The sequence below is a fragment of the Strigops habroptila genome, chromosome Z, assembly GCF_004027225.2.
Source record: "Strigops habroptila isolate Jane chromosome Z, bStrHab1.2.pri, whole genome shotgun sequence".
NCBI lineage: Eukaryota > Metazoa > Chordata > Aves > Psittaciformes > Psittacidae > Strigops > Strigops habroptila.
The window spans coordinates 40,771,112-40,843,200 of record NC_044302.2 but is presented as its reverse complement, the minus strand read 5'-3'; positions in this window follow the sequence as shown (position 1 = coordinate 40,843,200).

Genomic DNA, 72,089 nt, shown 5'->3' with positions numbered 1-72,089 from the left:
TCCAAGGTTGTTTAATATTCAGTGAGGATCTTCTTAAAGTTAGCTCACATTTTAAGAATTTCACAGCACATCTGTGCATCACTGCATGTTTTAAAGGTTTTCTTGGACACCATAATGGTTCTTTCCTAAAGACTCTTACTTGAGGAATTAAATTCAAGGCATTAATTCCTTCACAAACAATCTCCAAAGGTGCATTTTTAAATAAAAGAAATTGCAACTTAACAACTGTTTTACATTATACATTGACAAGATATATGTTTGCCAAGAACTGATACTGAGAATGGTGTTCACAAATAAGACACTTCAAAGTTTGAACCCTCTTGTTTTCCTTCAACCTTTCATTGAGACAGTATTATTTAGTGTTATGAAATAAAATACAACACTTTTATATTGCAAATGCCTTTTTGAAAGTACTTAAAATTATCAGGATATTGTTGTGACAATTAAACCAATGATAAAACTCTCCGTGCCTTCCAAAACAAGATGTTTAAGTCAACAATGGAAATGCCAACCCTCATTTTTTGTTGAAATAAGGTATTTCTAGATCATACAAAATCACACATGAGCCTATCCTATTTCTATAATAATCCTGTAGCAAAGTAATGGAAACAGCACACAAGAAAAATTGTCCCCACACCAAGTATCATGGCACATTTCAGCCCAGGAGTTTGAATTATAAACCTTTGAAAAAGTGATATAAATATATAATTGAAATGTGACAGACTCCTAATTATGGAGGCAACCATATCAGTCAAATATTTTCAACATAATTGTATATATAACTGATTTTGACAAAGCAATGGTGTTGTGAATAAATGTTGCTGTTAATTCATATCCAGCTTACAGGGAATTCAAGCTATTCTATGATTTTTCCTGTCTGTGCCCTTGTTAGAGTTCAACAATATGAGGTAATGAAGAATGGCGGTTGTAACTAAGACCTTTGCTCATTAAGGCAATCCTCTCCATCATCAGAATCATGGAGGGTCTATTCATGTAGACTGATATTTAATAAGATAACCTTATAACAAAAAAAACACTTGGTTCATGTCTTCCAAAAGCAAAGGCTTTCTTTCTTTGTGAAAGTCAAGACAATCTTATAACAACGACCTCAATATACACCTAAGAAACAATGTAGTTACAGCAACTCAGGTAACGTTGCTGTAATAATGTAGGCAGCGTGGAACATTTCTCAGAAAATAGCTATATTTCAAATAAGCACACAAATCCATCCTACCTGACTGTCCATACTTTCACTTAAAAAGCTCTTAGTAAATCTTTGTATAACCTAGCAGCACATTCCAGCCCGATGGTAACTGTTTTCTTAGATGAAGGATTCTGGGACTTGTATGAACATAGGGAAGCCAAAAGGGCTAGAATAAAGAAGGGAAAGTGCAGGTTCTGGCAATGGTCACACACTAAGCATGGGAACTAGTGGGTCTCTCTCCTACATGGGCAGCCAGTGCTCTCATAGCAATATGAACACTCAGAGCTACCAGATGAGGCTTAATATCCCAGCTCTGTACATCTTGTGGTGACTGAGAATGCTCCATCATCTATTATAACATGTATAACTACACTAAAAGGTTACTTATAGTACACCGATTTCCTTATGCCACTTGAGCACAGGCCTAGCTGACCACCAATCCATAAACAGACAGCTGAAGGATCTTATTCTGGGGCTTTCTAGCTGTGGGATATATTTTGTTCTCCAATACAGAGACTAACCACTTCACTCCATTTAGATAGACTACAGGGAGGAAAGCTGAAGCCAGTGTCAGGTTAGAACAAATGCAGATAGCCAGCCTCCAGGATCCCACTAGGAAAATAATGTAGATGTGGATGAGGTTCTGACGTCTCTCTCGGTGCATCTGGTCCCAGCAAAACAATGCAGCTGATCTTGGAACTGACATCCTTCCTCCCAAGTGCACCCCACAAATAGCAGGGTCAGGACACAAAGCCAAGGTACCTATTCAACATATGTGTTAGGAAGTGAAGGGAGAGGATGTCCTAGGACAGGTGTGAGTCTGTTGTGGATGGCTTGGAAATTTTACAGGGCAAATAATACACAGTAAAGTCACAGATTACTTGAGCCACAGTTTGAGTGGGCAAGCAGGATGGATGCTATCAGTTTAAACACTGAGGTGAGGCACATTCGGAGTGAAATTATGTTAGGGCTGCTCAGCTGGCTGAAATGCAGATAGAAATGCTAGTGCTCTGCAGGTGTATTTGTAGATCTATTCAATGTGTTTGGTATCTCCCTCTCCAAATTTAGCTAACATTTTATCACTGGCTTGAATAGCTGTAGCATTTCATCATTGATGTGTAGTTAGATTTATGCCAAAGTAATTAATCAATTAATTAAAATCCAGGATCCCTAGGGACAAAAAAGAACTCTCAGCAGCAATGGCAATATTTAAAACCTTCACCCTACTAATAAGAGGAGATTGCTCTCTGGTAGCATCACCATTGTAACTCATCCCATACTGTTATTATTGCCTTTAGGTCTTTACACCAACAGGAACCTCCACCTGAAGAGAAATAAGGAGGATGAGATAAAGTGTGCACAATTTGATGACCGGAAAGAAGGAAAAATAACCCTATTTTCAAGAAGGCTTCAGTGTGCACTCGCAGCCCAGAAAGCCAACTGTATCCTGGGCTGCATCAAAAGAAGCATGACCAACAGGTCAAAGGAGGTGATCCTGCCCCTCTATTCTGCTCTTGTGAGACCTTGCTTGGAGTACTGTGTGTAGTTCTGGTGTTCTTAACATAAGAAGGACGTGGAGCTGTTGGAGCAAGTCCAGAGGAGGGCCACGAGGACAATAAGAGGGCTGGAGCACCTTCCGTATGAAGACAGGCTGAGAAAGTTGGAGCTGTTCAGACTGTAGAAGAGAAGGCTGCATGGAGACGTCATAGCAGCCTTCCAGTATCTGAAGGGGGCCTACAAGGATGCTGGAGAGGGACTCTTCATCAGGGACTGTAGTGATAGGACAAGGGGTAACGGGTTCAAACGTAAACAGAAGAAGTTTAGATTAGATATAAGGAAGAAGTTCTTTACTGAGAGATTGGTGAGGCACTGGAACAGATTGCCTAAAGAAATGGTAAATGCTCCATCCCTGGCGGTGTTCAAGGCCAGGCTGGACAGAGCCTTGGGCAGCATGGTCTCGTGTGAGGTGTCCCTACCCGTGGCAGAGGGGTTGGATCTAGATGGTCTTAAGACCCTTTCCAACCCTAACCATTCTATGATTTTATGAATTGCATCACAGCACAATGTGTAATTCAGAGGATGGATAACAGTATGCCAGCAAAAGCTGAAAAAATTACCCAGAATTCTGTTTTGGCGATATCATCCTATACAAACCCACCAGCTTCACCTAAAGTTTATTTCTGACACCCTTCCCAGGCTTCAGCATTCAATTACCTGTATAATCCTGCTGAGAACCAAGCTCTCCCCACTTCTTTCCATTTATAACGACAGCACCCTACTTTCTGTCCTGTTGCAGCAAAATGGGATAATCCACCTCCAGAGCTAGTCTGACATCACTCATTCACCAGCTATACCAGAGATAGAGTTTTTTCATAGATCTTAGTTGAAATTAAAAATTATATAGCCTAAGCATGAGCAGCTGATATCCCTGCCTTGTTTCCAAATCCTCACAGCAAAGCAGCACTGAGAGCTCTTTGCAGCAAACTGTACATACGCAGGACTAAAGGATGCAACAGAATAATATAAAATAGTTGAAAAGTAGTAACCTTAGTGCTGCCCCACTCACAAGAAGAAAATAAGGAATTGGGAAAGATGGAAGGAAATTCTGAACATCTTGTGTGTGGCCATCCTGAAAGTGGTTTGAAGTTGATATGATTTTCACTCAAAAACTAGTGTTCTTTTTATTTATCTTTTTAAAAGGAAAAAAAATAAAATCTATTTTTCCATAAGAAGCCTTGCGAACATCAGCAATTCTGTTTCAATTCAAAAATCTCTTGGTATACAGCCAAATTATTGCAGTATTTTATCATCCCTAATCATTAATCAATATAATATTTAATAAAATGTATAAGGCAGACTTACAGGCAGGCTTTTTTTTGTTTTTGTGGGGTTTTTTTAATAGACTATTTTCAGTAAATAAATAAAATTATAATTGTACTGGGTAATTACACTGTGCATGACCATTTTAAGTCTTCCTTAAGCAGCAATGATTGGCTGTTTTGTTGAGAGTACTTTTATTCCTCATTACATGAACAAAACGGGACTAAAACACGGTGGGTATAACTAGTTGAGGTATTTTCAGCAGCCATCACTAGAAATTCAGTTTTATGAAGTGACTGCTTTCTCAAACTTTAAACATTCTTGTAAGAAAATTAAGATATTTAGCAAAGAAATACTTCTACTCTTGCGAATAAGGGTCTGAGTGTCAGTGTTTGTAAGGCTGACAGCATCTTGTTTTAGCGTTCATTGAAACATATGCTGTGCCCTGTTAAAGTAATGAGATTCCACAGTGATGAAGTCTCTGACAACTCATTCCAGCAAAGAACTAAGTACAGGATTTTTCCATACAGACTGTTTGTAATTGGCTTTCTCTATTTCTTTTTATATTGTAAAAATACCTGCATTTTCTGCAAGTATTTTAAATGGAGGCTGAAATGTATATTAACTTAAATTCAGCAAGATGGCTGTGACAGGATAAATAGGATTAACTGTTGCCTAGTTCAATAAAAGAACAAATTTTCAACCCCAAATCTTTATTTGTAAGAGAAAAGATTGCACAAGGTGATACTGATAAGAACTCTACCAGATGTGGTGGGGTGGGCATATATTTGGCTAATACATTGCTGGATAAATTTTTAGGTTGGTATTTGAGTATACAGAAATGAGTGATATGTGATCAGCTATCTAGCTACCTAATACTTATTTGCTGAAATTCAAATATGTTCACCAGAGTAGGGCTGGTTACGCCTTATTCAGTGAGACTCATCTCCCTTTTACATAGAAAAAGTCCAAGCCCACAGAAAATAGCATCTCTTCTGCATGTTGTTATGCACATGATTCATTTTACATACCTGAGTAGTATCAGCAAACACACTGCACTGTGTGGATGATGAAATATTAGCACCATGTGAAACACTGGTAGTACTCAACACTAGTGATTTTTAATAAAACTTGCATTTCATAACTCTTATTTACTGGATTGGTCCTACTTCAGATGCATGAGTACCCATAGCACACCACACCTTTCTGTTTTAGTTTAGATCAAGTATATTAATTCCAGAGAGTAGGAACCAGAACAGGCAGTGATAATTATAACGTTCATAAAATCTGCCAACCTGAAGGCCTGATTTTGCAAAAGATCCTCCTGTACGAGAGCAGTAACATTGATACCACAGCCAGATTTACATATGCAACTCCATCTTTCCCCACCTGCAGGCTGAAATGAACATTCCTCAGTGACTCTCAACACTTATTGTTCTCTGTATCCAATTTTTATGATAAGCATTTCTTATTATGAACTTCAATTTTACATTTATTTTCTTACGGAGTAATTACATATGCAGTTTAACTGTAATATTTGTTTTTATGTTATACAATATCATAAAAATGTTATACATAGCACCATCTGTTGGCTAAAATAACTATAACACATGACAATCAGTTTATGCAGATTAGATAGAAATTAGTATACCAACAAGAAAACAGGAAGAAGACCATAAAAAATAAGGTGACTAAACTGCATACTAAAATCATCTCATATGCACCTTTTTCTATAATTCAAGGAATATATTTCAAAACCACACTATGAAGGCTGCTGAGGTCAAGAATTGTTGACATTTTGGGAGGATCAAAAGATGGGTATGAAAAAACTATTAAACTTAGCTTAGTGTAAACTGATAAACAGTAGAAAAGAGAAAGTGATAAAAGAATTCACCTGCAGCATCATAGCTCATTGTGTGCTTTACCATCATGCTTCTCTGGATCCTTCGTGCTCTCAAATGGCAGTAGAAATGTAATTAACAAAAAAATGATGGTGTTTTCTGCTGTCACACACTTATCCAGAGAATTTCTTGGGCAGAATTGTACTTCTTCCACATACTCACTCTGAAAGTCTGTCAGGCAGACTGCTCCAAGAGATGCTGCCCTTTTCTGAGGTTCAAGTTATGTCATGGTGGGAGTGGGCATGCAAACAATCTTCTCTGCTAGTGGGTCAGTATTTATGTAAAGGCCAGCCACATTTGCAGTCTTGATGACATTTCCTCGATGTGAGAAACACTGTGAGGAGGAAAGCTTGGCATTCCAGCGCTTATATGCCTGCCGCCTTTCTCTGGCCTTGGACATCCTGATGCCTAGCTTGTGTGCTGGCCTGGATGATAGCTCAGGCTGGGGCTGGGCCACCATTTCTGCACACAGCCCATCAAATCTCCATGGAATTGTTCTAGCAGTTCAGAGAAATAGACTAGTAGTAGTACCTGAAAAAGCATTAAAACCTGATACATGTAACTTTTTGCTGGTCCAAAGCAGGCAGTGACAAGAGTGGACAAACTTTTCATTGTCCAAACAAGAAATCACAATCCTCTATTTCCCTGTATTTAAAACAATAGATCTTCAGATAAAGAAATCAAGAATGTTCTCACACAGAGATTAATGAGACAACTGAATTAGAGCTTACATCTAACAGCCATCTCTTTATCCTAAAACAAGCAGTAGAAGAAATACTTGTGAGGTAAGAAACAGGAGCTGTACCACTGTCAGGAATATCCACTCTTAGGTCTCCTGATATCAGATCAAAAAGGCTGCAGCTGCCTAGCACAAAGCACTGGTATGGTACAAATCCACACCATGAGTTCAAATTTGGTCAAAACATTTTGACATGTTAATTTCAGGCAGGTAGGCTTCTTTATGCCTGATGAGCTCTGTACCTTACTTTGCCTAATTCAACAGAAATGCAGTCATGCATTTGATCAGGATCAGTTCAGAAGTGCTGGTTGACCCAATATTGTGGAGATGAGGCACTAACTACTTGGGATACCTTAGCTTTAAGTAACTTCTGCAATTAACTAAGGCAGAAACACAGGACTGCTCCAGAGTGTGTATATTTCACTCCAGGCTTGCTATCATTGTGACGAGAAGGAATCTGACAATTTTTCAAGACTGGATGTAACATATTTTACCTCCTCTGTCTGCCCTTTTGCAGAAGCAGAGGAAGTAATAATTCCTTTCACCTGCCACTGTGAAGGAGACACATTTACGAAGCTCATCATTCATGGAGCACAAGCCTAAGCACACCTCATCCTCTGTAAAAAGTCCAAGAGCAATTATAACAATAAATACAACTTTTAATGATGCACAAGGCACCAGTGTTTCCAACAGTATATTTTGTTTTCTCCAAAAGCTATCAGCAAGAGTAAAGATCAAATGGAGCTGAGGACTACCGCGTTCACTGCACAGGACCACAAGACAGATATCTTAATATGGTCATTGATATAAAGAAAAAGCACTTACTAAAGTAGGTTCATTACCTTCGTTTGTCTACTCTTGAAACCTGGAAAATTAATGAGGATATTTCTAATAGGAGTTGTGAGACTAACATTTGTCTTTTTGAGAGGCTCATACAGGATCTGATAAAGTTCTGGGATTTACACTTTTTTTTTGGTAGTAAATGTTACAATACATAGTTGAAAAACAGGGTTATTCTGCTGGGAAAGTGTTCTTTACTGATAATAGATACAGCTGGAAGGAAAGCTACAATGCACTGAAATTAACCTTTGATTTTATAATAACTTTGCTCACATTTGTCAGTAAATTGAAAAGTTACAGTGTATATCTATAGGATATCATTGAAAAAGATCAGTATGTGCTAGGGAATAGTTACAGCCTAAAATAACCTTTTATTCCCCCATACTAGTTAACATACTGCAGACAAAACAATCATCCTTCACTCTCCTGCTTTCTATATTCCACTCTGCTCACTGGCTAAAACAAATGGGCTTCTGTATTTATCTGCCCCAGAAAAATGTATGGAAACATGAATCATTTAGGTTACCATCTCCTGGCACAAATGAAACCAAGGATTATATTTCCCTTTTACAGGCCTAAATGCTGAACACTGGAGAATAGGCACAGGGGAACCAGGGAGAAGTTCTCTAGTGGTCTTGCTCAGTGTGTATTTGGTTGATAATTCGCACTGACATTTCATTCATGTGTATTTGAGGACAGAAAACCTTCCCTGTGGATCTGTGTGAGACTTAGCTTGCAGCCTTTCCTCCTGTTGGTCAGAGGACAACATAGCAACTAGTGTATTTTGCTGTTTAAGGCAAAGGCAAGGTGTGTTTTGAGTCAATGGTAGGTAAGCTGACTTTACTTATTATTTCTTTTGGGTATGTTATGTTAATTCATTTTTAATCCATCTCCATACGCATGAAGGTAAAGACAGGTATCAAGAACAATCAACAAGTAGCTATCAGTATGAAATTATACTGGACCAACCTGGGACAGTGGTGAATACAAGATACCTTGACTTTGGTAAGGCTCCTGACACTCTCTCCTGTGGCATTTTCATCTGGAAGCACTAGCATACTCTAATGCTAGTAATGAACAGTTCAATATCTGGCAGCTAGTAACAAGAAAAGGGCTTCTGCAGCCTGGTGGAGAGGAGCTAAGGATGATCTAAGAGCCTACAACTAATTTGGGGGATTTACAAAAATTACAAATTTCTCAGTAGGAATGGACACCATAACAAGGGGCAAATTGCAGCTTGTGAGGTTCAGATTGGACATTAGGAAAAATCTTTTCCCTGGGAAGTATACTACAGCATTGGTCACCCAGTGACCCATTGGTCACACTGTGAAGCCTCCATCTTATTTAAAATTTAACAAGATGGAAACACAGTATTGGCAATAGTCCAGCTTTGATCAGGAGGTTAGACTTCCAACTAATGTTTCTGTAGTTCTCTGATCTTACATGAGCTACAGAATTGGCATGATCATATGACAGCAGTGTTGAGGCATTAAGAATGACCCAAGTTCACTGATGAAATTCTGTAATGCTATAATTAATCTGCTGACACACTGGAGTCATTATTATGTTATGTTAAATACGAGTAAATGAAAAACAAAAGAAAAAGCACTCTTTTTTTTTCTCGCCCTTCCAAACACTTAGATCAGGCATTAAAGATACATTAGAGGAAGGCAAGGACATGCTAAAGTTAGAAGCTAATCAACACTGGGCAGATGCTCTGGAAAGTGGGCAGCTTTAGTAGTTTATGGTCTGTCCAAGCGAATCAAGGACAGTCTGTCCAGATTCAGTGCACGATAAAATGAACAGTAATAGATGTAATATGTTAAATAAACCATCTTTTATGTCTTCTTGCTTCCTTATCTTCCTTACAAATCAAAAGAATTGCTGTCATCCAAATCAAAGAGCAGGATTTGATAGCAATAATGGTGATTACTTTCAATTCCCCACTATATTTGCATTCATGCACCACCCACCACACCACCAATTGCAGACCCTGACCTGGAGAGTGGATGTAAATTGAGCAAACAGCTATTGTTCGGCAAGGTGGAAAATCCATTATTAGTTACTTTTTCTGCTGTGCAGGGCAGTTCTGCTCTGTTTTCACTGTTCAATGCAGTGTGACTGAAAACCTGTACCCTGCAGAAAGCTTTCATGCAATAACTGAGCTTGATGTGTTTGTGCTGCTCTGGCAGCAGTGAAGAGCAGTGAGCAGAAAAAGTGGCAGCAATGGGAGAATTGCTAAACCACATGGTATACTATACGTTTCACCCTGCTGCTGTCTGCCCCAAAGCTGAAGTTCTTGGCCATTCATTCATGCCTGAGAGAAGCAACAGTTCTGCTGCTCTCTTTAAAAGCAGCATAATTGTAAGTGAGGATAGAATGATCAGGCACACATTTATGAGGTTTATGTTTCTGCTCCTTTGCTCATGTAAACACAATACAGAAACTTCTGTGAACGTCTGAAGGACAGGAGCATGGCCCTAGAGGCAGATAAGGACACAACATATTCATTCAGGTTTGCTACACTGTCTCAGATTTTCATTAAATTTCTAGTTTTAGAGCTGATTTCAGATCAGGGGAGGGGAGGATCAACCTAAGGAATGACTCAGATAGCAGCCTTTGAGGGCAATGTGAGTGAGGAGAGGCCACTTCCCTGCTTGGCTAAAGGTGCAGGTAGGAAAAGCCCAATACTGTTTTACCTAGATTCATGACTGAGGTGTTCCCAGCTGGCCTTTGACTTATTTGGCTTATTGACTCCATAAAACCAGTGAACTTTGAAAAAGAATGTTTAAGTACAGGTACTCATCAGGTACACCTAGACTCTTTTCTTCAGTAATTCTGATTTTACAGAAATCCTTTGTATAGTGTATACTGTCAGAAGCTGTTTTGATATGTTTTAAAATATTTAAACTGAGGCTTTTGGGGAAGCTCTTGGTCACTCCCTGTGCTTCCTGTCGTTCTTTACTCCTTGAAAGACAGCAAGCAGCATCTTGGTATCAAAAGCTCTGCAGAAGCTGCATAAATAGGAAAAGAGAAAGAGAAAGTGCTAGCCCCTAAATACTTATTTAGGTAAAGTTACATAGCCAACCACATAGTTAATCCAACAGTAGAAGACTGGAAAATAAGTTCCCATCCTCCCAGGACCTGTGTAGCTTTTAGAGCACCAAGGCAAAGCTCAAATGCCATACTGCACAGCCTGGGTGCATGATCTCTGCAAGATCTGTAACAACAAGATTTGAGTTCAGGCCAGTGCTGTGCCAGGTTTTGCTTTTCCCATCTGATGGACCAAGCAACTTTCTCCAAATCTGAAGCCATCACAGCACTCCTGTCTCCTGAGTAGACACATCAGTTTAGAAGCCTGTTAATGGAGGCAGAACAATTAAGGTTATGAAGTTAGTTAACACTACTGAAAAATAAGTAGGTCTCTTCCCTTTGTAGCAGCACATATCTATAAATGAGCAGAAGCACAGTCTAGAGGAGAGGATATGGTGGTAAACATGAGCCACTTGCCTCACCCTGCTCCTTGTTGGGAGCTCTACTGAGCAGCTTCTCCTTTTCTTTCGCCTTCCCACTGACTGGGAGCTGTGTGCTGAGGCTCATGTTCTGTGAGACAGCCAGATGGAAGAAGTAGAGGAGTATCTTATAACAAAAGTGATTCCCAGTAGCAGGCCAACTTTTGCTTTTAATTATTTGCATGGTTGTCTCATCTATTGTTTTTATATAGAAGGCTGAAATACATGGGGTGTTGTGTCATGTATCTTGTCTAGCTAAAAATAAATTGGATCTAGATAGCAAATTCACTTAGGAATACCTTCCATTTGTTCCACTAGGTGTATCACTGTGTATATGATTTATACTTTACTTCCTAAGCCAAAAAACATTAGTTTTCTCTGAACATCTGGCTGGCATCTGTGAAATCTGCAGTATGCATCATTAATCAGAATATCATTGTGAGATTTGGTAGTGACAGATAGATAGGGTAAGTTCACTATATTAATGTAATAATGCTCACTGGGTACTACAAAGCTACAGCTTTCACTGTGCACTTGAAAAAAATAATTGCTTTAATAACAGCCTAGAGTAAAAAGTGGTATTTGTACTTAACAAAATTATCTAATGAACATCTGTCTTCATTCCTACTAGCTTGCTTTGAACAAAGTCAATATTATATTCCCAATTTCATGTCCTAAGCTATTGTTTGTTATTAATGCCCTAGTAACTTATGTTTGTGTGGATATATGCTACACATGCATGTGTGTATATATGTGTGTGTGTTTATGTATTTCTGTGTGTGTATATAGAGTGAGAAGGATATATGGATATTTAGATATATGGATATATGTATCTATACATATCTCACTCTCTCTATATACATATGTACATAAACACAAACACGCATATATATACACACCCTTCTGTTAAGTATTAGACTCTAGAATAGATTTCTATTTTTAAACTGCACACACACACACACACACACAAATATATATTTATACCCCCACCATCTTATCTATAATTTATGTATGGTTAATTCTGAGTCCATTCATGTACCTGTGTATACAAACACAAAATTACCAAAATTTTCTCTTCTTCCCACTCCTCCCATTTCTCTGTTAACAAACCAGTCAAATGTAAGGGATCTTTTGACTCCAGCAGGATCAGGACAGTGAATCTACCGTTTAATTGTCCTAGTAGATCTGATTTGGTTAATTGAAAGAACCTCTTTTCAAAACATGATATTAACTAGTGACCAAACATAATATGTGCTTAAATTTCCATGTGAAATTATGATAAGTTGAATGCAGAGCTCCCCTCCTATTAACATTACCTACAGATTCTTATGAGCATTTACTGTTATATGTTTGTATAAGAAAAGATAGTCACTTCTTTACATATATATATAAAATTACAACATACATATTTCTAGTTCTACAGCAGGTGAACAAACACACCTTGAGTGAAATCAGAGGACATAGCTGGAAGGTATTGGCAATATGTTTCACACATGGAAAATCAGTTCATTTTTCTACCATTTAATAGAGCTGTGGAAAATATATTTCAGGCAGACTTTAAATAATTGACAGTATAAACTGTGATTGAAACATAATTAGCCAATTTCCCACTTTTCTCATGGCAGAACACGTGGTTTAAATATTTCTTCTTTTTACCTTACCAAGGTTTTAAAAATCAATTTCTTCTACAATTAATTCCTCTATTTTAAATATAAAAGCTTTCCTTCTCACACATGAACATGACTATTATCAATTAAGACTCCATCTCGAAGCACTAAGGAATTAGAGGTAAATTGGTGGTGGAGTTGTATTTTGCATTGATTTTGTTGTTGTTTTTTAATGCCAAGAAAAATCGATTGGGTTATAATTGGCTCTAACCAGCATTCAAACAGGATGGGACTTTCTCTCTTTACCTAAAGCCAAGTAGGTCTCAGAGAAAGGTATTTTTTCTCAACATTTGAAACCATCGAGGAAAATCTAATCTGCACCATACCTTGAAATCCTTGATGAGGAACAAGTAGTTGGTAGTTGGAATATAAATAACAAAAAGACTTCATCTTATAATCTTATATTCCCAGAATTAGTCCCCACATTTCATGACATTTGACCCAGTTATTTTTTCTAAATGACTGTTTTCTCATAAAGGTTGTTTAGCATCTAACATGATTAGATCAGGGATCACAGTGGTAAAGGACACTACTCCTTGTCACTCTAAACCTCAGAATTCTGTATTTCCTTTATGTCCACAAGACACTGTAAAATGCAGAGAAAACCTTCCTGCATAAAACCGTCACAGGCCATGCACAACAGGTGGACATAAATATCTCTGGTGCTATTGAGGAATTTGAAAATGCCATCCCTTCAATGGAGCTAATGAAGAGACAAGAGAAAAACTCATAGGGCCTCCATTTTTCTATACTGAAAGCTAGAATCACAGTGCCTGAGTGATAATTATAGCATTTTAACAGAAAATTCAGAAAACAGTGTTAGGTATGAGACATGAAGAGCAGAGAAAGGATACAAGAACTCCATGACCAATTAAAAAATGGCTGTCGTTAGTCTGTTGTATGCCACACAACATATCCGGAGTGAAAAGTTGCTCCAATAAAGAGGTTTTAATCTGGGTGATCCCAAAGAAAAGGATTTTTCTGTTTGCTCTCTCTCTTGTCTTACTATTGTTCATGCATTAACCCATAAGTACTGCTGAAAAAATACATAATGATTCTGTAAGGGTGGCTCGTAGCTACTTAAAAATAAAGGGAAGTTAATTTTCATTTCTGCGCATTTGCTTATTTAAATTCCAGCTTAAACAAGCTAATCAGAAGTGTATGGCTAAGCTATTGTTACATGTAAAGCCCTGTGCTGTTGTTTGGCTAAGTGTAAGTAAGCTGAATATCTCTGGTGACGAAGAATCATTTATTAGGAGTTTATGGCTTTCTATTCCTGTATCTCTAGGTGTCAGTTACGTGCCTTGGCTGCCAAATCAATTTCAGATGTTCTTCCAAATGCCTGCTCTGGTTTCTTGGTGATTTATACTGACAATTGTATTAAACTATTGGACTCAGAAAAGCTTCTTTTCTTGGACAAGAAACCAAGAAGGCAATGAAATGAGAGCATTGGCTGATTTCAATAAACCAGAGATTTTTAGAAAGAGATGTATGACTCTGTGCCAAGCAATCCTTTCTCAAATAAGCTAAACGTTAGTCCTTATAGCCTTTCATATCCTCACATTAAATTCCTCTTGTTCCACATTTTTGTGGGCTAGTGGTAAAACACACATGCTCTCTACTACAAATTACTATTTTGACTAGTGAATTTTGGGAGGCAATAGTCCGCTCAAAATTACTGTCTTTACAATTCAAGCATGCGACACAAGTAATGTCAGACCCAGAATCTACTGGCTCTGCAGAACTGTAACAATTTACAAAGACAGAAATCTAGCGTGGAAGGTCCTTAGCGTACAAGACATGCCAATATTTGAGGGTAATTTCTGAAATAAGCAATTGTAGTTATTAATACTAATCGATACTAACACCTTGGAAGTGGTCCATCCCCAAATCCAAAACCAGATATGAAGTGCTATAATAAATCAAATAATAGGTGCTATAATCATCCTAAAGACTGCCAACACAAGATTGTCCTAATTGTCTTAGAAGTATGGAGCAGTGGAAATAAAAGATTAGTCTGATGTTTTGAAGTCATGTCTGTCATTTCCTAATCTCCAGACTGTCATACACTAAAGCCTAACCTGCCTTAATTAGCTGAATAATTAATTACTGTCTATCATCAGCAAGAGCAATAAACAGCAGCATTCTGATTTTGGAGAAGACTAAATGGGACATGGCAGTAGTAACTGAGATCAAATCACTTCCACTGCTATATTATGACGTTATAATGCTGAAATGAACACTGGGGAAATGTGTGTTCATGCTTATTTCTCTAATTTTGTAACTGCTGTTCTAAATCTGTGGTTATGAATCACCAACTACAATCCATTTATCAAATCAGCTAATCTGATTTATTGGTGTCATATTTACTTAACAATTACCTTCCCTCTGCTACAAGTTGTTGTAGCTTTTGAATGTATGCAAGTCAGTTTTGGAGTTTCCAGAAATATTTAGTGTTTGGGGCAATACCAAGTGTTCTCAGTGTTCTGTGGGATTTATAGAGACTGTCTTTGCCTTTGAAGCACCAACTGACAGCTTCTCCAGCAATTAGTCTGACTTTTTCACTACAAGAGCAAGCAAGGCTCCTGTTTTTTGCTCTCTTGAAAACATTTTGAGATAGACATTCAGGCCTCTGTAAGAGGTCTGAATCCTTAAGCCATAGAATCCAGATTAACATGGTTTTCTTTCTGCAATACCACAAAACACTTTATTTATTATGTGCAAACATCTGCTGCAACCAATTTAATATGTTTGTGTTTTGATGTGCAAAAAACAAAAACAAAGATTGAAATTTGAAAGTCCTAAGTATGTTTAATTGTTCATGAGGACTAAGTCTGAGCAGAAGGGAAATAGAAGTATTCAGTAACAAAGGAAGTGGGAAGTGAATAGTACTAACTCATGTACACAAAAGGGTTTTGGAGTGTGATAATAAATGTATTGGTTAATATATCAGATAATAAATACATTAGTGATAATGAATATACGAGTTGAGGGGAGGGCTGAAGAGTAAAGCTCAAAGGAAAGTGTCCCTGGCTACGGAAAGTCACAAACAAGGCAGAGAAGTAGCCTTTCTGTTTGGAAAAGTGTTAATGAATGTGCATGTGAATGGCCTAGACCATACCCTAATATTCTCAAGTTAAAAAAACAGCATTCATGGACTATAACAGTTTAGGGTTGGTTTTTTTTCATTTTAAGACTTTCTTTTTTGGACTGAAACAATAATGTATGTTTAAATTAAGGCTTCCAGGAAATTACCAGAGATCCAAATCAATTTTTATAAAGAATGCCCCATTGGGATGCCTGAAGTTAACATTCCTTTCATGAAATTCTGCAGTTACTGCCTGCTGCCTTTACCTCTTTCTTACCCAAATATTCCGATCAAATTTAGCTAAGGTCTAACTTAGTACAAACTATTGTTTGGCTTCTCAACGCAAAGTGCTGGTAGCATGGAAATAAGCTTGGACAGTCTGACCTAAGATTCTTGACATATGAACAACAAGAAGTTGCAAGGGGAGTGCTTTAATGTTGAGATACCCATTGTGGCAGAGATGGGAAGAGGACAGCTGGGGTTGACTGCTTACACCAGATTGCTAAGACCCTACTTGCTCTCCAGGCAGTGGTGTACATCTAGCAGCAGCTGGGGAACAGGTGCCAGCAGCCCCTGCATCGCCCAGTATTGTACACAGTTCCAACAGACTCAGATTATCTTGAGAGTGCCAGTCTACATCTCTGAGAGGAGGTCTAGAATTCATCCATGGGTCCCTCTCCTCTGGAAGCGAAAGGGCCTGAGACGAACAACTCACCTATGGCACTGTTAGCCCTAAAACTCAAATCTTTTCTTGAAAAAAATGTGAAAGCTTGTGATAGGGAATTTGCAGACTGAGGTGAAAAATATGGTATTTGCTAGTTCTGAAAGGCTGAATCTGCAGCATAAAGTTCTTTAATATATTTTGGCCTGCTACTGTAGTATTTATACTGCATTTTGCACTGCTGTCACTCAAAAACTGCTGTGAATGCTCCGTCTAAGTTTGGTTCCAAAACAAAAGTGTTGTATGACCTTGTTAACCTAGTTTCTGCTCAGAATTAATATTAGTGTAATGACTTGAATTATCTCCCCAGATAATCCTTATGGCACGATATGGCATGCAATTTTTAATGTCATGTTTGTTTGACTCATAGGAAATTGAAATAAAAAAATGCCTGGAGCATTGTGAATGCAATATGTTACCTCTTTGGCAATGGTCACTTTATATTACATTATGACAATTTTATTAAAGGCATACCAACACTGATTAAACATTTTCATAGAATTCCACTTTCTTTGACAAATTCTGGTATTTAAAATGGGCAAATTACATAGGATTTCTAACAGACCTTTCTCTGGGGTGAGGATAACAGAGAAAACTAGTTGTATAAACAAACTTCAAACTCATTAGGTAAGACAGTAGTCATGACATTAATTATGAATTCACAACAGCGTGCATCTTTTTGATTAAAAGCAAATATAACTGCTAATAAGATTTCTACTATACCTTAAAACCTCATTCAATCGTGAAGTTATATTGATTTAAACAGACTTGTAAAGAATAAAATAATATTTTGAAAATGGATAGATATAATCGAATAAGTTCTGTTAAAGAAGTGAAATTCAATTGGAAGATCTTGTGATAGATTTAAATGTTTTTAAATGAAAATATTTGTGTGTCATTCTGATAGCTTTGCTACCTCTTGTTTAAATTTTAGTTTAGCATTTAAGAGATTCAGGGTTTCCATTGTATACTTACATGCTACAGAGAAAGTTTTTCTCTTTTACTCCAGTTGTCATTCCCCTTGCTACCCTTCCTTGGAAACCATTACAGTTTGTCCTTCCCTTGACCAACCCAGGGAAGAGTGTGGCTCCATTATGTCTCTAAGCCTTGGCCATCACCCCAGTTTTAGGAACAGAAAGACTCCCCCTTCACGCTCTCCTTTCTGGCTAAACCAAGCCCAGTTCACTCAGACTCTCCTCGTAGGCCAGAGCTCTCAACTACTACCAGCATCAGAGCCTCTACTGGACTCTCTACAGTTTCTCAATCTTTCTCTTGCACTAGAGAGCCCTAAACTGGACACAGAACCCCTCACATGGCGTTACCACTGTTGAATGGAGGAACATAACTACTGCTGCAAAGACTGCACCTCAGCCTCCTGGCCATCTGTGCACGGTATGCTCTGATGGAGCCACTCAGGCAGCAGGTAGAGGAACTGCAGGAGGAAGTTAGCAGGCTACACCATATTAGGGAGGGTAAACAAGAAATAGAGTATTATTTAAAACTTTGCAAGAAGAAATACTGGGTCTTGTGGCACTGATCTCCACAGACTACCACATAAAGAGCTTCACCAGTAAACAGACAGCACCTTGGATGAGATGAGATAAAAAATTGGCTATAAACTCTTTCAGAAAGAGAGAAATAGAAGAAGAGGAGGTCAGATTTGTCTTTATGATAAAGAAAAATCTGACTGTGTGGAGGAGATATATGAAGACCATGAAAGTTATATCAAACACTTTTGGATCAAGATTAGATGGATTATCACCAAAGGGGATCTTGGTGATGTTATCTGTTACCAACCTCCCAGCTGGGATCACAAGGCTATTTTATTTTACTTTGGCTGCTCTATTAAGTCTTTGGCCAATAGAACGTGGTCTTCATGGGTCAATTGCCCATTCAGTTTGATGGAAAAACAGTACAGCAGTGTACAAGTTGTCCACCAGGTTCCTGGAATGCATAGAGGACTACTTCCTGCTAGAGATGCTGGACATGCTGACTAGTAACAACACATGGCTATATTTCCTACTCATATACAAAGAAGGCTTACTTGACAACATAACTACCAAGAGTAGCCTTAATAAAATGACCACAACATTGTGGAGTTTAAAATTCTGCTAAGCACACTGAAGATCGGTGGCTGGATAAAGACTCTTGATTTTAGGAGACCCAAATGTAATACGCTCAGAGCTCAGATATGAGGGATTCCATGCAAAGTGTGGAGAGAAAAGGAGTTTGTAAACACTGGGTGTTATTCAAGGACAGCCTCCTGAAAGCACAAGAACAGTCTATCCCCTGCAAAGGGAAAAGAAGAAGGCAGAAAAAGAAACCATCCTGGTCTCATTGTTAAAATGATATTTTGAATGAGATTAAAACCAAAAAGAAGCATACCAGCTATGGAAGGTAACCAAATAACCATCAAGAACTACAAGAACCTTGCTAGGGCATTCAGAGATTGGTTGTATTCTTGCTAATATATATGTAGTTGGTCTTTATCATCTCAAGAGTGTCTGATGACTCATATTCACCTTACTGTGTCAAGAGGTCTTTTTCTGGAGACTGATGATTCAGGTTTATCTTACTCTTTCACGGGGTTCTTTTCTGGAGACTAGAACACTGTGTTTCACATCAAAGATAAACATTCAAAAATAAATTTTCCACAACTGCTTACCAATGGCAGGAATAAAATCAAGAAAATAGAATTAATTACTTGGCATGTGTTTTTGACACATTTCAAAGGTTTAAAAAGCAATCAAGTGGGCAGAGATCACAGAGTAAGACTTTGATCACTCCTCTTCACCAGCAACCTCAAATAGAAAGGTTATTTTAATTAAACAACAAAGAACAGCTACATTCATTAGAATGTGGGATTTCACTTACTCTCTGATATGCAAATACATCTAGAGACAAGGTGAAGGTTGTGGGTTGGTGTTAATTCTCAATGATTCATTGATTTCAATGAGGTGATGGTACTTTGCACTCACAGTGCTTTTTAATCCTGTGTGTAAACCCAAACTTTTGTGTTTTGATACTGACATACTTGCAAATTTTTCTGACATTGAGTAGATCAAATACTCCAACCCTATTTTAGTCATAGCATTCTTTTTGTATGAAGTTGCACTTTGTGTAGTGAGGAGATACTTAATACCTGGTACCTGGTGCATAGAGGTTGGATCTGTCTGACATTTCATCTCTAAAATATAACTGAGGGGAAAAAAAAAAAAAAAAAGAAAAAAGAGAAAGAAAATGATGAATTAAAAAAACCCTTAGTGCTGACTTCTGTGAAATTATGCTGATCGGCAGCACTGGAGTACAGATCCATTTGTCAGCTTTAAAAAATATATCTGTCAGCTTAAGGCCTGTAACTCTGCCACTTTTGACAAAACACAGTAATATTTTGTACTGCTTCTAAACAAGACACCTAGAAGCCCGGCCTTGTGAATCTCCAAAGTCAGATGGTAATCTGAGGTCAGCAGAAAGAGATTTCTGATGACTGAGGAACTGGAAAGTGCTACTGTCAAACCAGAAAAAAAAAAAAAAAAAAAGATAGAATCTTAATGTTAATGAAGAGGGCTTTATTCAACATTTTTAAATTAAAATTTATTGCTAATTAATTAGTTCAATGTCTGTTTTGCTTCCAGTGTTTCATAATTAAATAAAAATAAGTATACTTTAAAGGGATTTACATGGAAATCCAGCTTTAGGACTAGTACTACATAGTGGTCAGATTAACTATCAGTGGAAAACGAAGCTCCCAGCTCCAAAGACTTTTTCTTCTGCTTTACTGTACATAATCTTACCAAAACCTTCCTTCATCAAATGCCATGGATATAATCTTCATACTGACCAACAAAACATTCATTAACACACTTTTTTTTTCCCAGCGATGAAAAAAAAAGAAAGTTCTAAAAGCAATAGTCACTCAGAGAATATAGACTCATAGAAACATAGAATCATTTGGGTTGGAAAAGACCTTTAAGATCAAATCACCACTTAACAGTACCAATTCCACCACTGAAGCACATCCCTAAGCACTATACCTACATGTCTTTTAAATACCTCCAGGGATGGTGACTCAACCACTTCCCAGGGCAGCCTGTTCCAGTGCTTGACAACCTTTTTGGTGAAGAAATGTTTCCTAATATCCAATCTAAACCTCCTCTCACTCAACTCTCATCCCATTTCCTGTTATTCAGCAAAAAAGACCAACACTCACCTTGCTAAAACCTCCTTTCAGGTAGTTGTAGAGAGTGGTAAGGTCTCCTCTCAGCCTCCTTTTCTGCAGACTAAAGAACCTCATTTTCCTATGTTTATCCTTTGTACTTTCATTGAGCTACTTAGATACTTTGCTTGCCTTAGGAAGGAGTAGTAGTAAATATTTGTAATTGTGACATCAAATCTGTAATCACATCTTTAAAAACTATAGTTTTATGTTTCCCTTATTCTAAGCAGAGTTTGTGGCAATAGTGGAGTAGAACCCTTAATTCACTTGTTAAATAATAAATTAAACAGCAAAAATAATGCTAAGATCCTAAAATAGTTTTGTAAATTATTAATTATGACCCATGTTAGCACTTCCTAGAAGCTGTTGGTTTCCAGAATGATTGAGTTTATATAACAAAAGTAATATGCCTTCTTAAGTTTAAACAGCTTCATTCATTATTCCTTCTGAACTTGAACAAAGATGTAACAGCGTATCTGAAATGTTAGCTAAGACAGTCATATGTTTGCTTTTTTTTTTTTTGACATATAGCTATAATGCTTATTCAAGCAGTTAAGTCTTAGTAAATCTTAACATTATTAAAAAAAGGGTGAAAAAAAAAACTTTTGAAAAAAAGAGACTTCTACTATGGGCCTAAGGCATATTTACCCAAAGTATAACCAGTATAACTCAAGAATGAAAATATTTAATAAAGTATTTTTAAAGGAAAGGAATTTTTCTCTTCATAACTGTTTTTTCTAGTCATTATATGAGAGAATTAGAAAGCCAAATGTCTTCAACATCCAAAAAAGACAGCCAGACCCCAAAAAACACTAACAAATAGTTTTATTGTTACATGATATGGTGAATTAAGACTAAATGTAATCCTAGTTAAAAAAAAAGTCTGTTTTTCATTTATACATAAGCTCATCCAAGGCACATACTGAATCTTCAAGAAAAAATTCCAAACGAATATTTCCTTACTTGATTTATTACATGCATATACACATCCAATTAGTAGCTTTAGAAAACTACAGACAGTGAAGTGGCCACAACAGAAATGATTATACCCATCTTACTACAGTCTAGCAAGTAATTATTACTATAGCACTCAAGCTAAAAAAAAAAAAAAAAAAAAAAGCTTCCCTATTCATTTATTCAGTACAAGCTTCTTGCCAAGTTTCATATGAGAATTTTATTTTAATAATTAAAGTGAGCCTGATAGAGGGACAAGAGTCCATTCATCTCCAATCCAAGAAATACCCTGTCTACCATACCCTTTCAAAAGCCCCATTGCAATGTGGAGAAGATTTCTGCTGATGATTAAACGGTTGGGAAAGAGGAAACTTAATATCTAACAAGCAAAAAGAAAACATTTGATTCTGAATGGCTATTGCTGTAACGAAGTTGATCTGTGAGAAGCACTTTTCCTCTTACAAGTCTCATTTAGGCTGGTAACAAAATGATTCTCCTCTCCAGCTGCTGTTTGTACAGAACACTCCTCTGCCAAGGTGGGATGAACTCCCGCAACTTTCTTCGGTGTGTCCTATGTACCACAGTCATATTGAACAGCTACTGTTTTCTTAAAACTTCAAATTCTGGATCACTTCAATTGGCAATCAAGCCTGAAGCAACATTAAAAGATGATAACAACTAGGAAAAAGCATCTGGATGCTATTGGGAAGGCTGAATCACAGACATACTGCTTCTGTCTTCAAAAACAGAAAAAGCTGCTCCTCAGTCATTACTAATATATGCGCTAATGTGTTTGCTGACTCCTTTGCTACCATTCTCCTCTAGCACACATCATTTCTTCCCATTGTCCACCAGAATAACCATGGTTATAGCTCTTCAAGCCTGCCCTTCTCTGCCCTAACGTTATGGGTTTCCCAGCTCCACCCCATGGTCTAATAAAAGATGTAACCTTGGCTGCAGCCCTTGCCCCTCTTGTCAGTTATCACTTCATTTTGACTACAACTCTCCAAAATGATGAGCAGAAATGTTTGGGGTTTTTTTTGTTTTGTTTTGTTTTGGTTTGTCTGTTTGTTTGTTTTTTTGTTTTTAAAAAACCCCAAGAACATTCTTATAACCTGTGTCTGTATAGGACAGTCTGCAGGATTTTTCCTCCAAAATGCTGTTTTGGTACTAACCTACCCTGACACCGGTGGTGCAAATTTTTAGTGGTCAAATTTGGAAAATTTGCACAAGTGATTCCAGCTACTAGCCCATGCCTCTGGGTATCCATTTTCCTGTCATACCTGAAAACCAAATTTTAAACACCTCCAAGATTCCGCTTTCTGGTTACCTTGGGGCACCATGTGAGTTTATTTTCTGATATTTCACTTTAAGGTGAAAGTCAGAATCAGAAACAATTTTATCCATTCACTTAAAATGAGAAAAGTGAGGTGGGGGATATGGCAGTAACGAGAGGATTGAAATGTATGTGTTCAAATACAAGCTTGGAAAACAGCAGAGAGAAGACCTAATCTAGAAGGAAGTAGATGTTTAAGCCTCTCTTCTTTGGAACTTAATTTTGAATAAAAAGCAGTTTGGGGCCTATGATAAATTTTAGTGATTTGCTACTCCTCAGATCGCAAAATTCTCAAAGACAGAAGTATAACTGCTAAGTACAATGGGGATCAATATTATCAATCCCTTTACAATTTCAAGAGCCTGAAATTAAGACCTTATAAAATCTTCTTTCCCTTCCCCAGCAAGCATCAGTTCTACTTTCTCAATATTTTGTTATAACAGTAATCAAGAGAGGCATGATGATATGACAGATAACTGCATCTATACAGATCTTTGTAGCATTTATTTTATGTTAGACCTATTCTTTTGAATATTCTCCAAGAAACATTTCTGGCTGTTTTCTTCATTGCAGCTGACAGTTTAATATTTTTTTAGTATGGTGTTTTCCAACACTTCCCTTTGAAATCTACTGCCTTGTTTTATTACTACATGTTACTATTTATTTCATATCTTGTGGTCCTTTACTCTAGAATTTTACTAATGTATTTGAAAATGCAGTGAACTCCATTTGCACTCTATTAGGCAGGTACATAAGTGACTCCAGTCATTCTGAATCTGATTACATTTTGCATTGTCCTTTATTATTTAATAAGACTTCCAGTTCAGTATCATCAAAAACCTTGCCTGCGACATGATCTGCTAGAACTTTACTCCGTTCTGCCTTCTCTGAGCAAAATGCTCAGACTGAATATCTTTTCAGGTTGAAGAACCTCCTGTCTTTCCAGAAACACTCTCCAGAAAAACAAACAAAAAGTAAGTATATTCCAATCCTAAACAGATGGAAACTAAGAGAAATAAAGCTTGCCTGACACAAGTTTCGATGCTGGAAATGTCGCACATTGCAAAACCTCCCAGGGCATTACAAAGGGTCATTTGTCCTGGAAATGAGCAAACTGATTTCTGATAAAATGGGACTGGGTCAGATATTTCTAAACCCACTGTAAGTACATTCTTCTTTGTGCAGATACGGTAGAAGACCTACAATTAAGCAGCAAAGGACAGATCACTGTTACAGAGATTTGATGCTACTCTCTCATTCCTCTGGTGGCACTTGTTCTTATCCTCAGAGCTACTACCTTCAGGTAGAATTTTAAGTGGTAACTGTAAGGGAGCAGAGGAAAAGAGACAAAAGAAAAGATTTGTAGAACCAAGTGCTTTAGTCTTGAGGTAAAAAATTAATGTGGAATTTAAATTCTAGCTAAGTATCAAACATTTATGCAAATTAAAACATGAATACATTTTGCAGTAAAACTGTTCCTAGGTTACTCAGATAATTCAGTTTTGCAGTTTCCCCTTAGCATGGCTGTAAACAAACCTTGTCTTAACAAAGTATGGCTAACTGCCAGGGTGGAATGTTCAAAAATAACAACAGCAAAACCAAAGATAGACATATGATATGACGTCATTGTCCATCAACCCTGCCAGCGTTAGAATGGTCTACATTAGCAAATGCAACTGAGGAATTCAACATAGGATGAGTGAACAATTCATACAGGATGAGTGAACAATTTACTGAATATCTAAATTACTAAGATATGGTCTATTTTATTTCTCTCACAATGACTGACAAACAAAAGTTTCCTGATCCGATCCTCAAACTTCATCTCCCAGTAGACCTGAGCTGCTGCAAGGAACCAGAAGTCATCAGAAGTGGTGCGAGAGTTCTTCCTCTCTTTGCCAAAGCAGCAGGAGCCCACCTGTGTAAATAGTGGGTGTTCAATGAATTGCAACAACTTTTTCTGAGAAACCTTGTTCTTGTGAGATTCCAGAAATAAATACACTTTTCTACTTTTTTTTTTTTTTTTTTGTGTGTGTGTGTGTGTGTATGTGTGAGAGAGAGATTTTAGCTGAGTAACAGTGTTTTTGGTTTGGTTTGGGTTTATTTTTTTGTTTTTTTTTTTCCTATGAGATTTCCTGACTAGAAAATCAGAAATCCTGGACGTGAGCTTATTTGCACCTCTAAGGGGAAAGAAGTTATTTTGGCTACATGCTTTCATAGCCTTGAATTTTTCTGGTGACTAGAATTGCCTCAACTGTACGAGCCAATACAAAATATGGCAGCCTCCCTCTTATTTCCTCAGTACTTCTTCAGTTGCTAATTTGTGTGAATTGCAATGACTTTTGGATACTGTTTTCCTCACATGTATTCATGTGTTGAAAATTTGATGATAGTGCATATGTAATGAAAATAGATCACTTTAAGTACAACTAGGTGCAAGATACCACTTCCTATCAAGCCGAAGAAGGAGTATGCATGACATAGCTAGTGTTTTCTTATCATAGTGTTCTCTTTTTGTAGGCAATCTTAGTTCAATATTCTGGCTTCAAGAGATTTAAGATGGGTAGATTGAAACTACAAAAAAGTTGCTGGCCTAGTGAACTTTCTTGGAACTGGTTTTTCTTTTTGTTTTTCTCTCTTCTCACTCGTAAATGGTCAGATGGCTACGTGTCAAATGACTTAAGTGGGGAATATTCATTATAAAATTAAACACCTGCTCACATCCTACAAGCCTTTTTGGAATGTAGTACCATGATTTAAGCTAAGTATACTCCTGTTTTCATAAATATACATGAAATTAAGATTATCATTATTATTTACACTTCTTAAAGATGAATATTCATGGCTCAAGGGAAAAAGGTCATGCTGGATTCTTCTATCACTTCTATCACTAGGTATTCCAGTAACTCTGGAAGACCTGAGCCCCTTCTTAGGATGGATAGATGGGTCTGACAAAATTATTCAAGTCTAGACACAGATGTGATTACTTTTCTTGTATTGCTTCAACTCTTTTTTTCAATGGCATGCATAGTTGTACTGCATATTTAGTTTGAAACTGTTCCTAATATATCACTGACTTTATCCACTTAAATTGTGAGAAAGGTAAAATTGTATAGGTTACATTTAATAATGTATCTTTGAAAAAAGTATAATATGGGTATGGAATTATTAAGTAATTTAACACAGAAAGTATAATGTGATGTTTGAAAACTAACTTTGCTTAGAAAGCTTAAACATCAGCATTTTTTTAACTCTTACATCAAAAGTGCACAACATCATAGCCTAAGGAGCACCATATAGAGTGCTTCTTTCCTTTTACTCTTTTCTAGCCAGTGGTGGCATTTAGCCAATAGTTCAACTATGAAATCAGAAGCCAGTGTCACCAGCTAAGCAGACCAGCACATAGGTGTTTCCTGGGCTTTCCAAGGAACCTGGACATTGCCAGAAGGGCAGCTCTTCAGTCTCCTTTCCTCTGCACCTGGTAGAAGAGAGAAGGTCCCCCTGGGTCTTCTCAGGCCCAGGGGCATGCTGAGGTGTCTCTCCAGTTACAGAGAGAAGCCATAGCTTGGCCAGGGTGTTTAGGAGGCTTCCTCTCCTGCTGCACTGATAAACCAAGAAAGGTAGTGGAGTCAGACTTCCCTATACTTACAGAACAGCAGCTATTTTCCTTTGCACCACCCTTTCAGTCCCATTGCTTTATTCTGATCTTAACTGATGTTGAAAGGTCAGGCACAGTGACCACAATAAAATGGAATAACATCAACCTCAGGTGTGTTAAACGCACAATGAAGCTACATGGCCAGTCTTGTACCTTTTTGCTGTTTCACCATACTTGAACTTTTTCCAAACACCCACTTCGAAAAAAATCCACAACATGCCAGGAAGAACGTTCAGAGCCTTGGAACAGTCACGGGGAAATTTCATGCAAACTATCCCCTTGCTGCAAAACCATGACAACAGCCTTGAAAAAAGAGCATGGGGAGAGATAGGAACCTTGGGATTCCTCTTAGGATTCTATTCTGTTTAAGCACACTAGAAAATTCCATGTAATACTGATATGTATGACTTCAAAGTAGTTTTAAAACTCTGGTCTTAATTTATTCTGTCAAAACTTGAACAGAGGTTTTCAAGATGTTTACAAATAGGCACAGTTTCTTTTTATGGGAAAATAAATTAAGTTATCATATCCAGGGGCCTGAATTTAGTGACATTTAAAATAAGTTCCAAGCCAAAAAAAAAAAACCAAACCCAAACCCAAACCCAAACAAAAAACTCCAGTGGCTAAATGGCTAAAAAACAATTCCATAATATCTCCTGACATCTGCCTTCTTGTGGACAGGATCATACTGAAAAAAAATCAACAGCACTTTCAAGTATCCAGTTGAGAATTTGGGCTGAATAATATTATGAATTAAAATACTGTCTGTGATATATGTTGATGGTGAACCTGTTAACAAGCCTTCTGTCATTTAATTTCGTTTTATTGGCATGGTAACGTGACCTGAGTAGGCTTTTTTTCCTTTTTTTTCTGTTAGTATGGCTGCTTAGAAAAAGTGATTGTCAATATCCTATTTCAGTAGGCACTTAGATACCTTAGCATTTATATTAACATGCCCTACCAGAAAATGGATCAACTCTTATTGGTATATTTGACCATCTGTTAAGTATTTGAACTCAGTCATTGTTGATGACTCAGCTTGTTTTATAAAAATGATCCTATAGGACATATACTGCCTTCTCTTGGTACCACGTTTTAATATTTTGCCAGCTATTATCTTCAGTAGTTCTATATGTCTTAAGAAGGTCCATGCTTGAAGGGAACTTGGGCTTGATTTCATTAGTAATCTGAAATCACCCACTATCATTATAGCCAATGCACTTACAGTTAAATCAATTGCATTTAATGAAAGATTTCCTACAAGAACAGATGAACATTTTTCACATTTGTTTGGTTGATTTGTGCTTTTTGTTAGTTTTGTTTGTTGCTTTGTTGGGTTTTTTTTTTCAGTGGTGGTGTGAATTTCTCTATAACAAATTAAACTATAAGATTGCTATATTGTCAGTGTTAGTTGTTTTTCATGCACCCTTTTGAAATACTAAATAGATTCTTACAGCCCCCTTGCTCTTGACTTTTGATTAAAGCATATATCAGTCGTTTGTAGCATAGTTTGACAATAGAGGAGTCTTAAAAAACCTCAGCTGCTTTTAAGTGGTCTAGCTGTAATTCCTAGCTAGATGCAATGTCAAAGTGGTTTGCCATATACACATGGTAGAAAGAACATGCACATCCTTCCCATGTGCAGCCCCTTGTATTTATTCGTGCACTGAAGCTTAGACACAACAAATATACCATGCTCAGCCTCAGGGGCCTAAGACCATGTGAATTTTTAAGCTGATGTTGACTCTTTACCCTCCAACCCTCCTTTTAAAAAATGGTCAGAGATAATTGAATAGTGTTTAGAAGCTTCACCTTCACCATGTAAGCTGAAAGCTACTAACAGTCAGGGGCTATTAAACACAGCCTCAGAGAGCTCATCCTGCTACAGAACATGACTCTACATGAGACCGCCATTGCTGTACATCTTGTCCTACTTAACTTGTAAACACAGAAACAAGAAATTGCTTCTCATTAAAATTTTAAGAGAAACAATAAAATCACATAAACGGAAAACCCTGCTTATATAATGAAATCTTACTGCTGAAGCTGAATAACACAACATAGAAGTCAATTCTTTTTTTACCCTTAGATAGAATCTGTTTCACACAGTGTACTAAGTTAAAATAGACTTCTAATGCACTTATCAATCTGCTTCTACCTATTTTGAAGTTTATGAGAACAGTGTTGCCAATCTGTAGCTGTTCAAGAATGTAGAACTTTTTCAGAACATTTTCTCAAACTCTACTATATCCTACATGCTTCTTCAGAAAAAAGAAATCAAGGGAAAAAAAAGATAAAAGAATAAAACATGAACTTCTCCCTTTCAAGAATGAAAGTAGGTGAATTGACATGCTTTCCAGTTTACTCAAGCTATAGCATTCTCCTTACTGTTGAGAAGTGAAACTAGGGAACTGTCCTAGATATTGTTTTCCTTTCTCAGGGTGCACCAAACTTGTTCCTTGAAAAGATAGTCATATATTTCTTGTCAAAGTATTTCCATAAAAGAAACTGAGAAAAGGAGTACAAAAAAAGAAATAACTATTTATTTCCAGAAATGGAAAAATATGATGTCAATGTAGCCCAAGAGTAACAGAAGTTTATGTTTTAGTTTTGACTCCAAAGTAAACGCCAGTTGTTTTCTTTTGTATTGTTAATTACATATAAAACCCCCAAATGTTAGCTGAGATTTTGAAGCTGACATTTCATATCTAAAACTTTTGTGCATGTTTATTTGTAGAATAGTCATTTTTTTCTTTAATGTTATGATCAGCTGTCGCTGATAAATATAAAACTAACAAGAAGTCAATATATATTTTTTTAGTGCAGTAACAAAAGGTCAGATGAGAAAAAGTTATGGAAGAAAACTGTAGAGTAAAAATATTGAGAATATTAATAAATCTATGATTTTCTTTGGTTGAATAAAACCTATAGTTCAAATTTTGAAGAAGGGGCTCTTTTCATATTCTTCTTCTTTGTCTCAGTGCAGAGATCTACAAAAATGCAGGGGACAGTTGTGGTGTGCACGCATACAAACTGAGGAATAATCCTTTCTTGCCAGAAATACCTTTTCATTATTCCAATCTATATTTTGCTTTGTTGGGTTATGTGGTAAGGAATTGTTCTTGTGTTTATGGATTACTTAGCCATTAATATCCCTGGCCCAACAGTCATTTAGGCACTTTGGTCAGTAGCAACTACTATCCAGAGGTAGTGATTTAATTTATCTGCTTGAACAAGGTTCATATCAGTTCTCAAAAAATGTTTCCACTTTCTTTGAAATAAGATGGTGGAAAGCGAGAAGAAACATTTGCTGCATCTAAAAACAGCTTGTGGGCTATACCATTAATGAAGCCAGCCCTGCAGTTAATCAGCTCTGCCCTCACCAACAGATGTCACTGCGAGCAAAAGGAATCAATTTGTGAGGTTATCGGGCTCGAGGAGTGACAAAACTCTCTGAAATCCAAATGTGAAAGAGTCTCTCTTTCAGAGCATATGTTCATGTCGCAGTTCCTCTGCCACAAGCTGGGAATTAGCAGCAGGCAGACTGGTAAAAATAACAAAAAGAGAAAAAAAAAAAAAGTAAAAATAAAAAAGTATTCAAACTTAAATCCATGTGAAACAACTGAAACACATCAAAGTAACATGCAGTATTCTGCTTTTAATTTTATGAATGACTTAACTGAGAAAACAAAACCTGTTCATTCAATGTGTGTATCTCCCCAAGGCACACACAGAAAAGTAGACATTCTCAGTCACCTGATTCTGCGGGTAAGGACAGGAAAAAGAAAGTGTTTGTGTAACAGTTACTAAGCAGTTCTATGAATTTTTCTGATTGCATATACATATATGCCAGGTCCCACAAAAACAGTGATAGAAGTATTAAAACTGAAAAGTAAAGACATTTAAAGTTAAAGACTCTCACACTAAAGATTATTCACATGCGATCTTCATTTTCCATTTTTGTATGTATCCTCTGGTATAACCTTTATTTGCACCATCATATGCCTGTATTTTGTTTCTGAAGGTAGCTTTAGATTAGAAAGAAATACAAGTTAAAAAAAAAATAATCTTGTCATGAAGAATAATAATTTTTATAATAATAGTAATTAATAATAATAATTTTGCCTCCTATGTCAGCAGGCTGAAATCCTTTAGGTCAAATGCAGATCGCAACCCTCTCCTATATATACTAGCACCGGTGCAATCAATAGGTACTGGCAAGATTAAACTAGATCTCAAGAGGTCTGATACACATTTTCCATACCTACTTGAAAGCAGAACAGAAATAAAGAAATCTGTGGATTTTCATAGAATCATAGAATCAACTAGATTGGAAAAGAGTTTTAAGATCATTAAATCCAACCTTTACAGCAGGACTGCCAAGTCCACCACTAACCCATGTCACTAAGAACCTCATCTACATGGTTTTTGAACACTTCAAGGGAAGGTGACCCCACCATTGCCCTGGGCAGCCTGTTCCAATGCCTGATCACCCTCTCTGTGAAGAAAGTTTTCCTAATATCCAGTCTAAACCTCCCCTGGTGCAACTTAATGCTGTTTCCTCTTCTATCATTGTTACCTGGGAGAAGAGACCAGCCACCTCCTTGCCCCATCCTCCTTTTCAGGTGGTTGTAGAGAACGATTCTGGGACATTACCCAAAGATTTGAGGGTAGGAATAAATCTTTTGTCACAGTACAAATTCTGTCCTCACACCTTGCTACTCTTGTCCTGCCCTCCCTCCCCACCTCCCAGCTCTCCTGTTTCTTCCTGATTCTGCTTTCATGTTGTTCACATTTGTTGGGCTTGCTTTATCCCTCTGCTCCAATTTGTGGTTTCCCACTTCACTATCCCACTTATTAGGAAGGAGGACTGTGAAGGTGTTTTGAGTTTTTTCTTCCTGCTCACAATTAATCTATCTTTCCAGTTGGAAGAATTGCAAGGTTGTTTTGCAAAGCCCCCATGCCCTACTCTGGCACAGCTTTGCTTCAGCAAGAATATCTGGCAAATTTAGCTGCCAACCTTTAACAAACCTCTGCTGAGCACTTGCAATTTGAGATTTGTTACTTGCAAAGCTTTGCAACTCGGCTGACATTTGGCTCATTTAGCTTGCCATTTTTTTACTTTTTTTTTCCCCAAACAGAGAACGAGCAACAAAATATCAGTCTTTACTTGAGAACATGGGAACGTACAGATTTTTCATGAAAGCAATATAATAATTAAGGTCCATAGGCAAAATTATCTCATCCAATCTGAGATTCTCTTGTTGACTGTGAAAGCTTTCAGAAGAGGGTAATGCCATTATGGGATATCTCAGTTTAGTAAAAACATGGTGTTCTATAACATATAAACAATCTTATTACATGTCATGAATGGAATTTGCAAGAAAGGTAATTTTTAAAAATGGGAACCAGAGTGTGAGTAGTTAATGAACATCTGGTTTTCAAAACCCAAAAAGCTTCATTAATTCCCACTGGCTTAGTGAGACTATTCAAAATTCTTCATGCTTTTGAAAATCTGATCATCACCCACAAATTGTTAAATCTATGTTTAACTTAGGTAAGACCTTTTTGGTTTAATGGGACTACACACAGAATAGCGTATGAAGTCCTGCGTCAGGTCTAGAGATTATTCACTCAAAAACTTGACCCATCCATATCAAACCCTTTCCATACACACTTTTTGCTTTGTTCAGGTTACAGTAAAAGATCACTTTCTTACTAAACAGTTCCTTTATTTCTTGTGATATGACAAACTATTGCAATGCGAAGGGAAAATTGCAATGGGAGGGGGCAATCGCAGATTCATAGTCCAACATGTTTCCCAAATTGGAGGCTATGGGTTTTGAAAGGAAACTGGATGATTATTTGCTGCTTTGATTTTTAAATTTCTTTGTTTCTATTTCTCTCTCACTCCTCTCTCCCACTGCGTTTTTCCTCCCATCTGACAGCTAAAACCCAGTCCGAAACAACGCAGTGCTTATCCTCTGCTTTCTCTTTTCTGGCTTGTTTTCATCTCCCAAGATACACAGAAAAATTTGTCAACATTTCAGGTAGCCCTCAGGCGTATATCAGTAGCAGTTACCTTTTAGCAAGCCATTCTTTCCACATATCAGAAAACATAAAGTGGTAGTTCAATAAAAGAAAATCACTCTGTTATTATAGCCAACATAAAGAAGTAATTTAAACAAAGGTCTGTACCCTTTTCAAAGAATGGGAGTTTCTGTCATATAAAAATGGTCTTTCAACCCCTGTGTACAGTGTGAGAGAAATGCAACAGGAGTAGTAAATAGAAATCAGCAATATAAACAGGCTTGCAGTTTTCTCAGAGTTCAGAGGAAATGATCATACATCAAAGATTCCAGCCACTTTGAAATAAATAAATATACATAAGCAACCAGCCACCAGCAGAGCTGTAGTCAAATATCTTTGTTCTCCCATGGAGGCGGGGAAATGCGGCATTTGTTTCAACATATTTGCTTTCCATCTAACATGGGAAATCTGGCTGTACTCCACAGAAGCCAACATTTTCAAAAGTTCAGGGGCTGACATTAGCAGTTTGGGTGACTACACATCTTTTGCATTTGCTTGCTGGGGTGGACTGGATTTTTGCCCCTCTGTGCTGAGCACATTTTCAGTGTGGCACATTAGTGGTTCAAACTACCTTCCATCCCCTAATGAGATTCCAGACTTTCTAGAGCCAAAACTTCCTTCCTACCTATTTTCAGATATTGTGCAAACAAAAGAGAAAGCATATTGCCCCAACTCAGCATTAAATGTCAGTGATTGACTGAAAAAGAGACTACACACTTTGGGGAAAACCTACAATATACAGGTAGGATGGAAATGATTGTTGGTGCTCAGGATATGAAATAACATCAGTAAAGCTAATGCAGACGAATTAAGGGGCAGGGTGAATGTGAAGTGATAAAAGAGGCATTACATATACTACATTGTTATCAAAACTCCAATATTCTAAACTTTTACTCACATCCTTCATTTTAAGCAGTCTCTCTGAAGTCTGATAGGACGGATCATTAAAGTTACAGCTAGCAAAGTCTGGGATCTAACCAAGAAAACTGGTGTTCATTTTGATTTCTCACATTTAACAGCAGTCAAATTTTATCCCATCTGGAGCACAAGCACATGTTAGCCAAGCACGTGCTGGCTTTGAATGCTGCTTCAGGTATTATTACTACCTATCAGATTATACATGTTATTGGCTCTGCATTTGGGGCACATTAGACGTGTGCTGCCTAGAAATTTTTAAAAATAAAGGAATTTGAACTGGCTAGAAAGGTCTGTTATTTCTTACCAAACATCTGCCTTCCCATAATCTAGGTAGAACTTTCTTCCTTTTTCATCATTAGGAAATAGCTAAAAGCTCACCTAGCCTCACACAGTTCAATACCTAAATCATCATTACAACATTCTGATAACTGAAATTATCACATCTGCCATTGCTATATTAAATATAATTTCCCAGCACCGTTGCAGTTCCCCTTTCCAAAAAAAAAAAAAAAAGAAAAAAAAAGAAAAAAAAAAAAGGCACAAAGAAAATCAGTATAAGATATATTAATGTCTATTCATAAGAGAAACCGACTTGACTTTCCCGACCTCCATGAATGATAAGATTTCCAAATGTCCAGTTTCCTTATGTGAATTCACCATATCTAGTAACACCAGCTGTTTGTGTCACTGTTTACACATACAATATACAGTGAAGGATCCCTCAAAAAGAAAAATCAATAGACATTATCATTCTTATTTACCATCATCATAATCCATCATCTGCTGTTGTTTCACACCACATTTTGCATGCCAAGTGTGGGTGTGCATTACCGTATTGATGAATAGCTAAAAATTGCCATGACAGGATTGCTGAGTTTCTGCTGGCTGGCACAGTAAATCTGAACTATTCTTTACAGTGTGACGTATGAATATGTGCTGCAAAGCTCAGCTTTTAGTTAAGAGTTTTCCAGTTTTGACATGTTCTTGTAAAATACATGTTCTTGTAAAATAGTTAGCCTCTAGATACATCAAAATAAAAGTTTATACTATAAATAACATTTTGAAATAGGACAGTAATGTCTTTCTATGAGAAACATGAACATACCTTTATGCTCTGATTATGATAACAGACAGTAAGACAGAAAGATTAATGTACAAAAAAGTACCTGTTGACTGATTAAGGAAGAAAAAAAAGAAATTCAGAACACTCTTGCCTTATCTTAACCCTTCATTTGCATGGTTGCTGCAAATGCTGTGAAATGCTGCTTGTCTACAAACAGTGTATTGCTCTACTCCTTGTCAAACTCTTCTCCTGCATGGAGAATCTTTCAGAGGCTTCAGACAGCTTGTCTCCATGACTGAATGGGCTAGATGTAGGTGTGAAGGAACTCCTAAATAGCCATATGGGATAGTCATATGACTGTTTTGCTACCATCTTAGTTTTTTACCTGGCTTTATTACATAAAATAGTGAAGTTGATTTTAAGCATGTGTGCTCAAAATCAGTATTGAAAAACTCTTCAGGGGTACCTGAATCCTCAGACTTTCGCAGGCTAACCTGAAAAATACTTGTTTACTGAAAATTTTATTTCCTTAGGCATTAATAGTTTTAGCTCTTGGCATCCTACTTTTTCCCTGGCCTTAACAATTAAACATTCAGTTTTGTCTGAGCCCACTAATAAGCAAGCTAGGTACTTGCATACAACTGACATACCTAGTGCACAGATGTTGACAAGGACAAAAATGATAAACCAAGAAGCCAGTCTACTTTGAACGCACTCCCCTTGCAGAGGTGAATGTTGATTTTTAAAAAAAATATGTCTTGGTGCAGAAGGGCTTTGTGTTCTAGAAATGTTGCTGCTAAGTGGTAGGACAGCATATCTTAAAAGCAGAGGTTGTTACAGCTGTTCACATCTTAAGAAGGTTCAGACTCAACATCCCCAACCAGCCAGTCAATTGAGACCTGAGCTGCACCCTGAACTGGGCCCTGTGCATGTGGTAGCCAAAATCCCTGTCTGTTGAGTGGAGGAACTTCAGAAGAGCAACATGCTGGGCAGGAAATCTTGTAGGCATGCTGAGCACTGGATTGCATCTCCTGTATTTTCCATTGCTGACTTCTGCCTGCACAGTTCCCCTACTTGCTCTGTAAAGGTTTTCCCTGGTATCTCTGAAGATCCTAACTTTTTCCATGCATTATGTAGGGCTTTGGGGTATAACTCTGAGCTTTAGAGGAAAGAAGTGTTCTGAGGAGCACAATATTTAAGATGTGGGTGGGACTCCATCGCTAAGGAAGACAGCGGTCAGGTACCAGTTTGTGTGAGTGTAGACTCTGGTGAAGGAACACCTGCTTTAAGGCATACGAACAAGCTCATTTCAAGTGAATGTGAATTGGAAAATTATAACTTAGTGTGTTTCATACATGTGCTTGAAGTTGCACATGGGCTTAAAAGCTTTCCTGATTAGGGACATAAATCACAGCCCGGTTCATAAATGAAAAGATGCAGTGAGATTCCTGCCTCACCTAAGAAAAAAAGAAACATTCTAAAATTTCCAAGAAATATATTATAAGCACAAATCATACATTCTACCTAATCTGCTATAATTTATTATTAATCAGGATACAAAGTGCTTTTCAGTGAATGTTATGAAGAAAAGCAATATATGGACCAAAAGTGTAAAGACAATGGCAGCAGTGTTCACATTTCAGTATGCTCACATTGCACTAAATATAACATTTCTTTAATGCATAAAGCAGGCCAAATTCAGGAGTTCAGCACTACTTTCTGAGCAATACTAACTTTTCCCCCAAAACTGTGCCTGTGACCGTATGTGCACAGAACCGCTTGAGTCTACAATATGTATTGTAACAAAGAATTTTGAGAATTTAGGGTTGATGATAATTTTTTCCATTGTAAATGGAAATGACTAGCAGAATAACTATAAATATAAATAGAATATAGAATAACTATAAATATAAAGATTAAAATATAGTTCAATGCCTATTATAATCTAGTCTATGGCAGTCACCTGTTCACAGTAGAACAGGTACAGTGCAGCCCAAATAGAAGTTTTTAATCCCATTTTAATGAAGATGGAAAATTTCCTTTCTAATTAACATATACTGTTCATACAAAATATGCTAACATGTTGAGATAAGAAAATAACTTCCCATTTGTCTCTTTTAGGCACTAGATGCACTTGTGTTAAAAAATAAAACTGTATCCCATGACACTGGTAGCCCTATGTATCCCTGGTTCTCATCTTCTTCATCAAGATTTCCAAATGTGAAGTTATAGTAACGTTTCAGTTAGTGGGCATATGAATTGGGAATAATAATTAGGATAATTAGTTGAACCATAATCATGTATACCGAAAAAGCATCCCTAGATCATACTTGAACTTAGATTTGTTATAGTCTGCCTTCCATTTCCACAAAGATTCCAAGACTCCAAGGTCTTGTGCTTCCCGCTTGGACTCAGATCCTCTTCCTCGGACTATGGTGACTATACACATTACCTGCACAGAATAATAGAATCTTAGGATGGTTTGCATTGGAAGAGACCTTAAAGATCACCTAGTTCTAACACCCTGCCATGGACAGGGACAGTTTCCACTAGACCAGGTTGCTTAAAACCCCTTCCCACCTGGCCTTGAACAGTGACAGGGATGGGGCAGCCACAGCTTCTCCGGGCAACCTGTGCCAGTGTCTCACCACCCTCACAGTAAAGAATTTCTTGCTAATGTCTAATGTAAATCTACCTTCTATCGACTTAAAGACATGACATTTTGTCCTATCCTTACATGCCTTTGTAAAAAGCCCCTTTCCAGCTTTCTTGTAAGGCCTCTCTAGGCACTAGAAGGCTGCTCTAAGATCTCCCTTGAGCCTTCTCTTCTCCAGGCTGAACAAGCCCAGATTTCTTAAAAAAAACCCCAAACCCAAAATGAGATAAAGAAAAGGAAAATACCTGCAGACTTTGTCTAAGAGGTAGCTGGGAAGAGGTAGAGCCTGCACCAGCTAGGGAACTCTGTGGGTCCTCTGCTGTCCAGACACCGACTTACTGGAGAGTGGGGAGGCTGAAGACTGGTTCTGTGGGTAGTTCATGGAAGGTGTTGCTTTTCCTTCTTATTTCACCTTTGTCTCAGCGCTCCTCATAGAATATCTGACCTCTTCTTAAAGTCTATTTAACTTTGAACAGGAACACAGGAGAGGGTAGACAATACTACCAGCACTGCTCAAAGATGGACAAAGGCAGCTAATTGCAGCCTACTGCCACTTCTACTCTGCTCCTCTCTAGGTTTCATTCAACTTTCATAACTCTTAACTGGTAAAGGAGGAAATGGACCTTTAGTGTGATTACCCCACTCTACATTACACCGTACTGATGTGGCCCCACCTTGAGTACTATGTGCAGTTTCAGGTGCCTTTTTGAGTGTGGCCACAGGAGGGTGACCAAGTGGGTGAAAGGCCTCGAAGGAAAGACTTATGAGGCATGACAGGTCACTTGGTTTGTTCGGCTTGGAGAAGAGAAGGCTGAGGGGTGTCCCCTTGGCAGTCTACACCTTCCTTAAGGTGAGGAGGGAGAGGTGCTGTTCTCCTCTCTCTGGTGCCCAGTGACAGGACATGGAGAGATGGAATGAAGCTGCATCAGAGGAAGTTGAGATTGGACATCAGGAAAAGGTTCTTCACTAAGAGGGTGTTTAGTGGCTGGAACCGGATCTCCAGGGAAGTGGTCATGGCACCAGGCCTGTCACGGTTCAAGGAGCATCTGCATGACGCTCTTAGCCATATGGTTTAGTTTTAGGTAGTCCTGTAAGGAGCAGGGTGTTGGACTGGATGGTCCTTATGGTTCCCTTCAACCTGAGATATTCTGTGATTCTATGAATCTACGGTTCCACTGATGCAAATCTTGTCTGAAGAGTGTGCATGCCCTTGTGTTGTAATTTGAATTACACACATTACAAAATTGGACTGGCTTCAGAAGCAAGTATCTAACAAGCAAAAAGGCTGCTATTTAGAGTCTTACAGAAGAACAAAAAAAAAAAAAAAGAGACATCTATTGCACAGTGATGCCCTATGAAGCTGTGATAATGCAAACTCCGAAGACAAAAATACATTCTGATTATATACAAAGTGGTATTCTGTATCTTAATTGCTTTCAAATTCGGTTTATAAACCATTACTGTTCATGCTTGGCCACATTGCTATTTGGACAAGGGAAAAAATAGGAGGGTCTGCTGTGTCTCAGGCTGAAGATAATTGGAAGGTTATACGTGAAAAGGTTAAATAATTTTTCTTGTCAAAACTGACTGTTAGCTTAACATAATGAACTATCTCCTTAATGGCTGTAAATCCATCAATCTCACTAGGGCTTCCATGTTTATTTTATTTGAAGGGCTGACTTTAATGCAGTAATAGAAGAAATTGTGATGTCTGCTAAGATATTTACTTCTTTTGTTCTCAGGTCAGCAAATCAAATTCAGAACATTTATTTTACAATATGCTTAATTGCTGCTTTTCCAGGTTACAGTGAGCATTCAGTTTACTTATCTACATTTTTAAACAGAGCTTGCAAGATGAATGGGAAAGGGAACAAAGGGCCATTCTGAAAGGAAAATTGTACTGGTTAGGTATTTGCACATGCATATTTGGATGCACTTCTTGAAGATATAAGCATTCTTTCTTTTCTAAGCTGAACAGCTCATTTTTCATGGAAGGACAGAGAAAGGAAATTAGAAGAGGCTGACAACTTGAGAAATGGAGGTAAAGATAATTTCCCTTGGAAGGGACAACATGGAAGCTTTACAGTTACCAACAATTCAAATAATTGAACTTCCCCTGAATGTTTTCCCTTATCCCTTCTGGTTATCCCATTTGAAAGAAATATAATTTTCCCTTTAGTCACTTTGAAATTATTTAGCTTCAGCACCATTCTCTTTCATTTTCTGAAGCGTTCTATGTGTTTTATTACTAACTTGCATACTAAGGTTATTGAATAGGACAGGTCTTCATCAGTTATTTTTTTCTATCTTTACGAAATTGAATGGGTTTTACTGCCTTGTTGCTCATAAAGTGAATATAAGCTTAGGATTCTCTGTGCCTTGCAAATAAGGTGCCTGCTTCAGAGAAAATGGAGGGTGCAAAAAATACTTTATTTTCAAAATAATAGAAAAATAAAGAAGGAAAAGAGCAAACCAAAAAAATAAATGACAGTCCAGGGACTGGTACATTCACATGAAATATAGAAAATATAACTTCAGCAGTCTGCTTTCCTGTTAGAAGAAGACACATGAAATGGGTCATTCACTAATACCTTTCTCTCAGTGTTGTTCCTCTCAGTGATGAACATTGCTTGTTTATTTCTACACAGTACTACACCAGTTGAGAAGACTGAAATGACGTGATGTTTTCCTGCAATATTTATGCTCTGACTTTATGTGAAGCTAGGACAGGAACTTTCTATGGATAAAATGATGAATTAGACCCTCAGTTTAACACATAGTTACAACTTTTTGCTAGAAATGCAGTCATTATTGAAGGAGAAATCCCAAACTGAACCTTTTAACAAATATGTATATTTCTGACATTAAAAACATCAATAAAATCCAGTTATTTTATGAAATGTTATTCCCATCTAGCTTGAATTAAAATGTGTTCTATTGTAAATTTTTTCATCATGAAAAGCAATGGATTTTGATTCTCTGCGTGTTAATAGATAAACATTACATATTTACAATATTTGCACAGAAATAGCGCCTATTAAAAGCTTTTGAGTAATAGTTGGAAAAATGAAAGATTTCTCTGAAATCTGAATTTATTTTTGAGAATCTGAATTTATTAAAAAATCAATATGGGAATCAATTCAGATACTGTGTCCTACATAAATAACACACAGTGAAAAGCTTGTACCATTAGAAAAAATCGTAACTGTGAGTAAGAACTAATGTAAGACAGCCCACACACTGCCAGTCATGATGGTAGCGTTGTCTGAATTTTATTGATCTTCTGAAAAAAGAGCTCAACACCAACTCTCTAAGAATCTACAGCAACTCTCTTTTATTTTTGTAATAAGTACAATAAATAAAATGAGAGAAAGAAAACATCATATGAAAATAACATGCATTATTTGACTGTATGATAGTTCTATAGTAAAACTTTGTAGATCACATCAAACTATACAAATGATTTACAAGCAACATAAGAATCTCTAAAACTTGTATTTTATTCATGTCTATATGTAAATAGTGCACCTTGCAACTTTTATGTCTCTTCAGTAGCAATGAGTCACTGATCTTGACCAGTTTTTTGTGAATTACAAAGTAGTTTTCCTTGGTGTTAGTTTTTGGACCACTCTAACTTCCTGTTTCAACAAACTATTCTAGTAGCATCAGAGCTTCAGCAAAGCAGAAGGAAAGACTAGATAAACAGAGTAAGAGACTGAGTAGAGAGCCTTGTGATTTTATATATTTTTACCCCTGAAAAGAATACAATTCCTGCCTGTTAGCCTGACAGCTCAGTCCTGCTTAGGGCACAATCTCTGAGAAAGCTCTGAGGCTTTAAACCTCCAGTTGCAGCTGTCACAAGCTGATGTACAAAAAAGTGATTATTGTGCCTGACACTGAAAGTCACTGCATCGCAATAATCTAATGGGTCGTTCATTCTATGAACTGTGTCATTTAATTTCAGTAGAGGTCTCTTTTCCCATACAAACTCTAATACTGCACACATTACACAAGTGGACAAACAGGGCTGTTGGTAAGGTATCTTTTTAAAAAAAGCAATGAAATTTAGTCTGTTGCAAAGAGATGTGGATCACTTGAGTATCTGAGCTGGAAACGAATAGGAAATGTCAATCAGGCAGCTGCAGATGATGGGTCTGGTAAGGGAGATTCTGAAGTGATATTATATGTTAAATACAAAAAAAGCTCCAGTCTAATGACCCAGAAAGAAAAATAAAAGTTATTTCTCAAAATGCCTTCAATTCCCAGTCCAATCTGAAACTGTTTTGGGAGGACACAAAAGGTACCAGTTTCCTTTGCTTTGAGAATAAAATAAGAAGACAGCATGTAGAAGAGAAAAATGTGCCAAAGGGAAAAGAACACCTGCTAAAGTCACCTTGTTTAGGAACAAAAAGTACATTGTGCTTTCAGATCTTTATCTAGAAGGTCTCAAACTGCTTTTTTATAGACCATATTTCTTGAAAACTATCACTCCATTCAAGCAGGGAAGTATCACCCATTTTATAGGTGAAGACTTGAGAAACAGAGATTAGATGGGAGATGTGTAATGGTGCCATCAGGAGGGCTCAGTTGTTTCAGTTCTGTCTTTTCACCTTAATCATTCTTAATCTTGAAGTTTATTACTAAGTATAAAATTAAAACATTCTTTGATGAATAAGGCAGTCAGAACAGAGGAGGGTTTTTTTTCCATTTGGAAATCAGGAAGATATCCTAGGATCTTCTTCATGGATTTTAGCCAAGTATATCGATAGAAAGCTGTAAACAGTGTTATTTACATCCAGAATGTCTGTGGCAAGTCTAGTGAACCAGTGCATCACACATTTCAATGTGCCCTAGCATAATACCTTTTTATCACCATTGCTGTTGTAATACATGTATGAGTCCAATATCTTCCACTATTGCTTTTGTAGTTGCTTTCAGACTTTTTGGAGCTCAAATTGTTTATCCTTCTTTGTGCTCCAATTTTGGACTCAGATTTCTAGACTTTTCTTTCTTCTCAAGATTCAGCCAGTCTACTTGAATTTTTTGAACTAGAGACACCTTTGTTAGAGAAAGATTTTTTGTGCACTGAATAACAAACAGCAAAGTATTTTTGAAAGACACAGTAAAACATAGATTCTGGCTCTGAAAAACCCAGATTAAAGTGAAAGGGATTGCTAGAATCACATACAGCCAAAGAAGAAAGTAATACATAGCTGAGTATGAAAACAGAGCAGGACTGGTGTTCTTCTCAGTTTGAGAAATTGTGGTGTTAATGGAAAGAATAAAGTATTTCTCTCAACTGATTCAATCTTAAATAATCTCATGGTCACCAGAGATAAAATACTGAATTTGAAACTATTTATCTTTCATTTCACTGGTCTCGCTGAGGCGTAGCTCTATGCCATTTTAGGATGAACTGTGTACCCGAGGAGATAAAAGATTAAAAAATGAAAGAGCAAAACATTTTCAGTTCCTGTTTAACTTGTTACTACTTCCGATAAAAATAATCCCTTTTACTGATATAGGAGTTAAATTAACATCTTTGGGTGAAACGTTTGTTCTGTTCAGAGGTTTGCAGGTTCGGTTGTGTTGTTTTTCTTCAAAAATATTTAGCCACAGTTGATCTTATCTCAGTATAAAATTCTAGGAAAAGGAAAATAACATATTATGATGAGGTAAATGTTGTGCAATAACAGTACTGGTTTTTTTACTGTACTTTTTTATCATAAACCACTGCAGGAACATAACTATATGATTTTTTTCTTTAGCTCAACCTTCCCGGGCTGCTGTTGGTCTTTAGTATCATTTTAATTTTTCACTGTCGGAAACAGCCTGACATCATGAATACAATCAAGGGTACATTAGAGAAAGAAAGCAAAAAGCTGAGATTTAGATTCTTGCCAAATCACGACTATGTTTACAGTTCCAGTGGAGTTTTTACAGAAAGGTAAGAGCTCATCTTTATATTTGTAATAATGAAAAATTTCCTTTCCAGTTTTTCCACATTTTTTGACTCCAAATGACTGAAATTCCATTGGTACTTCTTCCCTCAGCAGATTAGAAATACAGGTTTGAAAGCTTGGTGAAAGCTGATTTTGAAATTTTACCTTTGTTCACAATTTTTCTGTGAATAAAGTAAGTCTGTGAAGACACCTAACTTCAGTTAACTATGAAATGTGGCAATGGATTTCTGTCCTGCTTCTCAGGTGCGTCTTTTGAGTAAATAGTATGCACTTAGTACCTTCCATCAGAGACAAGGCAACATTGCATTAATATGGTCTTGCAAAGTACAAACTTGGTAGGTTGGTTCAATGCATGAGAAATATTAAAATGTTGAAAATAAAATCCAGTGGAAACTTCAATGAGTGTTTTCTAACAATGTTCATCTTAGACACTGAGTCTTAAATTTTGTTACTAATTTCATTTTACAAGACAGAAGTGATCCACTCTCCTGTCTCTTAGAACACTTTTCCTTCTGAGTACGAAGCTGAACTCCACAATACAGTGTCACTGTCATGGGGCTGACAAGCTAGGAAGCAGCACTGCAGACAAGGACCTCTGCTCCCAGTGAACAGCAGGATGTCCATGAGACAACAATGCTACCTCACAATAGGAAAGGCCAACAGCCCTCTGGGCTACATTATAGCATTGCCAACAGGTACAGGAAAGTGACCTGTCTTCTCTACCCAGCATCCAAAGTGCTGCTATCCACAGTTCTGGGCTCCCCAATACAAGAAAGACATGGACTTTCTGGATCAAGCCCTGTGCAGGGCCACAAAGATAATTAAGGGACTGGAGCATCTTTCCCATGAGGAGAAGCACAGAGAGTTTGGGTTCTTTGTCTTCTTCTGGAGAAAGGAAGGCTCAGGGGGACCTTATCCATGTGCATAAATACCTGATGCGAGGAAATGAAGAAAAGGTACCAGACTCTTCTCAGAAGTGCCCACTAATGGAGCACAATTAAAATACATGAAAATCCACCAAACACAATTATTTATTTATTTACTTACTTACTTTTTTTTGGATGGCCAAACACTGGTACAGGTTGTTTAGAGATGTTGTGGATTCTCCATTCTTACAGATACTCAAACTCTAACTGGACATGGTCCTGCACAACATGCCTATTTGACTCTGCTTGAGCAAGGGACATTTGACTAGCAGATCTCAAGAGGTCTCTTCTACCCTCAGTGATTCTGTGATTCTGTACTGGTAGAGCAAGTTATTCTTAAGGAGTTTAAATTTACATGTAAGAGAGTCTAGAAGCCCTCAAGAGAGAATTTACTCAGCAGTCTTAGGTGATCCCTATAATACATTTGCAAAATATTTCAAATCCTTTTCCTTCACTAATATTCACCTTCTGATCCTTATTTTTGTCTCCCTATTTGCTCTAAAAATTCTTTCATATTCTTTTTTTCCCCCACAGGATGAAGTGGAAGAAAGACATAACAGCATATTTTTAAAACCCAAGTGTGCAAAATCCATTTGTCTTTCTTTGCTGACTTCTTTACTTAGTTTTTCCTCTTGTGACGATTAATTTCAAGAGAAAATGTCAATAATTGTGTAAGTGTAATCTTTTTTTCCTGAACATGAAACAAAACAGTCTTCTCCTTACACTGTTTTTTTCTCATTTTTATCTGAACTGAAAGCAGAACCAGGTTAAACAGGTGTCATTTGTTTCCTTTTGCTAGCAGTGTCCTCTCCCGTTCTCTCACAAAATCTTGAAGCGCTGACATATATCTCTGCTTTGGTAAATTCAAGCAAAGCAAAGTCTTCTCTCTCCTTCCTCCCCTGACCCTCCAATAACAAACAAAAGGAGAGATCTTCCACTCACCAGTTCAAAATCCTGTAACTTCATTCACTGACTGGCATAGATGCTGGTTTTGTGTTACACAAACAAGGCTGACTTAACAAAAAAATAAACAACAGGCTAATTTAATTTAACTTAGTCACTCTATAACTGGCACTTCTGAAAAGAACCCAAGATGTCCATGTAAGCCCATTCAAATAAGACTTATGCAAGAGAAACTTTTGATTTCATACATGTTAGCTTTCAGCACTTCAGTGTGATTTGTTCTGCCTAAGCAACTCTAGATTTCTCATTTTATGATGTGTTTACTTGTTTGTTTCTGAGCAAAAAAGTAAAAACTGTCATACTGAGGCATTCCTTTTTTTTTTCTTTTTCTCTTTTTCCGTAGCAGTGAGTTGCTTTTGAAGTTAATATCTGCTAGCACGATCCTGCCGCTGCTTCATACACACTGAGCCAAAGCACAAGGTTAAGCTAATTTCAAAACCAGCTACAGCCAGAAGGAACAGATCTGAGTGGGGTCGCTTAATGTTTTGCTCACATTCTGAAGGAAAAAAGCAGTAAAATTGAGGAAAACAAATACTTTGTCCTATCCTTCACAGTTTCTTAAAATTGATCAATTCCAGAGGAAAACAATGTAATGAAACATTTATTTCTCATAACATAAATTCAGCTCCTCTTTTGAGACCCTCACTTGGATTTATTTTAAGTTTGAGAGAAGATGGACATAAAAATTCTTTCTATATTTTCTTCAGCTTCTGCCAATAAATATTCTTTCCCATTGCTCCATTGTAGCTGAAGTCTTAACATCTACAAATCATTCGGCATTGTCACACAAATAAAAAACCATACATCACATTCTAGTAAATAATGAAGAACTCAGCAAGATAAAACAATGTCACATCTGCTTTGATTCTAATAAATTCCAGTTTAAGGGTGTTAAATCTGGTGTCCAGCCTGAGTTGCTCAAAGTCTGAATGCATTTTTTTTCCATACTCCATCTCTCTTTCTCCTGCTTCTAACTGATCACCCCCATGCTAGAGGAAATAAGAATATTTGCTTTCTGGCTTCCCTCTTTTAGTGTAACATGTGGAATCTGATCAGTTCATACTATTTACAACATAAGGCATCAAAGGGTAAAATAATACCAAGTAAATTTTGCTGGATTACTCATTATCGTTTGAGGTTTACGAGATCTTAACAACAGCATAAAATGCACCTACACTTACACAATTGTTACAGGATAAAATGTTTTATTTTCTAGCGAAGGAAAAGACCTACATCCTGTGCTTCATTCTAGTCCTGCTGCCCTAATCTGGAGCTTGCTGACATCATTGCGAGAATTCCCAGAGGCTTTAGCAGACCTGGATCCCAGCTTATATGCCACACATCCTGATTGGCTTTGTTATGCAGTGGGTGGATTGCATTTTGTATGAGAACATTATTGAACAGCTGAAGCTGTAAAAATCCATAATTTCTGTCTTCCATGCTTGGACCTCACGACTTCTCAAAAAGAAAAAAGCTTCTCATCATTTCTATTTCTTCTTTTACTCAAAAAGATAATTCCAGAAAATGTAAAATATCGCTTTGCCTGTCTCACATCATCCTTTTAATACTCCACCAAGGCAAAGAATCATTTTCTTTGAACATCTTCCTTTCTACTATCAGTTCAAATGATGGTGTAAAAGTTAAAACAGGCATTACTTACTATTTGGCAACAAGTCTAAATGCTATATCTTTCCATCATTGACATGGTGCTGAAAATGCTTCTTTTACACCAACAACTGAGATTTACTGAGTTTTACTTTGGTTAATGAAGAACTCACTCATGTGTTTTTATTTTTTTGTTCTAGATGTGAAAAATGTAAAGAGGCAGGTGAGTTTTCATGAATTAGTTGCAATCTTCTTACTTTTGCAGTCCAAAAGGATAATAGCAAAAGCCTCACTTAGCAATATTTTTCCTACTTTTAGTATATTCGCCAAGGAGGTGTAGAGGAAAAAACCTCTAAAGTGATGACCTAAACAGTCAGTCTCATGGTAAAAATGCTTCCCAGAGTTTTCAAACAATTCCTATTTTCTGAAAATATATCTTCTAAATCTTAAAAATATTCTAAAGCTAGTTTTAGATGGTCTTGGAATACTTTTCTTGGATTATTAAAAGGAAATTAAAAATAGCTTGCAGACAACCTTGTGGTTTTGAAACAGAATCTTGACAGACACTGTCTACATTTTCCTACACTACTGAATCTGCCTCTATCTTATAAAAAACACACAGAATGATGTCATTCCACTTGCACTTACGTATAAAACCTTATCTGCAGTACATTTCTTCAATGTTTTTCTTACTCTTTCGATGCGCTTGACCATGGAAATAAACTGGACATGCTCTTTGGCTTAAGAAGGTCCACTGGAAATGTGTTTTCCTTTGAAAGAATCTAGCACTCATGAGAAACAGACAGCTCCTGGAAGATGTTTAAGAAGGCAGTAAATATATAGCTAGGAATTAGAAGAATCTTGCTTCTATGTCAGTTCCCTCCATAGCATAATATTCTAGCCCCATGCATTTAGAAAAATTCTTTAAATCTTTTGCTCATCTTTGCCTCTTTTTTAATTTCCAAAGTACTCCAGATGTTTTAGTTTTATTGTTAATTTTGCCAGCTGGCTCAAGCTGGTAAATACAATCATTAAATGAAGCAGATGGTGAGGCTTCAAAGGGTGGAATTTGGCTTGCGAAAATACTTTCAGTATAGGTAGTTAGTTACAAGCTTTTTTTCCTTCCTTTTGTATACTTCAAGTCCTATTCGCGGAGTTGTGATCAACAGCTCAATGTCCTGTTGGAAAACAGTAACGAGTGGTGTGCCTCACGGAGCGGTGTTGAGACCTGTCTTATTCAGCATCTTTGTCAGCAGCATGGACAGTGCGATTGACTGCGCCCTCAGCAAGTTTGCCAACAGCACCAGGCTGTGTGGATAGGTTGATACGCTGGAAGGAAGGGATGCCATCCAGAAGGACCTTGACACGCTTGTGAGGTGGGCCGATGACAACCTCATGAGGCTTAACCAAGCCAAGTGCAAGGTCCTACACCTGGGTCGGGGCAATCCCAGGCAGAGAAGAGATTCAGAGCAGACCTGCAGAGAAGGACTTGCAGGTGTTGCTTGATGAGAAGCTTAACATGAGCCGGCTTCAGTGTGCACTTGCAGCCCAGAAAGCCATCTATATCCTGGACTGCATCAAAAGAAGCGTGACCAGCAGGTCAAAGGAGGTGATCCCGCCTCTCTACTCTGCTCTTGTGAGACCTCACTTGGAGTATTGTGTACAGTTCTGGTGTCCTCAACATAAAAAGGACATGGAGCTGTTGGAGCAAGTCCAGAGGAGGGCCACGAGGATGATGAGGGGGCTGAAGCACCTCCCGTATGAAGACAAGCTGAGAAAGTTGGGGCTGTTCAGCCTCGAGAAAAGAAGGCTGCATGGAGACCTCATAGCAGCCTTCCAGTATCTGAAGGGAGCCTACAAGGATGCTGGAGAGGAACTCTTCATCAGGGACTGTAGTGATAGGACAAGGGGTAACGGGTTCAAACCTAAACAGAGGAAGTTCAGGTTACATGTAAAGAAGAAGTTCTTTACTGAGAGGTTGGTGAGGCACTGGAATGGGTTGCCCATGGAGGTTGTGGATGTTCCATCTCTGGCGGTGTTCAAGGTCAGGTTGGACAGAGCCTTGGGCCACATGGTTTAGTGCGAGGTTTCCCTGCCCATGGCAGGGGGGTTGGAACTAGATGATCTTAAGGTCCTTTCCAACCCTAATTGTTCTATGATTCTATGATTCTATTCACATCTGATCTTACTATTGATGGTTTCTGCTAAACAATGTACTCACGTTACTTTCTCTTCCTTAGCTGAAAAATTCAATGTTTGCGACTTCAGGCATAGAAAAAAAATTCCAATAAACCAGAGCAGTCATCACAGTGTACAAATGATGGTTTAATATCTGATGGAAAAAAGACTCTGTAAAAAGTTTAAGAAAAGACACTTTTACTTTTCAGGGTCCTTGCTCAGCCCAGATCCAGAAAAATTATCATTTTTTTTTTTTGATGGTGAATTTGTTAATACTGAAATATGTGTGTCTATGCTATTCATACTACTGAAAATGTTTTGTCTCTGTGTATGGCAAGTGACTCACTATTACAGTTTTGTGTTTTTTTTGTAACAAACAAACCTATCTGACAGAAGTAAAAATAAAAAATAATTAAAAAAAAAATCAGAAGCTTAATCTCAATTTTTCACTTTTGTGAGAAATTTTGAAGAAGATGCCTCAGAATTGTATAATGCGTGGAAAAATAGAAGAGTTTCATTCTAGTCTGCAGGAAAAAATCGATGTAAAACCAGAGCTCCATCTGGGCTCATGCAGTTGGATACATAAACCTTGGGGAGAAAATCAATGTAATGTTTATGGAAAATATTTGGAACATTCCATTCTTATTAAAAGTTTCAAAAGAGATTTTTTAGAGCTATTCAGTTGATGCAAAAATTATGTGTGGAGTTTTCACACTTTCTTAATACTCAAACAGCTCATCATTCTCATAAATGTCACTTAAAATTGACAGAAATAGTAATAGTATAAATATAAATGAATAGTAATAATTATGTACACTTAAATAAATCATAAATACTGAAAGTAGATGACCATCCTTCTTAGATTTAATGACAATTAGTTCTACTACTCAAGAAAATTGATTTAAAATTAGAGCCCTGTGCTTATGGTCTAATGATATGATTATTCCTTCTGTTTCTGTACTTTCAGGTAATGCAACCGTACAAGGTCTGTTGCTCACAAGCCACCAGATTTTGATTAAACAGAAAGTGTAGGCAGTTTGCCGGTTCTGGAGTAACCCACAACACTATTTCAGTTGAAAGCTCACACTTTGACGTTAGTAAAAATGCTAAAACGCTCTAGGAAATGTTTTTTAAAACTCCACTTATGCCTCTGCCTGGGTTGTAACATTAGGTTTACAAGATCAGTAACTTCCCTTCTGGATTAATAGCACCAGAGTGAAGAGGGTTATAAATTTGTTTTGCCAGTTCTAGAGGTTTTTTCCTCCTTTTTAAACAGGTGTGTGATGATGGCAACATATTGATTATTTTCAAGCTTGTATATGCTTTAGAAATCAAATGTCAAATTTGTATGCAATTCAGGTTGAGATTCTTGTAAGTGAGAAACCTAAACTTTTTTTCCAACTGCACAGTAACGCTTCTGCCTTAAATCACCACCTGTAACAACTGCAGATACAGGTCTACTTAAAGACAGATGATCCTTGGTGTTACACTCAGCCTCTCTGCCATGCTTGAGCCTTCAGCTGGCACTGAATATGTTAATATCATGTGTCATAGAACAGAACTGTTTAATTTAATCTCACACTAGTTGTAAGGAGTCTTGGGTAACATGTTTTAGTGTGTGGTGTCCCTGCCCATGGCAGGAGGGTTGGAACTAGATGATCTTAAGGTCCTTTCCAACCCTAACTGTTCTATGATTCTATGATTCTATGATTCTATGATTCTAACTTGAACCTAAAACTCTCTAACTGGAAGGAGGCTGCTTAACATTGCTCCTCATTATCTTGCAGAATTTGTAATATTTCCAAGCCTGTGATGCTTGATAAGGTCACACATTTAAGGCAAAAGCACACTAAACTAGTTGAGATTGTGGTCCTCCCAGGAAGGGCTGACTTACGCTGCCACCACAGTGATTTGCTGTTGATTTTAGTACAGTTTGATAAAGGTCCATGAAGATGCTAATTTCTGTTAGCACTGAGAAATCTAATCTGGGTTAAAAAAAAAAACAGTCATACTTGTCCTTCACTGAAAGAGAGTAGAAGTGGCACATGCATTGCCACAGTCATGAGTGTTAATAACAATACATACAGCTACTGCAGCTCTTATATTATTTGTGACCACTAGAAGTACTCTGCCTATATCCAGTATATTCAGTGCCTATAACACTATGTTCAGTGTTGTGTCTGGAGGAAAAAAAATAATGCATGGACACATACTCATGGATAAAGTTGCTTGTATGTTCCTTCTGTTTTTCCAGTGCCAACATGTCTATAGCTGCTTTTTACATTAATTTGCACAGAGGTCTTTACTTCCCAGAAACCCTTTTCATCTGCCTTGCAAGCCAAGTTTCCTTCGTCATTCAGGCAGCAGTAATACAAAGGCTTAATGCCCTGTAGAGGACAAGAATAAACCAACACTTTTTTACCGGTATTTCGACTAGACGCTTCCTTTATGGGGAAAAAAAAACCAAAACACGTTAACAGAATTCTTTCCTTATTATGGTCTGAAGTTGTTAAGAAAATTCTAAAACTAATTAATATCAAACCTTTCCTGTAATCGAGAAGTACTTTTTGCTAAACTACAACAAAGACATTTCTCTGCCAAGTGGGATCAAACTATTAAATGTGAAAAAGTTTGATCTATGCAGTTTAAATTATTATTTTCACTACTCCTCAAATTTGCTGCTACTATAACAAGAGACTGCCTCATTTTTTAATGAACCAATCATGGTAAAACTTTCTTTAGAATGTTTAAGCAGTTATTTGACCCATTTATTAAATGCTCTGTGGGCTGAAAAGAGACGCCAACAAATGAGAAGGGCTTGAATGGAGAAAAACAGTAAGAAATACTTTTCTGCCAAGCACTGTTTCCTCTGCAGTAAGCCCTTGTGAGAGGACCTCGCCAGAATAAATATTTTCCCCACATGAGGAAGAGATTGAGTAACGATGCTGCTGAATCAGAGTTGCGCTGGGCTCAATGCTCCAAAACAAAAATCCTCCCCCTCTCCCTTGACATTTTATGTTTATCACAGGCTCTGAATTATGTTGAAACCCCCAGTTTACAGCTTTCATTGAATGAAACAGCTGCCAATATCACTTGCCCTTGAAGATGCTCAATGTTTCAGGTGCATTGAAAAGTCTTTTTGTGATGTTTTGCATGTGCTATTGCAAGCATTTCTCTTAGCACATCAAAGTCTAATCAGGAAAAGAAGGTGATATTTGGCTTTCCTGCTTTTGAACGTGCTTGACTATAAAGCTTTAAATAGTGCTTATGGTATATGCTGAGAGATGTGAATTAGATCTTTATACCTCATTCAAATAAGGTCTTTCAAAATTGTGCTTATTTTGCAAAATGAATACAGGCTGTGATCAATGAAGCCAAACTCCAGGATTCTATCACTTCCAGTTCTGAAAGTCCAGCAGACTGCAGAAAAAAAGCCACCCCCAAAATCGTCTACATTAAGAATATAGTGCCATAACAATATCGTTGGAGTTACTATGAGGCTGATGATCATTTTAGCATGCAACTGTTAAATTTAACTGCCTCTTTGAATGGTACTGCCTCTGTGTATTTAAACCTTACAAATCATTTGTTATTGTTATTGGAGGGACAGAATATATTAGCAATGCCCTTCATATTCTCTTTTCACTCTCCGCAACATATGGGTTTGTTGGCTTCTGTTGCTTTGAGGTTCTTTTTGTGAAAAATATTTAAACTGTTTTTAGAATGCTGAAGTCATCCTTGAAGAGGAAACTTCTAGGATATAGACACATTCCTGTTTATAGAAATTAATCTATAGATGTTCCAAAGCGTTTCTTAATTGCGTTGTCAGAGCAACTTGCCATATTTATTGATCAGATTAAATGACTGATAACTGTATCAAGTAAAGTAATAGGCTAGAAGATAAGCACTTGGGAATTTGTTCATCATGTCAACTCACCTTTTAACATTCAGCTAAACTTGTTTTAGTTTTTCACTTACAGCAACACAGAAAATGTGATAATTGAGATCTGCAAGGGACATGTATTTTGTAAATTATTCTGAAGCAGAACAGTAGTGGTTATTTTTTCATTCCTGGTCCCATAATCACTGAGGAGATCCCATCAGAGTCTCTTTCACTCATGTCACTTACTAAGTTGCTGATCTTTTAAAGAAACTGGAGCCATGATGAGGAGCTTCTAGAAGCTAAAACTAATGAAGAATTGATATTGTGATTTGGCATATACATAAGATCTCTGTTCAGGTTAACTAGTCTTCAGATAAATGTAGCATGGAAGGAAATGTGGCTTTTTGGTCCATTTTATTTCATGGAACATGAAGCCCAAGGGGGCAGAGAGGCAGAACAGAGCAGGTGATAACTCTGTGACTGTTCCTGGACTACAACATGCAGGATAGCCTGGGGAAGGAAAGACAGCAATTTACTATTAGGAGACCAGTAAATCACGAACTTACATGAGCAATGAGGGAGGACTGTGATTCATGAATAGTGTCCGACTCACTTTGCCTTCAGGGCCTAATCTTAGTGCAGAGCAAGCATTAGTCTTATTCAGCACTGTTCCAAAAATTGACAGACTCTTCCAGATGTTTACTTAAAACTAATAAAATACAATGTTCTTAATTTCTTCTTATGTTTTCCTTATTTTTATTAATGTCCAGTATTACTGATGATAAACTGAAAGAACTTCTGCTCATTCAGTTAAATAGAATACATTCATTTTAAATCTTCTAACACATTGTTTTTGTCTTGTTTCCAAGTTTATGTGTAAACTGTTTGAATTTGCCTATGACATTTCAGCTTTGGAATGATTTGAAATAACCTGTCAGTTGAACAATTGCAACCAATTTTAGACACTTTAGCAGTTCCTAGTTTTCTATGCTCCTCAAATGTTGCACAAAACTGTTTATACCAGCATTTAGGGATAATAAGATTCTTGGCTCTGCAACTCTGTTTCGGTGGGGATATTGTTTTCTGTATGAGCCATCTGGGTAGCCTCTGACTATGGCTTTGGTCAAGCACATTACATAATGTGTTAATATTTCTATTATTAGCATATTTCCCCACAGAGAATCTTTATATTTGTTTACGCATGCATAAGCACTTGTAATTCCTCTTTAAGTCAGTAGTAAATTGACAAGAAATCTATGTACCTGTGAAAGAACTCTGTGTCTGTATTAATATTTTATTTAGTGACCTTTCTAAATCACTTGTTCTATTTTAGAAACACAGATAGCTGCACAAAAAAATTGGGATACATTCTTGCCACAAACTAGTGGAAAAACATGTACAGAAGAGCAGAAAACCATGCATACACCATGCATACTTAGAATTGTATAATTCTTGTGACATTGTCATCTATGGATACGTAAACAGTGTTGTAGGAAACCTGTTGTTTGTAACAGTTGTGCCTGGGAAAAGATATTTGGTATATTTATGTGAATTGCAAAATTACAAGCTCTGTAATTGCAACATGATTTTCATTTGACCTCTTGTTAACAGTCCTTAGTGAGGTGGAGTATTTACTACTGTCTCATATTCCACAAACAGTTTTTGGAAGTGTCAAACTCAGCCAAAATTAACTCCTTCCTGCTAATTCTTACATGATGTTAAGCTGTATTTCAGCTTCAATGTTGTCTTTAACAAGTCTCTTCTTGCAGCTCTTGTTCTCCCAAGTGATGATTACTTTACTTTGGTAGGGAATATATGGCAAATCTCCTATAAAACGCTGTACTGGAACAGATCCTCAGCTTGTATAAATCAGACTAATTCCTCCAAGGCAGTGAAGCTACATGGGCTTACACACCTGCAAAACTTTGCCCTGTAAATCTGTAGCGCCTGACGTTTCAAGGACCTCTGTACTCAATCTCTAGGTCTCATATAGTGCTGGAAGTGGAGAGCTTTGCTGGAGTAAAGCCAGACTGTTCCTGACGAGCAAGAACCCACATATATTTCCAATTAATCCACGACTCCTGTCTCTATTCAGAATGTTAAAATAAAATAAATAGCGCAGTAAAACATGTGTAACCCTCTGAAATCTGTGTGGTTGTTAAAAGAATAAGCTAGTACTGAACTTGCTCTATCATTGCACAGGTTGTACATTTTATATTGAATATGTATTACTAATGTTTAATTTTAAACCTTATTTTTGTTGTAGTACAAGTTGTTGAAGAAAAGGGCAGATCTAAGAGAAATAAGAAACACTCTTTTCAGTTAGCAAAAGTGCTAATATTTTTTTACAGATGACTCCTTCTGCCAAGTGTTCATGGATGTTCTCCTCCATTTAACTTACGTTGAACATGCAATTTCTTCTCAGCTACTAGCTCTCAGATGCTAAGACTGGTCTTTGAAAAAACAAGCAGCACCTGTAAAGGAACTGAATATTTTGCTGAATTACTTTTTACTCAAACCTCGAACCTTTTTCTTTGGCTAGTCTGTTACTATCCAGAGTATTTTCTTTACTTCAGTCATACCTAGTGAAGTTTAAAGGATTAGTTTCAGGGTTTGGTTTTTTTTTGTTCCCATTGGCATTTCCAGAAAGGAAATCACACATTATTTTCTTCTGACACAGTTACAGTAACATACAGTTGTACCCTCAGCCCATAAATTACACAACAGTGTTCTTCTGAAAGCCACTGGTTTAACATTACTCAAGAGCTTTGGTTCATAACTATTTGGCTGAGGTCCATAAGCGACATTTTTGTGTACACATCTGCACCTCTGCACATGCCTCATTAACAAGGCAGGCATTAGAAATCACCAATTAATGCTCCAGACTGCATATAAAAGCCAGAGGTGTGTTCTAACAACTGAGTCTTCAATATTTTCCAGTTCAATGTCCTGCCTTTTAAAGCATCAGAAGGGCTGCACCTGGAAAAACCAATATTGTATCACTTCTTCTGCCTCCCAGCATAGGGGACATTGCTCCTTTCAGCTAGTAAAAAAGGAATAGCAAATGTAACTACTCTCGCCACCCCATTATCCTGGAGTCCTCACGTTACTCATAGGCCTGTATGGTATTTTAAGATCAAGAAGACATTTTACAGGTTAAATCATGTATTTCATATCTTTATTATACTTCCATGAAAGTTAGCATTGAGTAATAGAAAAAATGGGCAAAAAATATTAAGAGAAAAAAAAGTATGAATTTATAACCAAGACCTTAAATGAAACCTGCAATTAAATTAATTAAAAAAATTAAAATTCCTGTGAATTTATGTGCAGATTTCACTTTATTTTCTCACACATCTCTGCAATGACTTTCTCACTGAAAGTCATATTTTTTAATGATTGCTACTTTGTTGACTTTTAAAAACATTTTAATCTATGGATTACATGAACTATGAAGCAGCAAGTGGGTGGAGTATTACCAACCACACAGCCAATAAATTGTTTCAGGCCTGCAATATCGCCTCATTTGAGGCCAGTAAGATATATCAAAATGATGCCTAAGGATGAATGAAGAATTACAGGAAGTATATATCACAGCTATTTCACAAGAATTACTAGACAAGGGGTTCCAAAAGTTTAAGGCTTTAAAAGAAAAACAAAAGGAAAGTCAATGAAAAAATTTAATTTTCCATTAAAAATGTCTTTATAAACTAACATATCCTGCAGACATATCTCAAAACAAAAGCCCCAGTTCAATTTTTTCAATTTCAATTACTTTTAGGGGTTTTTTGTTTTGTTTTGGGGGGGTTTTTTTGTTTTTTTTCCCCCAGAACTACAAATTCCTATTGAAGGTTTTCTGCAAGTGTTTGCCAAAATTCTCCATAAAATATTCCATCTCAGTCATGGTGCATAGGTCAGTATTCTGGAATTAAGTTACTACTACAAGGGGTCTGTTATAAAATTGTGATATGCACAAAAACCTGGTATCCACAAAAGAGATTTCCGCACAGGTCACTTCATCCTTACTAACAACAAAAGTAGTAAACTTCAATGTTTTAAATTGGCAACAGAACAAAACTGATCCTCACTGTTGTTTACTGTGGGATGCTAGTCAGTAGTCAGTAGGTTTTGGTCAGGAGTTAGAGATGGGCACCTCTTCTAGTTGCGTATCTTCAGGATAGGATGAAATTTAACCATTAGTGTAGTCAGGAGCATGGTTTTGGAGAGCTGATCTTTAATTTGAACTTCAAGCAGACTAATAAGCAGTGATTAATAACTAAAAGCAAAACATGTTTTTGTTTTAGTCCAACTTTTAACAGATAGATGTCTACTGCATAAAAACCATCTGCATGACTGGTGCTGATAAAGGTACTTGGTGGTACTTCCAACAGAGAGGTCGATGATTTCCATGGACCTAGCGGATTGAACCAATATGCCTAATCATAATAGTTACTGTATTTTAGGATGAGTCATATATATATAACAATATATGCCCAGTCTTGCACCCAACACAATACAAATGCTTTTCCAGTCTATGAAGCCTACTGCTGTCAGTGCTGCTCCACAAGATAAAGTGCAGCACTCTTCTGAGCACAGAGTAAGTACCTTCTTTCATTCTAACAAAGAGAGGGATTGTGTCATACAAAAAGAATCACAGGGATTTACACTGAAGACTCAATATGATAATGTAAGTTAGATGGACTTAGCTGTTCGTTACACCATTGTGTTTGGAAAACAAGGTAGTGTTGATATTTTTTCCTTGCAATACCTGCAGAATTATCAAAGCATAATTGTTTCTTCATAGTTTCACCAGGAGATTTCACCCATCCCTACCATCAGCAGGCACCTATACCTGCTCATCAGCAACATTATCATTCTTCAGGTGCTGAATTGAATTAATATAAAGAAAGAACTTCAATAATTTCTCTTTCTCACTAATTTTAGTTTCTGCTTAAACTCAGTTATTATCAGTGGTGTAAACCACAATTTTATGAAAATAGGTTTGGCATTGTACTTTCACATTCCACTTATTATGAAAATGTTATCAGTATTGTCATCATAACACAAACAATGAGATTTGTCAGTAACATGCACAATTTACTGTCTGATCTGGAGCAGTAGAACAATTACAGTATTTAATGGAGGAGTTAAATATATATTTTTCTTATTTTATATAGAAAGCATAAAGCTGAAAAAATAAAATTAAGAGAGAAGACCTAAAACACTAGTGAAAGAACAGTTCATACTCAAGCCTAAAATTTCTTGTGCTATTCTAAAACTTGAATTTGCTAGTAAATGCGTCATTTGCTCATGTTCTTTCCACAGATATGTTATTGTGAATGTGATGATGTATATAGAATCTTCATCACTTGAGTCTTTTTCTATGTAAGCAATTTTTATTCTGATTTACTTGATGGTACAATTTTAAGTCCTATGGTTTTGATTTTTTTTTAAGCTGAGACAGAACACGTGGATATTATTTTATTCACTGAGTTTTTATTTCATTCTTCATAGCTTTTAATTTGAGGTAAACTAGAAAAGGTCTAGAAAAATTATTCAACAGAACTTCAGGTCTGAGATAATGACAGAATGATAAGTTGAATGTGTAGTGGTGGTTGACACATAAGTCTGAAGAAATTATCAGGATTCATTAATAAAAACGAGTAGATCATTTCTAATACATCAGATACTGCCCAGCAGGAATGGAATGGGTGTGTGGGTGTGTGTTTCATTTTTGGTGAAATGAGATCGTGAACTTTAAGTGTTCTTTTCCAAAACGGGGTTTAATTTTGTTCAGTCTTTCCTTATTGTCAGTCTAACTCCTATTTAACAGGGATTGTTAATGAAACTGTGAACAATCATATGTAATTTATATCTGTAACATATAGTCTTGAACAGAAAGAGTAAGAAATACTGTAGAGTAATTTGACATTGCTGGTAATAAGTGTCTTACTGTTAAGTACACATTGGAATGCACCAAAAATAACCAGAAGCCTGCAGAGTTTATTTTCCAATCCCTAGATCACAAACAGCAACTTGTTGCTGTGCATCGGTTGCACAAAGGATTAATTTAATTTAGAACACAAAGTCCACATTAGCTGGATGCTATAAAAATGTGGTAAATTATTAAGGTAGCAGGAGTTGTAGGGTGGAATAGCTCTGTTTTGGTGCTTCTGCTTCATCTGGTGTTAATAACTTCAGCTTTCACTAGGACATTGGTAGGAACATTACATTCTCATCCAACAGGTCAGGGAGGGCAGATTCTTAGAATATTATGACTGCCTCACCTCTGATTAAGAAAGGTGACATCACTTTTGCAATTCCAGCCCTCGGCTCTGCCAAATAAAACAGAAACTTAAAATCACTGAGGAGATGACCAAGACTACCATTTCTGTGCACAGCATGCTCACCTGAAACAATAAACTTCTTTCGGACAGCCACTGTGAACATCCAGGAGTACAACACTGCCTTAATTAACCAGTTCCTAATTTCCAACTAGCATAGAACCATAATAGCAAAAATTATGACCTCTCCTATGTAGCACTCTTCAATTCCAGTGTAAAAAGTACTTAAAATAAAGCCCTTTTTGATCACTCTCTCACCACCTTGAATAATGAGAAAGGTTGTACATTGGCTGGTACTTGGCTAAACCCATGTTTTTAGTAATTCAAACTATAATTAGAATCAAAACATTAACTTCAAAACAATCTTAAATATTAGCCTGTCCCTAAGATACTTCTTACCTAAGCATCAGGTAACATCATGCGGCTTCCTATTTTTAGCCTTTAAAAACCTAATTTCGCTATTCAATACAGTAAAAGTAATAGATTTCTACTGTCACATTAAACTGACAACAAGGATAGTAAAAGCAAAACTAAATCTTGATGTGATTCATTTGACAAATTAATGGAACTAAAACCTTATGACATTTGTAGATGATGAGAAAATCCTGGCATGCCAAGAAAACATGAACATGGAGGAGTTTAATGGATAGAGTAAAATCAATGTCCTCCTTGCCATTAAAACAAACCACACATGCTTCTGTTCCAGCGGTTAGGGTATATATATCTCTCTATATATAGAGATCTCTCTCTCTCTCTCACTCTCTATATATATCTATATATATTCATATCTATAGATTCATATAGATATGAATACATATCCATACCAGTAGATATGTATTCATGAGATGTATGTGTATATAGCATACTGTGCTGTGTTAACCTCATCCAACAGCCAAATGTCCACTTGGCTGCACACACACTCCTGTTCTTCAGCAGGACAGCAAGAGAAAACAGGGTGACAGAGCTTGTGGGTTGAGATAAAGACAGGGAGATCACTTATCAGTTACCGTCTTTTCAAACCAGTAAAATTTGACTCAACATATTTCTGATATGTTGAGTCAGAACAGATTCTGTATCAACAGATTCTGATAACTGAAAACATAAAGACAGACATTTAAAAAATTGCTTGCCTCCCCTCTTTTCCCATGTTCAACTTCACTCCTGTGCTCCCAACTCCTCCACCCACCTCGAAAGGCCCAGAAGGAATGGGGGGTGGAGGATTATGGTCAATATGTGACCGTCTCTCCATGTCATCCCTTCCTTTTCACGCTTTTCCCCTGCTCCAGCATGGGTTCTTCACAGGCTGCAGTTCCTCCAACTGCTCCAGCGTGGGGGTCCTCCACAGGCTTCAGAGTGGATATCTGCTTCACCTTGGAGCATCTCGACTACTTGTCTGACCTTGCTATTCATTTTACTTTTCCTACTCTCTCACTCTTTTTTTCTTCTTTTTCCCTCCTCTCTGCCTGTCTGGTGTTTTCTGATCTTTCTTAAACAAAGGTGTCACTGGCTTGGCTAATGGACTCAACTATGTCCTTTGGTGGGTCTGTTAGAGCCAGTTGGAATGATTGTGCCTAGCACAGGTTAGTCCCTGACTTCTTCCCACAGAGGTCACTTCTGCAGCCTATACCCAGTACACATATACAAATTAATTTACATTTGCTGCTGTGTAGCTTTTCAGAGTGTGTTGCAGTTCACTTGGAAACCTATTCCAAAGCTTGCAAGTTCAAAAGCAGAAAAAGGAGGTGTTTCTCCCAAATATTGGGAGAAACATTTGTCAAAATTTTTGAAACATTTTGTTAAAATTATATAGATAAATTGAACTTGCTAGCTCCTGAAGTCTTTTATTTTTCTAACAGCATTTACTAGTTCCCAGCTGTCCCCAGGTCCTGTCCTGTTACTCTCACCAGTGGAATGCTGCCTGAGTGAGGACTACCACTGCTTCATTCCCTTTCTCGTCTTTTGGAGTCCTTTAGCCAGAGAGTATCCCTTTGCTGGTGTCGTGCACAATAAGGGATGTCCCTATGCATTACTATCCGGTTCTTTATGCAGATGGTAGCTGTGGAAATAAATACAACTTACTCTCAGAAAACAAATCTAAACTCTGAGCTGGTGCAGGATACTTGCAAGATCCATCTGGTGCAGCAAAACCTTAATCTTACTCCTGCAACTTCTAGCTGTGCCAAGGGAGCGAGCAGGTGGTAACATAGCAGAGGACTTTGAATATGGAATGCAGCAGAAGCGCTGAGGGGATGCATGCCAAAAAAACTTAGAAAAACATAACAAAGCCAGCCTGTAACAATTAATCAAAATACTACACTTTCTGGGTTAGGTTTCAAAACTCTTGTTTCAACTTCCCTCCTTGATGCTGCTGTCTCATGCTTCTGTTGCCCTTTCCTTTTACAGATTACTAAAGCCTTTTATAAATGGACCAGGCTAGGAAACAACAATAAAAAGATTCTTTTCTAATTCACGTGAAACTTGATATCTTTCCTGTAAGTGGACCAATTTGTAGGAGGTATCTTTAGGTCATGTACAACCATCTCAAACAATAGGGAGTACAACTACATGCTCTTTTTCATTCGAATAACTGTATTCCATCAGTATACAGTTTTTCTAAAGAACATGTTCATGAGGTATCAGATTAGAGGATTTATTCTGGAAGTGTGATTTTTCTATGAAAGGGCTTTTAGTTCCTAGGCCATGCCCTCTAAAACTAATCACTGCTGTCCTGATGAATAAAGGGGAGCTATGCCAGAGATGCAGAAAGGGAGAATAATCTGAGAACCACAGAGAACATTTAAAAACATTCTTATAGCATATACAACATATGTAAAAAACATGAGAGGCAAGGCTGAGGGTTTTTTCAATACTCTCTGTCAGCCTGCGCCAGTCCATCAGTCCCAAACCCACAGGAACAGAATTAGATGACCTCCATGTATTTTTTCTATGTCCTTTCTGCCACTTTGTACGTATACAGCTATGGAGGAACTACGTCTTTCTGTGTATTGTGTTTATATGCATTTTTGCACTTCATTTCTGTTCTTTAAGATCTGGCAGAAATGAAGAACTATACACTCAAGGTTCATATTAATCCATCCTTCTAAAACCTTTACTGGAGATCAAAGCAGAACAGGAAATATTTGACGTATTTGTCAGACCATCTGAAAGTCTAATGAAAAAGAAAATTATTATCAAACAGTCAAGAGGAATTATTTCTTACATTTTTAAAGAACATTTTGTATTTTTTCATGGTTTGATTTTAAAATATGCTTTTAATAAGAAGCTTTAAGATTCCTTATTGTTTTAGCAGTCTGGCTGTTTCACTGACACATTTTATCTTTTTGCCGATATTTAGCTAGTGGCAAGGAGATTATTTTGGCTAGGTTAGGACACAAAGTTAAGTGCTGAAAACAATCCTTCAAGCACTGGCATTATAGCTAGAAGAATCATTCTCTAAATCACTAACAGCCTATAAGCGGTTATCCTACCTCCTTCACAGGTACTCATACTCACATATGGCATGAGCTTTGCAATCCAAATCTAAATTCGAGATGATTATGTGAAGTATGATTAATTTTTAATGCAACAACAAAGCAGAAAAAGCAGAGAAAAAAGTAGAGCATCCAGCTTGGCCTAACACTTTGAATTATCATGTTCTCTAAAAGAAAGAAGAGTTTTGAAATGTTTGCAGTGCAAAGGAAACACTTGTCATAACATTTTTAGAACAACAGATGTTACGGAAATTTTGCTAGAAAAGGCAGAAGAGACTTTAAGTGTTGAGGGGTAATGATACCAAGGTATCACAGTATTTCTTTTAACAGGAGTTTATATAGCAATGAGATATCTCCTTCCTATTACATTTCTAAATTATCCTATCGCCATTATATCTGAGGTGTGGTTTTTTACTTGTTTGGTTTGGGTTTGTTTTAATCTGTCTGTGTTAAGAGGCAGTAGCAACATAGTTTGAGCTGATACGAGCAGAAAAGATTCGTAGAAAGACCTAAGTCCATCTGTTAGACAAGCAGGGCAACTTTCTGAGCCTTATGTCTCAAATGATAGCAGGATGTATTACTCATTCCTGTTTCAGGTCTGAAAGGGGGATTATGCGCCCCAAGACTTGTTCTGTTTTCTACCCACGATCATTGGAGTAAGAAAATTAAACCACCTTTCCTTTCAAAATGTTACTTGTGAAGAAGACTGTTTTTCTTTTTCAGTATAGATTTCATCATGTATTGTTTCCTCCTGCATAAATTAATGCAATCTGCTGTCTCTGGGTTTACAACTACAGAGTATTCATATGTGTACTAGTGTGCTAAACCTTGGCCTCATTTACTTTAACAAAAGTTCAATCAAAATTTAGCTGTGTTGTCAAGGATGAAATGTAGAGAAATCGTCCCCAAATAGTAAGGGAAAAAAACCCCAAATCACTAAAAAATACTTTTTCTGAAAATTCAGCATCATTTATGTTTGCTTATTGGAGTTTTTCTCTAATAGGCAAATCCATGTATTTTTTCCATTTGGATGAATTTATAACAGGAAACATGAATGTAACCAGGGTGAATTACAGACCGGCATAGGCGGTAGCAGCTGATATATTGCCAGCATACTCAGTGAACAGTGGACCAGTGAAGGCTAACACTTGCACTAAATCCAATCCATCCCCATTCTAGTGTGTGGAAAAAGCAACAGAGAATGAGAAAATGTTCTTCTTCATGTTATAAATCGCAGGAAAGGACAGTGTGGAGCTTCAAAGCACCAGCTAACCTTTTCAGCACTCCTGCAATTGCTATTTTCCTTTGCTATCCTTGGCAGGGCTTTGGGATCTGAGGCATTCATGTGAATCTGGAAGAGGGGAGATGTGGCTGGGCTGGTAAGAGCAGACCCCCTCACACTTCCCCCTGCTCCACCACCCCCTGAGGATGCAAAAAGTATTGATTTGCTCGTGCTTATAAGGCAAATCAGTGAAAGTATTGTGGAGAGAGTACAGAAAGGGCTGGATTTTGAGAGCGTGGACATGAATACACATAAGTGCCTTATCACGACCAGCTTTATGGCATGCTCATGGCATAGCACAGCTAGACAGCATTCAGTTGCAGGACAGGGATGGTTTAGGAAACAAGTGTCTCAGAAATGGTTCAGTTCTTTCTTATGACATCCACTTGGTACCTCATCAAAGCAATTACTATAGAACTACAAGTCTTTTAGTTGTCTTGTCAAAGTACTGCAGTGTGGGCTGCCCATCCATTTGTGGATTTAAGCCTATATTGATTTAGGCTCCATTACATGAGAGCAAGCCAGATTTTAGACTTCATCTAAACAGGAATGATTAACCTGTTATGTGTATTATCCAGCTAAATTTTAGATGGCTTGATTAGTGCATAAATAATTTTATCAGTGGGTTTTTTTTGGATAATGATGCTTCTTATGATGCTTCGGTACTGAGTACTGACCGGATCCTTCTTTTTCTGATTGGGGTTTTTTTTTTTTTTTTTGCACATAAACCCTAATTCATTATTTCTGCCTTTTTATAGGTCTGTACATTTTGCTAGTGCTGAAACCTTTGTATTGCTTGCTTTTTCTAACCTGAAGAAAACCTCTATCCATTCTTTGAATCAGGGCTTCTCATACAGACACTGTGTCTGCCTGTGCAGAAAAGCATCGAGTACACAGTAATTTATGGTTGTTCAGAAACACGGACTCAGCGAACCTAAAATCACAAGTATTTTATCAATACAAAATCTGAAGAAAGTCCGGCTTTTAGCAGGATTCTTCTCTCATTTCATTATCTGCAGGAGATCGCCATGTACTTACTTTTATGAAGCTTTGTTATGTATACAGTAAATCTTTTTAGAAGTTTTACATTATCACAAGGTCAGATCTTTTCTTTAGACCATGCATAAATGTAAAATAAAGATGAACACAGAACACTGGGCTGTTTTTACCTTCTCTTTGTAAATTTTCAAAGAATATACTGTGCTCATTTGTACTTTCATCTTTTTTGCACATCTGAGCTTCGCCTGAAAGTTACTTTAAGGAGGTTGTATATGGAAAGAATTATCCATGGGTCCATTAACCAAGCCAAAATGAGATTTCAAGCCTGATTTTCTAAAGTGGTTTAGGCCTACCTGGACATAATCCACATCACACTCCTAATGCTTCAGGTATACAATGTGAGCTTCCATCATCATTTCAAGTGGTCCCATCTCTCTTTTGTCCTGATTCCTGAGTGTGAACATGGGCTTCAAATCAAAGAGGAAAGACACTTGCTGGAAACTGACCAGATGAGCAGAAGAGATTTATCATGTCGAAGCAATCTAAAGAAATAAAATAAACTTCTCAAATTATGTTGCAAAAGACATATATATATGGAATATATATATGTCATTCCATGTATCTGGAATGTCTTCTGATCATTCCAGAGCAAAGTCAGCTCCTTTGGCTTGACTACATTGGGACAATCTTAATCATTTTGCTTTCTGCAATAAATTCATTCTCAGAACTGTTATCCTATAAACATAGAATCCAACCTCTTTCCATTTTTGGAAAATGTTTCTCTTTTGGAGCAATGTTTGCATCCATCTGATTTTATATTTTTAATATCACAGGTTTTGTAATCTCTCTACAGCTTTGCTACTTACTCTCCAAAACAGTGGATGATACAGCTTCTTACATTATGTGTGCAATAGAGAATGGTAAGCATGCAGGATCCAGACTTGACCAGACACTCTGTGCCACCACTACAACAACTATTCTGTAGTGTGTTAGCATTCAACTATGCCTATCTGTTAACATGTAAGAAGCACTGCTCCATCTGTGCCATTCCTTATACATGTCCTTCCAGTGCTATTGTCTGTACTATTTCATCTGCCAACAAAGAGAGTCTCAGTAGAATGAAATTGAGTGCAGGACATAGAAAGGTGGATAGACAGGCTCCAGTTAAATCTTACATGTTGTTGATGAGCCTTAAAGTGAGCAAGAAATAATCTATGAATGGCTTTCAGTGTTATCTTCTCTTAATTGCTTAAAAAAAAAAAAAAAAAAAATCAATTTGATAAATATCCTGAGATTAAGTGTTACAACAAGTATTGAATTATGTCTGTCAAATCATATTATTTATTTGATTTTTTCTTTACTTTTGACTTTTTTTGCTTCAGACTGTTCTTTGTACACTACCAATGACTTCTTGTGCCAACGAACACTGTTTCAATCAGAGGTATTCTGATGCAGAAAAATGTCAAAACAAAAAAGTTGTGGGAAATAAACCCAGTTTTACTTTTTTATTCCAAAGCATAGTGTCAAATTTTGTTGATGTAAAAAAATCGTAAATAAATCCTAAGAATCATTATTTATCATGTCATATTTTTATCTGACCAGTTCCTATTAGCCTCCTCATGGAATATAGGATCTTATGATGTTATTTTCGTGCTGTTAAATTACAATTAATAGAATCTCAGAGTAGTATTTACATAATATCTGAAAAAAAAAAAAAGATGGAGTATTTAATTCGGCATTGTACCTTGCCTAAACCTGTAAATAATCCTGATCTACACTAATAAAGTGAATCCATGTGACAAGAATGAGTTCACAAAGCATTATAGTGCTGCAAATGCCTGCTTTACAGCTGAATCCTTTCTAGGATGTGTGTGATCAGAATACAGAAAACATCATAGGAGTTAGAATTCTGTAAGTAACAAAAACATATTTTACTGTGATGGTAATTGCACCTTAGCATAGGTTGCTGGGAAAGGCTGTCCAATCTGCATCCTTGGAGAGCTGCCCCAAACAATGTAGTCTAAATTCAATACTGCCACTGCTGTGAGCAGCAGGTTAGACACAAGATCCACTGAGGTCCCTTCTCATCTGAATTATACTGCAATTTTACATACCAGGAAATATTAAAAATTGATTATGTTAGTATGTCCTAGGTACAATTCCATCTATAAGTTTACATTGGCAAACTTCATTCTATCTTCTCTAATACATGACAAATTTGACACTGTTCGGTAATGAAATAAAATAGTTGAAGTATGTTTTTTCCTAAATAGCCTCCAAGGAAATTTAATTTGAAGAATTCAGGAGGAGGTTAATTCAGTTGAAATTGGTGTGTTGTGGGTCTATCCTTAGGTCATTTTTTCTCATAACCATATTTACGATTCAGAGAGTGCTCACCCTCATAATAATACCAGATCCAGTAATCCTTCAGCCACCAAGCATAACTGTCTTCCCAAAATCATAAGTGCTATCAGGACAAATGCCTTGCCATTAAAATTATAAAAAAAAATTAAAATAAGACTTTTAGAAATAAAACTTATTATTAAGACCTTGCCTCATGCAATTTGCTGCTCTCAGGTGGCCATGACTCTATAAGTGGAAGTGTAAACATTCTGGAGGCATCCAATATTGAGAGACCTTTAGAGAGAAAAGAAAATAAAGAAGAATTTTTATTAAGAGATAAAAAATTGCCTCAAAAATACTTAAAATTTATTAATGGGAACTAGTAGTGGTATGAGAAAACAGATGGAAAGTAAGAGAGGTGGAAGAAATGCAAGATAGATTCAGAATTGAGAAACATTTTTGAGCAGCATTATATATGCTTTGGAAATCACCAGTCAAAGACTATTCATCGCAATCTTTTCACAAAATAAGTTTTATGTTCAAATAAAAACATTTTCAGGCAGCAGAGATCATAAGATCCTCCCTTTTTCCTATTGGTAGACTGGAAGATAAAAATTATGAGAATTGATAAGCCACTCCACAATTCAATCAAATTCCAGTAGAAAATAAGGTGTATAAAAACAAGAAATGAGAAGAGGAAATATTGAAAAAAACCCCACCATTCATAATACGCCCCTGTCATTTAATGTTCAGCTATGATTGTTTTTCACAAAAATTCAGATTGTAGTCTGATCGTGTTAAGGAAAAAAAAAAGCAACACAAAACCCTCAAAGGGAGTAAAAAGGAGAAGGAACAGAAGTAATGGCTGTATTTTTGGTCTTACTTCATTTTGTAATATCAAAGAAACACTTGTCTGAGTCTTCTATAGCTACTTCACTTGTGCTCTAGATGACCAGCATTTACAACAGGCTTAGAAGTGTGGTATCTGCCTCATGACAGCACAGTCTTGGGGCAGTGATCACTTGTTTCTGACAGGAGACTGTAAAAATGTACTAGTGAGTGCAAATGTTTTTCTTATTGGAGGATAGAAGCACATTTTTAGCAATATGCAAAATACAACAGATTTACAACAGATACATTAATTCACTCAAGAGGGTAATTCTGCCAAAGACGGGACTGGAAAGAAAAGTGGAAACACATCAGCAACTGAAAGTGTCACTAAAAAAACCCCAAATTTTTCTTTTATTTGCTTGCAAGCACTAGCTAGGGCAGAAAACAAACTACCAATGTTAGGAAATCCAGGGGCGGTTGTAGCCTCTAGCATGCTCAGGTGCCCTTGCCTGTGGGGTGGCTGCTTTGGACTGGCACAAGGTGCGAGGTGCAGCTCCCTGGCCCTGCTGGATGCATGCCACTCCCAGCACTGCCCCAGCACACAGGGAAAAGTGCACTGCTGTTGACCCATGGCCTATTATTTCCTCTCAGGTATGACCTTTTCCATCTTAGCTTGCTGCTGTGATAGACCCCAATTAACCTCCTTATTCCAAGATTGCGTTTTGCTCTTCACATGTGTCAGGAAAATCAGTCTGTACCTGTTAAGAGAAAGAGAATCAGTTGCCTGAGGCATTTTCAGATAAGTTCTCAGTGTTTATTTCCATCTCAGATTGACTTAATTTCTTAACTGATGGAGTAGACATCGTTCAGTTATGAAGTGAAACAAAATTACTTCCTTGAAAGCACCTTTTCAAATCCAAGGTAAATCACAACATTGTAAAACACTCTTAAACTCACTAAGTTCTTCGAGGTTATCTGTACTCTGACTTGCAATGAAATACCTCAGGACATTGCTTTATTTTGATATACACTTCATTTGATATCTTTCGATATGTATTATTGTGTGTATGCAACAGGTCAGTGCCTACATACCCGCTAGATGTACCAGAATGATGGATAGATTTCAACTAAGTATATAACCAAAGATTCAGCTTTGTCTGCAACTAAGATTGTTGTGAAATACTAGGCATCTTAATACAATTAAGACACCTCAACATTCTCAGGTAGCATCACACTAAAACGATATGAATATTTATCTGAGTAGCTAAGTATGCTGTCACTCTAAGGATGTTCAGGATGTTGTGCTGTATTGGAATACATAGTTATCATTACATCACTCAAGGGGTACTGGTGCATACACCTAAACATCTAAGGTGACACAGTAGCAGGCATCTGCTGTAGGCCACCTGACCAGGAAGAACAAATGAATCAGACCCTCCACAGACGGATTCAATTTTGCAGACCTTGGTCCTCATGGGTATCTTCATGAGAAGATCCTAGAGAAACAACATAGCAGGACAAAGGGGGCCCAAGACAGTTGGTTGTATTCAGAGATCCTCTCCTCCAAACTCAGGTGCAGTCCATACCCATGAACAGGAACTCAGGCAAAAACAGCAGGAGGCCTGCGTAGATGAACAAAGAACTCTTACCCAAGCTCGAAGTCATCCAGGGGTGTCATTAGGAAAGCTGACCCAAATGGAATTGAATCTGGCCAGCAATATCAAAAACAACAAGAAGGGCTTCTATAAGTACCTAGGTGACAAAAAGAAGACTAGGGAAAATGTGGACCCATTGGTCAGTGAGATGGGTTACATAAGACTTGTATATATATGTTTAAGACACAGCAAAGGCTGAGATACTGAATGCCCTCTTTGCCTCAGTCTTCACTAGCAAGACCAGCCTGCAGGAATTCCATGTGCCAGAGACCAGAAGAAAAAGCTGGAGCAAGGAAGATATATACTTGTTGGAAAAGAATTAGCTCAGTATTAGGTCCAGTCCTGTTCAACATCTTCATTAATGATCTGGATGATGAGGAAGAAGGTGCCCTGAGCAAGTTTGCAGATGACACAGAACTGGGAGGAATGGCTGATACACCAGAAGGTTATGCTGCCATCCAGAGAAACGGGCAGACAGGAACCTCATGAATTTCCACAGTGGGAAATGAAAAGTCCTGCATCTGGGGAGGAACAAGCCCAGACACCAGTATATTCTGAGGGCCACCCAGCTGAAAAGAAGCTTAGCAGGAAAGTAGCTGAGGGTCCTAGTGGACAGCAAGTTGAACATGACCCAGCAATCTGCCCTTACTGCAAAGAAGACTAATGGTATCCAGGGATGCATTAGGAAAAGTATTGACAGCAGCTCAAGGAAGGTGATCCTTCCTCTCTCTTCAGCACTGGTGAGGCCACACCTGGAGTACTGTGTGCATTTGTGGTCTCCTCAATACAACAAAGACATGGACATACTGGAGAGAGTCCTACAAAAGGCCACAAAGATGCTGAAGGGACTGGAGCATCTCTGCTATGAGGAAAGGCTGAGGGAACTGGGATTGTTTCACCTGGAGAAAAGACATTTCAGGGGAAATCTTATTAATGTATGTAAATACCTGAAGGGAGGGTGCAAAGAAGATGAAGCCAGGCTCTTTTTGGTGGTGTTCAGTGACAGGATCAGAAGCAATGGGCACAAATCGAAAAACAGGAGGTTCTCTTTGAACATCAGGAGCACTTCTTCACTGTGAGGGTGACCAAGCGTTGGCACAGGTTTCCCAGATAGGTGTGGAGTCTCCATCCTCGGAGATATTCAAAAGGCCTCTGGACATGACTCTGGCTCTAGGTGGTCCTGCTTCTGTAAAGGGGTTGGACCAGACAACCTCTGGAGGTGCCTTCCAATCTCAGACATTCCATGAATCTGTGATCCTGTGATTCTAAAGGTATCTGTAAAACTGCCATATGAAATTCACAAGTGATTTGGGATCTGTAAATCTTCCTTCATCCCTTTGTGGCAGTTCACAGTTAGTTAATCAAGAACGGTGTAATGGATTTTAAGGCCAGAGGAGACCATTCTGATCATATAGGCTCAAAACATGGACTGTAGAAAGTCACAGAGTAATTTCTTCATCAAAACTATAACTGTAAGATACATTTTTGAAAGAAATCCTGCCTTCACTTAGAGACTGCAAGTGCTAAAAAGATCACCTTGTCCCCAAGTAGACTCTCAATACTTAATTATCCATGTTTTTAAAAATTTGTGACCTAATCTAGCTTTACTTTCTAGCCTTCTTTCTAGCTTTTGTGTCTCTTATGACAATTTCTGCCAGATTGAAGAGCTGGCTAAGCTTAGAAGACATGGCCATAAAGGGGTCTAATTTATTTTTAAACTTCTTTGGTTTGAACCTCTTTTAACCATAACCGTAATTATGCTTTCAATATCACATGTACGGCTCTAATCACGTGAATAGCTCTTTTTTGAGACATTTAATTATTGAAGTAGCACTACTGAACTGAATATATCAGAGCAGGATAAAGTGTTTTGTCAGTGGTCTTTCTGATGTGGTATAGCCTTGAACCATACCAGATTTCATAATCAAGATCTGTGTTTACTGCTGGCAGTGTTCTCATGCAGTTGGGCGTATTCTAAACCACCATTTTAACATCCAAACAACAACACGATGCTTCATCTTACAAACCTGATGTACACTTCTTATTCCTAATCAGATAACCTTCTTGCATCAACTGTACTCCCATAATGCTCCATCCCTGTTCCAAACTCACATAGAACACAAGATGTTGTTTTATGCTTTGTGCCCAAGTAATACTTTTTCTTCCCCTACATATAAGCTGTAATTGAAATCCCCTGGAGCACTTTTGCTACCATTCAGCTGATTTAAACATCAAGGACAGGA